This window comes from Neoarius graeffei, chromosome 8 (assembly GCF_027579695.1).
Source record: "Neoarius graeffei isolate fNeoGra1 chromosome 8, fNeoGra1.pri, whole genome shotgun sequence".
NCBI lineage: Eukaryota > Metazoa > Chordata > Actinopteri > Siluriformes > Ariidae > Neoarius > Neoarius graeffei.
In genome coordinates, this window is record NC_083576.1 from 17,247,530 (window position 1) to 17,319,618 (window position 72,089).

Sequence of the window (72,089 nt, forward strand, 5' to 3'; positions counted from 1 at the left end):
ATCACAGGGCTGACACATAGACACAGACAACCATTCACACTCACATTCACACCTACGGTCAATTTAGAGCCACCAGTTAACCTAACCTGCATGTCTTTGGACTGTGGGGGAAACCGGAGCACCCGGAGGAAACCCATGCGGACACGGGGAGAACATGCAAACTCCGCACAGAAAGGCCCTCGCCGGCCGGGGGCTCGAACCCAGGACCTTCTTGCTGTGAGGCGACAGCGCTAACCACTACACCACCGTGCCGCCCCTCAATATATATATACACTGTATATATAATCACGAAAGAGATACAGATGGTTGGTGGCATTGCCTTACACCCCCAGTGTACAGAATACTGCACTGTTATGTTAAAAATCTAACAATTTTCCACATAACACATAACATACTCTTGTAATATTAGGTATTAAAGACATATTCATCACTGAACTTAAAGCCGCATGGTGGTGTAGTGGTTAGCACCAGCAAGAAGGTCCTGGGTTTGAGCCCAGCGGCTGATGGGGTCCTTGAAAGTGTGGAGTTTGCATGTTCTCCCCGTGTCTGCATGGGTTTCCTCTGGGTGCTCTGGTTTCCCTCACAGTCCAAAGACATGCGGTTAGGTTAACATGAGGCAGCCATGGCCTGAAGGTTGGACTGAAGTGCCCTTGAGCAAGGCACCTACACCTACTCCAACTGCTCCCCAGGTGCTGTAGCATAGCTGCCCACTGCTCTGGATCTGTATGTGTGCTCATTGCTCACTTGTGTGTGCATGTGTGTTTTCACTGCTTCAGATGGGTTAAGTCTGCTTGAGTGTACATGTGATAAATAAAGGCGGCTTCTTCTTTTTCTTGAAATGTGTTCCTACATTAGCTAGCTTCCAGTTACAGCCTCATATCACGTATGCAGATCTTAATCTTCAAGGGATGAAATACAACAAAACGATGAATACAACTTTTTAAAATTAATCGATCGGCAACAACGCCATTTTTTTTGCCATTTAATATTATTTTCCATTAAATAATTCAGTAAACATCAATGGTTCCATGACAACTTCTAAGGTAGACAATACTATGACCTGAAATATGAATCTAACTTCTACACAACTGAAGAGAAAATTGAGGCATCAGTAAAATGGTGGATAACAAGGTGGTTTTACCTTGTAAGTGTAACATCATTCCTTATCTTCTTAGCATGAAGAAGCAATGATTGATTAGCAAGTAAAAGTCAGTGGTATGGGTTGGATTATATGATGACATGTTATAGTAAGGAAATAGAAAGGAAACAGTTCAACCATAAACTCATAAGATTTGCTTTAAGTTAAGTTAGCACAAAAAATGGGTGTCTCATTTATTGAATTTTGCAAAGTGAGTTGTACTCGGAGGCATGCCGCGGTGGGCTCCGAGCACAAACAAGCATGGACATGACATTACCCCCCAAAAATGGGTGTCTCCTTTATTGATTTTTGCATAGGCTCTATTTTAAACTGTCAGCATACCACATGGAGATTCGAGAAGAAACTGGTTGCAGTGTTAAATACCATGTAATCTTATCCTCTTTGAAAACATGATACTGTATTAAGGCAAAAACTGTTATTGTGCTCCACAAAAGAGACAGAAGACTGTGGGAAATGAACAGGCGAAACAGCTCAGCAGACTGATCCAACTCTAACCAGAGGCAACAAGCCAAGGGCGGTGATTAAATCTTCAATCCAATGACTTCAAATGTTTTATGTAACAGTAGTAATTGTTTCATTGCTTCTTTTTTTTTAATTCTCTTCAATCCATCTCAAGTGGATTTACACTGCACAGGCTGTAGAGACAATGCAGACAATGAAAGACATGATACTGATGTATTGTTTTCTCACCTACAGCCAGAGGTACGAGCAAGTAATACAGGGACCAGCAAGTGCTCTGCATTTTCAGATTCACCGGGGAAAAAAAAAATCAAATGGATTTGGAAAGGTGAAGAAGGTACATATATATCTTTCTGTAGTTTAATGGATTTACCCCATGCTCATGGAGAGAGAGAGAGAGAGAGAGAGAGAGAGAGAGAGATTCAAGACGATATCCTTGCTTCTTTTAATTATCTATTTTTCCACTGAAAAAATGATCATCGTAATATGCTTTCTATGGAATCATTTTTCCACTTTTAAATATTAGGCACATTTATCTCACAATTTTTGCCACTATTTACCACCAAAATGTGAGTAAATATTGCACAATTGTGAATTTTTAACACATGATTACCAAATAAGAAGCAGCAGTTCTAATAATTGTGAAATTGCAACTCACAATAGTTAAGGTCGTGGGATATTAACTCTCAATTGTGAGATAAACGTTATATCATTGTAAACACGTTCTGTCATTTATCCAACTATAGCAAGACAAGACATAATACAGAAAATGTTTTGTTAACTTTTACAGATAAACAATTATGGAGATTAATTTAATTAAATCTATTACTTCAAGAGATAACCATGGACTGTTTGGACCGGACAGCCATGTTAATCAATTATATAATGGACAAGGCAAGGTCTATAAGCCATAACACAATTGTTCACACTTGTAAAACATCAAATAGTTTAACAGTTGCACATTCATAAAAATTCACACAAAGAAACAGGCAATATATAACACAGTATGAATGGTTAATAATAATTAGAGAAGAAGCAGGTTTAGGACGAATCAACATCACTTCTAAATACAATATCTGGTCACATTTTACTCCAATTTTATATATATATATATATATATATATATATATATATATATATATATATATATATAGGGTGCGATTTGTCAAAAAAACACAAGGGGGGGGGATGTTTTTTTTTTTTTAAATCATGAAAGGTCACAAAATTAAGGTAACAATAGGCTAACAGCTCAATAACATCCGATGATATCAAATGAATAACACTAAATGAAAACGAACACTAAACCAGAGATAGTACAGTAAATTCATCTTCCTATCTCTCTGACTAAATACACGAACACTAACACAACAAAGTTTGCATTACTTGTCGCGTTGCTGTGATGTTTCTCTCCCTCCGGATTAAATGGACAGTGACTCGAAAATCACTAAAATACATGAATACTAAATGAACAGTTTGCTCTGATGGCGCAGTTCACATTGTGCGCAGCTTTCCGATTTAAACTGTTTTTTTCTCATCCTTATACTTCCTGTTTCATGGACTGTAACGGATTTGCTTATTTAGTAATTTTAATACAGAATTTACTTTGAAATTATAATCAGACACTCCAACGCCCCCCCCCAAAAAAAAAATCGTCCGTGAAAAAGGCGGCATCCGCCAAAAGGCGCGCTGTTTGCATCCCTGCAGATACATTGATACATTGTAGATCATAACAATATCTTTGCGTCCTATGAGAACGCAAAGATATTGTTATGATCTACAATGTATCTATTTGCTGGGGACGTTCATGAACATCAAAGCTACCACTTCGGGTCATTTTGAAAGTGAGTGCAATGTAGACCATAGAAAACTGTGTCACAACATGCCTGTCATGTCAACTTTTTTTTTGGTTTGTTTGTTTTATTGACGGGGTTGTCCCCGAGGATTTTTTTTCAGCAGAGATAAAAACCAGAGGGGGGGATGATCCCCCCCATCCCCCCCCAGCAAATCGCACCCAGTATATATATATATATATATATATATATATATATATATATATATATATATATACACACACACACACACACACACACACACACACACACACAGTTGTGGTCAGAAGTTTACATAGTGACATGAATGTCATCTTGGATATGAATGTCATGGCAATATTGGGCTTTCAGTGATTTCTCTGAACTGTTCGTTTTCTGTGGTGAAATGATTGTACAACATATTTCTTTAATATAAAAAAAAACATGAATTTAGTGCAGAAGTTTTCATTTATTTTGGGTTTTTCTGAAATCAACACAGGGTCAAAATTACACACACATGGTAAAAAATTTACATACGCTCACTTAGATTATTAATTCAGTGGTGCTGAGACTTCCAAAATGTCTCTTATCTTGCCAAGGCCAAGGTCTCTTGTTAGTGATCATGATTGACTACAGCTGGTAGCTTCTATATGCCTTCATAAGGGTTTGTTTACAGTACTCAATGGATTGGCAAATGCACAGTAAAATGAGACACATGTCCAAGGAGCTCAGTGAAGATCTGAGAAAGAGGATCGCAGATATACAAAACTCCGGAATGTCTCTTGGAGCCAAACAACTGCAGATCCCAAGATCAGTTAAAACAATTGTATGTATGTTACTGGGAGGTGTAGTCACTTTGCCAAGCCACTTTGCTTCAAGAAAACCCACACCCTCAGCTGAAAGGAAATTGATTCGGATGGTCAGGAACAACCTAGGAACCACGGGCGATTGCTCTAAGACAACGAGGGAGGCTCAGCCTCCTCTAAAAATGACGAACATCATGTAGGATGAATTGCGCTAGGCTTATGTTATAGCCGACCTTATAACATTGCTATTTCAGATCCAGAATCATAGAAATATATGCTCAACCCAACTACAGTGCGAAATCATTCCATTATAACTTTCCCCAGTTCGCCTAATGTGTGTGTGAGTTTTTCCCCCTCGTGACAGCGCGATGCAGCCCAGCCTCAGTGGACTTCAATGGCATTTGGGAGCTATGCGCTTTTCAATCTCAAAATGCAAGACGGTTATTGGACAAATACTGCGAAAATGCCCGCCCCACGGACTCCCAGCCTCAGTGGACTTCAATGGCATTTGGGAGCTATGCACTTGTCAATCTCAAAATGCAAGACGGTTATTGGACAAATACTGCGAAAATGCCCACCCCACGGACTCCCAGCCTCAGTGGACTTCAATGGCATTTGGGAGCTATGCGCTTGTCAATCTCAAAATGCAAGACGGTTATTGGACAAATACTGTGAAAATGCCCGCCCACAGACTCCCAGCCTCACAGTGGGAGGGACATGGCAGTTTCCGCAAGGAGACTGGTGATTGGTGAAAGCGGCCGGATATTTTATTTGATTGACAGCTCGTTTCAACTATAGACAGGCAGCAGTGAATTTCAGTTCAGTCCCATGCGGATTCACAAGTGGCGTGGTGTATTGTAAGAGATCAGCTTACATTTCGATTTCATTCATTATATACGGTTTCTACCAGCTTTTTTAGTTTGTATATATTTTCATTGTAAATAAAGTGTAAATATAGTGTTGTCAAGTTTGCTATCTTAGTTCCAGAAATGTCGTTTATTTCAGTGACTGAACTTGAACTTGAGGGGGCTAGTCAGCTAGCAAGAAAGCTGTGCAAGGATGCCAAGCATTGCTGATTTAATTTTGGCGAAGCCATTTGTCAGTCTTCCTTTCGAGGAAAAAATTAAAATTAAAGAGCAGGGTAGACCAATGCCTCAAATTGACTTGGTGAAAAAGGTAGGGAATAATACTCGTTCCTTTCAGCTCTCCTGGTACGAGAAAGTGAATTGGCTAACAGCAAGTGACCCACATCAACAACAGTAAATAGGCTACTTTAGTAATATGTCATGGATGGACCAAAAATATAGAATCTATTTAAAATGTTTATGCTGAGCATATTATATTGGAATATATATTTTTCTGGATATGAATTAAACACAGATACAATTTGGAAAACATTTTTAAACAAAAACACAGCCGAGAACATTTCACACTACAAACCTGGATTAAAAGTGAAGGGTTATCAAAATTGTCAATAAAACATTTCTCAGTCAAAATAAGTAAAATATAGGGAAAGTGTCATTGAATGAAATGTGTGGCACCCAGCTCTATGTTTGGTTCCCCAAGGTCAGTGCTTGTGCCTATTCCAGAACACTCTGCTGTTACTGCTGAGGTTCCTGACAAAGAGCTGCTTTCAATAATGATCAATTTTTAAACAACATGCCACAATTTTAAAATATAAAATGTTAAAATATACCCCCCCCAACACCACCATCATGTATATTGGACAGTAGGCTAATGGGCCAAAAGAACCTGTTATTTCACAGTTTGTGACCCTGCCAACAATCAGCCAGATCAGAGGCAAGAGTATGGGCAAAATTGATGTGTTTTTTTCTTTTTTCTTTTAAAATCTGGAAATATCGTAACCGACCAGCCTCCCCTGTTTGAAAGACTACCAGCCGCCACTGCTAGGAACCACCATGGCACAGCGCTGCCATGAACTGGAAGCTGATGGATTACTGTCTACAGTTCAGTGAGTTTTATCTCACCATGGACTAAGAGGCTGCTATCCAAGAAATAACCCCCTGCTCTAAAATTGACACCTTCAAGCTTAACTAAAGTTTGCAACTGATGACATGGTCAAAGAAAAAGCCTTCTGGAGGATAGCTGTATGGTCAGATGAGACAAAGCTTGAGTCGTTTGGCTACAATGGCCACCATGTACAGAGGGACGCTGTACCAGCTGGTGGTGGTGGTAGGATCATCATGCTCTGGGGCTGTTTTGCTGCCAGTGGAACTGGTTCATTGCACAAAGTGGATGGAATAATGAAGAAGGAGGACTACCTCAGAATTCTTCAGCATAACCTCAAACAACTGGAAACTTGAACATGATTGGGAGTCACAACAGGACAAAGAACCCAAACATGCATCACAGCTGGCTGTGGAGGATAAAGCAGGCTAACATTCAGCTTAAAACAAGTCCTGGCTTCAACCCTATTGAAAATATATGGACTGTGCTTATAAGTCAAATTCATGCCAAGAGAAAAAAAATAATAATTGAACTCTACCAATTCTACCAAGAAGAGTCGTGAAATATCCAACCAGAATTCTGCCAGAAGCTTGTTCATGGTAAACAAAAAAATGTTTGGTCAAGGTGAATCTTGCAAAGAGATATTTTACCCAAATATTAGGTGTGCTGCTTGTAAATTTTGACCCTGTATGTATACTTTTGACCATCATTGATTTCAGAAAACCCAAAGAAAATTGTGCACTGAATTCTATTTTTTAAAAAAGCTGTATGCTATACAATCATTCTGCCACAGAAAAAGAACTTTTAAGAGAAATCGCTGAAAGACCAAATATTGCCATAACGTTCACATCCAAGATGGCATTCATGTCACGTGTGTGTATATATATATATATATATATATATATATATATATATATATATATATATATATATATATATACAGTGGTGCTTGAAAGTTTGTGAACCCTTTAGAATTTTCTATATTTCTGCATAAATATGACCTAAAACATGATCAGATTTTCACACAAGTCGTAAAAGTAGATAAAGAGAACCCAGTTAAACAAATGAGACAAAAATATTATACTTGGTCATTTATTTATTGAGGAAAATTATCCAATATTACATATCTGTGAGTGGCAAAAGTATGTGAACCTCTAGGATTAGCAGTTAATTTGAAGGTGAAATTAGAGTCAGGTGTTTTCAATCAATGGGATGACAAATCAGGTGTGAGTGGGCATCCTGTTTTAATTAAAGAACAGGGATCTATCAAAGTCTGATCTTCACAACACATGTTTGTGGAAGTATATCATGGCATGAACAAAGGAGATTTCTGAGGACCTCAGAAAAAGCGTTGTTGATGCTCATCAGGTTGGAAAAGGTTACAAAACCATCTCTAAAGAGTTTGGACTTCACCAATCCACAGTCAGACAGATTGTGTACAAATGGAGGAGATTCAAGACCATTGTTACCCTCCCCAGGAGTGGGCAACCAACAAAGATCACTCCAAGAGCAAGGCGTGTAATAGTCGGCGAGGTCACAAAGGACCCCAGGGTAACTTCTAAGCAACTGAAGGCCTCTCTCACATTGGCTAATGTTAATATTCGTGAGTCCACCATCAGGAGAACACTGAACAACAATGGTGTGCATGGCAGGGTTGCAAGGAGAAAGCCACTGCTCTCCAAAAAGAACATTGCTGCTCATCTGCAGTTTGCTAAAGATCACGTGGACAAGCCAGAAGGCTATTGGAAAAATTTTGTGGATGGATGAGAACAAAATATAACTTTTTGGTTTAAATGAGAAGCGTTATGTTTGGAGAAAGGAAAACACTGCATTCCAGCATAAGAACCTTATCCCATCTGTGAAACATGGTGGTGGTAGTATCATAGTTTGGGCCTGTTTTGCTGCATCTGGGCCAGGACGGCTTGCCATCATTGATGGAACAATGAATTCTGAATTATACCAGCGAATTCTAAAGGAAAATGTCAGGACATCTGTCCATGAACTGAATCTCAAGAGAAGGTGGGTCATGCAGCAAGACAACGACCCTAAGCACACAAGTCGTTCTACCAAAGAATGGTTAAAGAAGAATAAAGTTAATGTTTTGGAATGGCCAAGTCAAAGTCCTGACCTTAATCCAATGGAAATGTTGTGGAAGGACCTGAAGCGAGCAGTTCATGTGAGGAAACCCACCAACATCCCAGAGTTGAAGCTGTTCTGTACGGAGGAACGGGCTAAAATTCCTCCAAGCCGGTGTGCAGGACTGATCAACAGTTACTGCAAATGTTTAGTTGCAGTTATTGCTGCACAAGGGGGTCACACCAGATACTGAAAGCAAAGGTTCACATACTTTTGCCACTCACAGATATGTAATATTGGATCATTTTCCTCAATAAATAAATGACCAAGTATAATATTTTTGTCTCATTTGTTTAACTGGGTTCTCTTTATCTACTTTTAGGACTTGTGTGAAAATCTGATAATGTTTTAGGTCATATTTATGCAGAAATATAGAAAATTCTAAAGGGTTCACAAACTTTCAAGCACCACTGTATATATATATATATATATATATATATATATATATATATATATATATATATGGGGCGGCACGGTGGTGTATTGGTTAGTGCTGTCGCCTCACAGCAAGAAGGTCCGGGTTCGAGCCCCGTGGCCGGCGAGGGCCTTTCTGTGTGGAGTTTGCATGTTCTCCCCGTGTCCGCGTGGGTTTCCTCTGGGTGCTCCGGTTTCCCCCACAGTCCAAAGACATGCAGGTTAGGTTAACTGGTGACTCTAAATTGACCGTAGGTGTGAATGGTTGTCTGTGTCTATGTGTCAGCCCTGTGATGACCTGACGACTTGTCCAGGGTGTACCCCGCCTTTCGCCCATAGTCAGCTGGAATAGGCTCCAGCTTGCCTGTGACCCTGTAGAACAGGATAAAGCGGCTAGAGATAATGAGATGAGATGATATATATATATATATATATATATATATATATAGAGAGAGAGAGAGAGAGGGATTGGCCTAAATTCCCATGAATCTGAATTTACCAAATATGTTTTTTTTAAATAATAATTTACTTAAAAAAAAAGTCAGAAAGAAGGCCCTTGTCTACTTCAGATCAGCACAACCATTCCACGTTGACCAACCAATGCATATGTGTTTGGTATCCCCAGGAATACATAATGCAAAAGTTTTATTCTATGAATTAAGTGATTGGGTACATGAGATGTCCTCAAAAGTCTCATCTGATGCTGAGGATATCCCTTTTTTCCCCCTACAACATAATATACAATTTATTGAAACACACTGGTAAAAGCCAGACATTATCAGGGACACTGCTTTTTCAGTATAACACCCATTTCACATGTAATATACTCAAAGATTCAGTCATTTATTTCATTCTTTGTATTGGAGAGTCAACATCCCTGGCATTTTGGTAATCCAGAAACATTCCAAGAACCCTCAACAGTGCCATTAATCTCAATGTCATAGACTCAATCGGTAATCATTTAAATTGCTTCTTGCACCTAGAGTCATGTCTTTTGACTCCTCTACACCAAACAATTGCAATATTATGCCACATTCAATATTTCCTTCAATGTTGTCTGAAGCACATCTATTATAGATCATCGTATGCCCCAGGAAATCAGACATCACACAGAGAATAGAAAGAAAGATCCCTTGGAATTGCAATGGAGTCTTGTCATTGAGATATTCTTTTACAGAACCAAACAGATCAGGCTAAAAGCAAGCCATATTTTCTTACATATACATCTGACCATATTTCAATAAATTTGTTGTGCAAATTTGAATGCAAAGGTTGAGGTCTAATTTAGTCTGATTAATCATCCATCCATTATCTGTAACCGCTTATCCTGTGCAGGGTCACGGGCAAGCTGGAGCCTATCCCAGCTGACTATGGCCAAGAGGCAGGGTACACCCTGGACAAGTTGCCAGATCATTGCAGGGCTGATGCATCAAAACAAACAACCATTCACACACTCACATTGGCGTCACCAACTAGCCTAACCTGCATGTCTTTGGACTGTGGAGGAAACCGGAGCACCTGGAGGAAACTCAATCAGACATGGGGAGAACATGCAAACTCCACACAGAAAGGCCCCCATCGGCCACTGGGCTCGAACCCAGAACCTTCTTGCTGTGAGGTGACAGTGCTAACCACTACGTCACTGTGCCGCCTTTGATTAATTATCATAACATAAAAGGTACAACCCAACCAATAACTCAAAAATATTGGAATTGGAATGAATAAAAAGTATCCTGCCATTCAATCATGTGGCAGAAGTGCAATGCATAAAATCGTTCAGATACAAGTCAAAGGCTTCTGTTAATGCTCATATCGAACATAAAAATGGGGGAAATTCGCAATCTCAGTAATTTTTACTGAAGTTGCATGGTGATTGGTGCCAGATGGGCTGGTTTGAGTATTTCCAGGGTTACTGATCTCCTGGGATTTATAATTGTGTCATGTTTATAAAATGGAATGGTGCAGAAAACAAAACAAAAATAGTAAGTAGCAGTTTACAACCGCTCTTTACAAATATGATGAGTAGAAAAGCATCTCACAATACACCATAGCATCCACAACACCTTGAGGTGGATATAACAGAAGATAACAGCAGAAGACCACATCATATTCCACTCCTGTCAGCCAAGAACAAACTCCACCATTGCCTGATCCCAAGTCCAGAACGTGAAAGGAGGAGGGCCCTCCTGTGTGTAGCAGGCTTGTAGTACTCAAGTCCAGGACTCGGACTCGAGTCTGACTCGTGATTTGATTTGACTTGAGCACTGATGACTCAGACTTGGATTCGGTCTCGTGAATTAACTGCATCTGGACTCATAAATTGGAGATGAGATTTTTTTCTTTATGTCTTGTAACATGCCATAATAATTTGGCATAAGATATTTATTTATACATTAATTTTTATACTAATTTTGTGGAAGAGAATGCACATTCACCTGTTCATATGTCATGTTCAGGAACAAACTAATGTTAATGGCGCTAAAATGCCTGGAGAGAATGCCCCTAGGATTGTCTGCTTTGCTTCTACAAACTTTTCATGCAGTGGGAAAAAATGCACTGCTATGTGCTCCATAAGTAGAAGAACTATCGAGGACGACGGGGACAACCTCGAACTTCAATTGTCATTTGGCAAGACTCCACCCAGAGAAGGAAGTGACATGCTATGTTCATTGCTCTGTTGATAGCGGGGCTTGCTTGCTGAATGATGAACTAGCTAGTGTTAACCCTCTCTCGTGTTATTTGCCCTGTTGATAGTGGGGCTTACTGGCAATGACCAAGCTTTTTATCTGTAACCTATTAACTAAAATGTGGTAGTCGAACAGTAATGTTAGTCCAACACAGTAGCAGAGACGATTTCGCAGCAACAGCCACCGCCAAATGGTGTGGTTGGAGTCTTGTTCTTGAACTCGACTTGGATCAATAGTGGACTCGACTCAAAATTTTCTTTAATGACTTTGACTTGACTCAGACTTTAACACTGGGCACTCGAGACTGGACTCAGACTCAAGGTTTAGTTACTCGACTACAACACTGGTGTGCCAGGCTAGCAACCCTACCATGCAATAAAGCAACAACTAACAAACAAACAAAATGCTCCAGTAACGAAAAAAAAGGAACAAATGTCAATGATTTGGAAGGAGATGATAATGATGATGATTCTCAAGCCTGACAATGATGAGCAATTCGATAAGTCCAGAAGATTCATTTGTGTCTCCAAAAAGAACTCTCAGAAGCACCATAGATAAGGAGATAAAGGATAAGACATGGAGAGAATTGACAAGGATGGCACAAGACCAGGATGGAATCTGAATGGTTCCATTTTGTAGACTCCATTTTGTTGGCATCCCCGTGATGAAAAGGCGTAACTAACAGCCAAAAACAAGAATCTGAGGCTACAGTGGGCAAAGATTCCTAGCAGGTGTACAGGTGTTCCTATTAAAGTGTCCAGTAAGTGTATATTTGCAATACTACTAGATGAAAGGCCTCACCAGTAGAATGCTGCACTAGTGATTGAGATACAAACAGCCCACTGTAGACTCCCTATTGATGGTTTACAAAAGTATACAAAAGTATAGAAAAGGAAGTTTCATTCTCGTTCCTTTCATGCTTGTGCCATTATCCAAAATCATGTTCAGTGCACTACAAAAGAAAAGTGGCTCTGCTTTCCCAGCAACATCAAGATCTTCAGAGGTGTTAGTCAGATAGTTTGAAGTGCATATGGCACTACTCATATGCAAAGATCTTTCTGATTTGTTGCTTTTACACCAATTCTACAACACTGGCCAAAGTAAATAATTGCATCTGCCATGTTGGGCAAGACTAAGAAAAGAAAAATGGCAGTTGCTAAGTAACAGTTTTACCATACAGATGGTGGATGGGTTTGTGTGTGTGTGTGTGTGTGTGTGTGTGTGTGTGTGTGTGTGTGTGTCAGACTCCAGATGAAAAGACCAGGGGATCATTCATGTATAGAGAGGATTATTATAGTGACAGAAGATCACGTGACTTTTGGCATTCCCCCCCCCCGACCAAAACTACACATCCTGGCAGCATGTACTGCAGTGTAGCAATACATGTCATACATGCCATGGAGTCAATTCCTGTATCTGCATCAAAGCTGTGTGTCCCATTATTGAGAATGCTTCAATATGAACACTCTATTCTTGAGCAATATCTGTCATTTATGTTGTAGTAGGGCCTGGAGTGTGTGTACGTATATGGCAAGCAAAATGGGAAATGATGCACAACTAGATTCTCAGTATTTAACGATTACAGTTCCGACACTGCTGACACACACACACACCTACATGTTGGTTGTCTAAAAGCAACTATTATATTTTGATTTATGTGCAATATAATTTAATATGTAATGAATGAAATGCAAGTATACATATGACCATAAACATACAAGAACTTTATTTATAGCTTACAGACAAAGAGGTTAATCTGCAACACTATACACTAAATATGGAGTCACCAATTAATTGTCATCTCAATATTATCCGAGTTGAAATTATACTTCATGTATTTGGACACTTGTTTTTATTCATATATTTCCATTTTATTTATCCACTTCATGTTTAAATACATAATCTATTTTGATGTGAATAAATATGAACAAAAATATTTCAAAGTTTATCTATCTATAATACTGTGCAAAGTCTTAGGCACATAGAAAGAAATGCTGTCAACCAAAAATAGCTTAAAAAATAATGAAATGAAATGTTTCAACATTAAAAAAAATACTATAAACAGCAGTAAGCCATAATAAATGAAACAAAGTCAATATTTGGTGTGAGACGACCCTTTGCTTTAAAATAAAAATTGTTGTCTCAGGTACAATTAGTGCAGTTTTATAAGGAAATGAGCTGGAGGTTTTATAGTTCTTCTGAACACTTTGACTGTCACACTTGCTTCTTAATTTTGCAACAAAACCCAGTAGCCTTCATTATGTTTTCTGTTTTCATCTGAAAAGTTGTCTCTTATATAATATGCTACTCAGATACAAACTTTTTTTTTTATTTAACATTTAATTTTCTGCTGGAAAACAAACATTTGGAACTCTAAAATGTTTTTGTACTGACTCGATAATGTAGAAGTCATAAAATAGAAATCTACAATAAAGTTTGTATGAAGAAAAAAATAATAGGGTGCGTAAGACTTTTGCACAGTACTGTATAATGTTTAAGGGTTCCATAAATCAACTTTATTAATTATTTTAAACACTTCCATCAAAAAAAAAAAAAACCTCGTCTGGCAGCACATATTTTATACCTATATGTTGATAATACTCATATTTCTCAATCATCAGCTGTCAGGTTATAGTCCTATGAAAATCCATGACATTGAGTTTGACATTTCAAAGTCATTCAAGGTCAAAAGTTATGGTGGCAACTGAAAGCCCATATGGGACTTCTTATATGTTGATAATGGTAAACATCTAGCTATCATGAACCATTTTAAAGTTATAGCCCTTTGAAAATCCATGACCTTGAGTTTGACCTTTCAGGGTCACTCAAGGTCAAAGGTAATGGTGCTAAATGAAAGCCCATATGGCACTTCCTATAAGTTGATAATGGTAAATATCTGTCTACTCTCAACCGTTTTCAAGTTACAGCCCTCTGACAATCTATGACCTTGAGTTTGACCTTTCAGGGTCACTCAAGGTCAAAGATCATGGTACCAAATGGAAGGCCATATGGGAGTTCCTATATGTTCATAATAGTAAACATATATCATGGCAGTTCGTAGGGGAGGAGCACAGAAAGACGGCAGGCCAGAATTAAGTTCCACAAAAACTCTTTTATTTCGGACTTTTCAGACTCAGAATAACTCTCCAGCTATGCACGCGCACACACACACCAGTCGTCTGGTTGGGGAGAGAGCTTCCTTCTTCTGCTCTCTCTCTCCTTATATAGGGCGCGGTCACTGGGGAAGACACACAAACAGATTAACCAACATCAGGTGCAGTGATTCTGCCACTTACCTTCCCTGACTCCGCCCTCCAGTCACAGACTGACGCTTGACCACGCCCCCGCTGCCACATATATCTATTGGCAACCGTTTTTGAGTTAGAAAATGTTATTTTGACTGAAAGGTTGACCTTTCTGGTGACCTTGACCTGATTACCCCAAAAATTTAATGAGGTAATCTGCAGACCATTACCCACCTACTCTGAAAATTTGAAGTCAATCAGTGCAACTGTCTAGACACTAGATTGTTAACAGACAGACACACAAACAAACAGACAAACTAAAAAACCACACTGATTACAATACCTCACCCCGCTTACTCCATCATGTGCAAGGTAAAAAAAGAGTCATTGCGACAACCTGTCACAATTAGCTCAATAACATGCAACTGGAACCTTCATTGGACCAAAACTATTTGTCCCTGGACAGATGCATCACACATGTGTTTATTACACACCCTAATACTAATGATGAAGAAAGCAAGAGAGAAGCCAGCAGTCACTTGGAAAAAGTTGCAGGATGACCCAAAAGCAACAGTAACAGCAGTTACTCCGAGAACAATAAGCAATAAACTACACCTCAATCATCTCTATTCCTACACATCATGCAAAAGCCCTCTGGTAATGTGGAAAGCTGTCGCATTGCAGGGAACTTGCGCATGAAAGAGACCAGACTACACCACCCTGGGATTTTCACCAAGAGAAATATTTACCTGAACCCAATGTCAATAGCCCAAAAGACATTCAGGTTCTTTATATTAAAAAAAACAGGAGACATGGTTTCATCCATTAATAATATTTTATTGGCAATAACAAAGATATACACAAAAAAGAAAGAATAAAATCTCAGAAACATCTAAATCTAAAAGGGACAGAGTAGAAACCTAAGCTGAGGCTTACCTATGGAGAGGCAGTTAATTAAGAGCATGAAGCTATCCAAAAAGACAGAAAGTCACCTCAAATCACACATTCAAACACAGCAGTGTCGGGTCAACCTCACTGATGTCTAAATGCAGATGGCAGATGGGAGAATACCACCACCAGAAGAAATCAGCCTGCCAGCTGTAATAATTAATAAAAATGATCAATAAAAATAATTACAAGCACATGAAAATTGTGGAAAAATAAATAAAATAAACAAATCAATTAAAAAAATTGCTCTAGACCAGGGGTCACCAAACTTTTTTCTCTGGGGGCCACATTGTCGTTCCTGACTGTGATGGGGGCCGGGGTCAGGTCAGCTATATCACATAGAATTGTATGACCCAGACAAATATGACCACCAGCAGGCCTCATTGTGTAGTAGAGATTACTAGCCTGGCACGGCCATCCCCACTACTATATCCATACTACTATATCAACACTTGATTCCTGGCACATATTTGTTTATCTTTACTAGTGGTTTGCAAAAGTAGTAATCAAGTCTTCACACTTTGTTTTAATTTGAAATACCACTGATATTCCATTTATTTATTTTCTAATAAAAATAATATCAAAGCTGTCAAGGTAAGAAACATCTGCCTATTTGAGGTGATTGACACTGGCAAAGGTGAGTGGAAAATTATAAATTGTAGGTAGGCCTGTTGATATTATTAATAATATAAATAATAATTGTATGCAGCACTTAATAAAGGTCAAATAAATAGGCCTATAAAATAAATACATTTTAAAAAACAGTGAAATTATAATAATATGAGCAATAGATCAATAGATCACAGCAGTTGTGCTGTGTCCTGCACGTCATTGCTCTCATCCATGGCCAAAGCAAAAAACTCGAATTCTGACGCTTTCTCATTCAGCTGGTCATACACGTTGTCCCCCAAATCTTCGGTTCGCCTGGTCATAGTAGGTGCGGAGAGACTCACCGCACTGAGCGCATCCTTCTTGTCGGGACATGCCTCCTCGGCCACAGCAAGCATGTATACTTTAACAAAGTCCCCATCAGTAAACGGCTTTCCATGGGTAGCTAGTAGGTGAGCTACCTTATAGCTAGCTCAGACAGCAGCCTGGTTGATCTGGGTTTGGTGAAGGAATACATTCTGCTGTGCAGCCAGTCCGCATTTCATCCTCCGAATCCTGTCTTCTCTTGTTTGCCCTCGCAAACTAGCATACTCTTTGTGGCGGGTTTCATAGTGACGACGCAGATTATATTCTTTGAAAACCGGCACACTTTCTTTACATACAAGATAAACTGCACGGTCCTTACACTGAACGAAAAAATAATCGGTGGTCCACTGTTCTTTAAAAACTCTGCACTCTCTGTCAGCTTTTCGCTTACCGCTAGCCATTTTGCTGTCCTGAACACTGACAGTTCTCTGCGCATGCGCTGCCTGTCACTGCTTGATCGCGAGCATATGATGAAAATTCGGAAAATATGAATAGTTCATTTTATAACTAAATATCAATTTTAATTGATAAAATCAACAAAATACAAGATGCAGACATGTTATTATTTGCCAAAAAGCAATTTAAAAAAATAGGCCATGACCACTTTTGGGGATTGCCTCATAGGGCCGGTTCAAGTGATGGGGGGCAGAGGGGCTGGGGGGCCGGTCAAAGGGGGGTGGCGGGCCGGATCTGGCCCGCGGGCCGTAGTTTGGTGACCCCTGCTGTAGACCAAATGCTGAACCAATCACACAGGGTATCAGTAGTGATAGAAAAAAAGGCCTCTAATATAAAGACTAACACAAAAGATACAACAGCTGAAAGCACTGGTTATCAACAGCTGAAAAAAATAAATAAAAACAAAAGGGGAAACAAATGGAGAAATGACAAAAGCTGCAGAATAGAACCTGTGTCAACTAAACCCCTCTCACCATACTGTATGCATTCAGATACACACAACCAAAGTAAAGAACAACAAATTATGCAAGTGTTGTCTGCTAACCAGCAGAAGTTATAATAATTAACTAACACAGGGGGTAGTAATTATGAACCAGAAAAACAGGCTGAGACAAAAGCAAAGAAAAGTGAAGCCAGATCTAAAGTGAAGCAGCTTTAAGCAAAACAGCTATGGGTAAAAAAAACAAAAAAACAAAACACATTCTTGCAGCGTGAGCCAGAGTAGTGCAAGTAATTCCCCAGTCAAGCTGCTAAACACCAACCCAGGCCTCCAATCCCTGTGATGCACAATAAAAACATCAAGTTAAAATTAAGGACAGTAAGAAAAATTAACTACACTCAAACCATAATTGGCTACATACTGATCATTAGTATTGTAGTCAAGACCACCTGAACTGAGACCAAGTCATGACCAAGACCAGAGTGTATTGAGACCGAGACAAGACTACGACTTTGAAGAAACAAGAATGTAGAATAAAAATGAATATTTTACCTCTGATCAATTCTGAATTCTCCATAAGAGACTAGAAAAGCTTGTTTTTGGCTGAGTTAGTCAAGTCAAGACCAAGATCAAAGCAAGGTGAGACCAAAGCAAGACCAGGACTAGACCAGTGGGTGTGAATAGTAATGGAAATTTTGAATTAGCAACAAATCTCATTATTAGTTGCATTTGAAGAAGGAAGTTTTACATCCAATCACAGTCATGATGTTAACAAATAAATCAGACAATGTTTAGGCAATTTGGTGATATCTCCACAGCTGTGGTCTTAACCAGACATGAAATAAAATCCAGAGCCCTCTATGCCCAAGACTGAGACAAGAATGAGTAAAAATGCAGTCAATTCCAAGATGAGATCGAGACCTTCAAAAAGTGGTCTTGAAACCGGTCTCGAGACCAAGACCAGTCTCAAGTACTGCAATGCTACCAATTAGGTGGCGTCCATCATCACAGAGAAAGGAAGAATTTATGGTGCTTATCTTACTTCTACCAAAATTACCTGAAACAAAATACCCATATAAACATACAACATGGTAAAATTACATCAGAAGGAAAGAGATACATTTATCGACAGTGATCTGTGATATGGCAGCATCCAAAGGAGAATTCACCATGGGACAGTCTACAGAGCAAGAAGTAGCTAATAAAATAAAAACAATGTAAACTAAACATCTGTTCACTACAGCCATCATGATAGGATTACACCACAAAGAAATGGGTACACATACCAAAAGCAGTCAAAAAAGCCGTGTAGCCTCAAAGGGAAATGACCTATCAGGAGAGGACCTGCAAAAACATAAGCAGCTAATATAACCAACAGTGTAAAGAAATTAACAAGACTGTCAATGATGGCATAGCTCACTCTGGCGCCGTCTAGTCCAGAAGGAACGATCTAAAGTGGGCCATCTTGCGCAATAAATGTTGCAAGCTATATATAGAAGCTATAGGAATACCGACCTATTTGCCAGAAAGAATCCAAAATAGCAAGGAATTGACCCAGAAGAAGTGATTTTTGTTGAACTGCTCATTAAGGCTTAATTAGTCCATGACTTCATTAATAATTGTAATTTAGCAAATCTGGGTAGAAGTAATATGCACTCTAGTTACCCCTACCTTCATGCCAGAAATAATCAAAATCAGTGAAGAACTGAGGGAGAAGAAGTGAATTGTGTGGAAACTGCTCGTTAAGGCTTCATTACTCCATATCTTCATTATTAATTGCAATGATGCAAATTTGGGTAGAAGCTACCGTATATGCACCCCAGGCAGACCTACCTTCCTGCCAAAAAAAGAATAAAAATCAGTGAAGAATTGAGAAAGAAGAAGTGATTTTCATGAAATGTGGATGACTCTTGATAGACAACAGATGACTGACAACACATGATGGGCATAAGCTCATCGCCTGTCGGCCAGATAAGCTAACAAGGAAGCTGCAAAACATGAGAAAACTCTCATACTCTTGACATGGTGGATGTCAGGTAAACTGGAAACAGAGCATGCACTTGGAGTCAGGCGTAAACTCAACCAATGCCATCTGCCTTCATATAGAGTGCCACTTATGCTGATTGGCTATGTAAGTGATTACAAAAAAAACAAAACAACAAAGAAATAAAATCAGCAGTGCCACACACTTCTGAGTAGACCAATCAGGAATACAACACATATCCCTTCTTCAACAATCAAAAATGCACAGAAGCATATGTCGATAAGCATTTTTAGATAATTCAGAATTCCTTAGGAACAGTAAAATCATTCAGCTCATCATGTTTAGAAAAAGATGGCTGGTGTGTATGAGCCCAAGAATGCCATACCCACAGTGAAGTACAGAGATAGGAGCATGATGATATGGGGCTGTTTCTCTGCAAAAGCTACTGGGGCATTACAAGTGATTGAAGGAAACATGAATGGGGCAATGTAATGGAACATACACCACAGCTCTCGGTACACATAACTTGCAGCATGATGGTGCACACTTCTGCATTGATCACTGTTTGTTTACGGTGCTTTTGTTTTGGTTTCTGTCTTGGGTTCTCCCTCATTTTGTCATTGGTTGTCTTGCCTCATTATCTTGTGTCATCATCATCTGCACCTGTTTTCTGTTTTCCCTTGATTTTTTCTGTCTATTTAAACCCTTGTGTTTCATTTGTTCATTGCAAATTATTATATTCTGTGTCCAGTACCAATTGTTACCGAGCCCCCCCCCACACCCACCCACCCACCCACACACACACACACACCTTTGTAGATCGCCCAACCTTTCAGAGTTTATGATCACATTTCTGCCTGCCAGTTTGGATCTGATAGCAAGTCTCTTAACAAGCACTCTTTACCTGCACTTGCATCCTGCCTACCTTCCTATACATGAGAGAATACTTTGCCTTATAACATGGATGCACCAGGGAAATGGGAGGAACTCAACATCAGGATCACCATGCCTGGCTCCATATGGTTCCTCCATAACAGGTTGTTGATTCCCTTGGATCCCTATGTTACTGTAGACTGGTTCCTTCTCCACTGCCTGTTATTTTATTAGAGCCTGGTGGAGCCCAAGCCCACAGAGAGCATCTGGGTAGGCTGCATGGTGAACCAGCTCACTGGGCCAGCACACCAGTGGGTTGAGTATTTGTAATTTAGTCATTATGAGTAAGTTAAATACAACCAAAGGTTTGAGCAAACAGTAATGCCCTTCCTCAAACTGGGTTGCCTTGTAGAATATTGTCAGGTTGCTTGGTAACCTGTAGATCAAATATCCATGCAGGGAAAAGAATGTTACATGTTTTTGTTCCTGTGAGCCTTTGCTCTTTCAGTTCTTGACCCCAGCATGAGATAGTCTAGGATCCGTGACAAAAGCTGAGTACCAGTAACAAAAAGAATTGTGGTGGGGGGTTGTCCAGACAAGCAGGGGTGCTTCTAGAAATTTTGGGCCCTCTGAAAGAATATAATATTGCACCCCCCCCAAAAAAAAAAAAAAAAAACCTTAGTTTATCCAGAGGAAGTGTTATTCATGTAATTTTCTAACAAAACCACACATGAATTCAAAAGTCTGAGTTTGTCAAACACCAGTAATGACCCACTGGATCTGAACATCCATCCATCCATTATCTGTAGCCACTTATCCTGTACAGCGTCGCAGGCAAGCTGAAGCCTATCCCAGCTGACTATGGGCAATTAGAGCGGGGTACACCCTGGACAAGTCGCCAGGTCATTGCAGGGCTGGCACATAGAGACAAACAACCATTCACACTCACACCCACGGTCAATTTAGAGCCTCCAATTAGCCTAACCTGCATGTCTTTGGACTGTGGGGGAAAGTGGAGCACACCCACACAGACACAGGGTGTCTGAACATGCAAACTCCACACAGAAAGGCCCTTGTTTGCTGCTGGGCTCGAACCTAGGACCTTCTTGCAACAGTGCTAACCACTACACCAACATGCCGCCCTGGATCTGAACACCTTGACTGAATTGATCACAGAAGACACAGACCTTGTTCATACCCTGATATTACTTTTCACCACTAGGTGTCAGGATTTAATTAGCGACCTACCCAGGCCATAGCTAGTAGATAAGCATAAACTTAGTGTAGGCTGGCCTTGTTGTCACAAACAAACTTCCAAATTCACCCTTATGTCTCTTTCATGTACTAACTCATTATATGCAGTTAAATTTCTAGGTTGATGAAGAACTATTTAACTGATAGGAGAAGATTACATGGTGCACTGCAAGAACTCCACTGAGGTTTTTTTTGTTTGTTTTTTGCCTGTGCCAATTTAATAGAAAACACAGTAAATACAGTCATCAGTAATCCAGAGAAAAACTCAACATTCGTCAATTTATTAAATAAAGACTTGAACAATAACAAGAAATAAAAATGTAAACAATGGCAAAACATCTAAACATACAAAGAGGTAAAATGTTTTTGTTTACACTTTCTATCCCTCCTGGGGCATAAGCTGACAACAAGGGATCTCCAGGCATCTCAGTCTTGGGCTATCCACTACAGTTGGCTCTAGGTGTATCCCATTCTTTTGGTGTCAGCTTCAAGGTCACAGCACCACATGTTTCTGGGCTATCCTCTGTTCCTCTTGCCTTGGGGATTCCAGGTGAGTGCTTGTTTGGTGATGTTGGAGGCTGGCTTGCAGTGTGTATGGCTGATCCACCTCCAGTGCATTCTCAGGATCTCCTCTTCTGCAGAAAGCTGCTTGGTTCTCTGCCAGAGGTCCTGGTTGTTCATGGTGTTTGGCCAATGGATCCGGAGGATCCTTCGCAAGCTGGTGTTGATAAAAGTCTGCACTTTTTTCACTGTTGCCACAGTTGTCCTCCAGGTTTCTGCTCCATATACCGGTAGAAGAACTGACTTGACGTTGGAGTTGAACAGCCTGATCTTCATTTCCAGAGTCAGTTCCTTTGAGTTCCAAATGTTCTTCAACTGAAGGAATACTGCTTTTGCTTTGCCTATTTGTGCCTTCACATCGGCATCGGCATCGGTTCCACTCAGCTTGTCGACAGCACTGCTTCCACCTCTTCCAACACCTCTCCTTCCATCTAAAGAGGTCAGATAGCAGAGAATAAATCCCTCAACTTCAAATATTTAGTATCTCAATGTTCAACAGCCCCAAATGAGCTAGATAACTACATACACTTTTAAAGTGACTTATGGTCTTTGTTGTGCATAATTCAGCATATGTCAGATAATCATACTAACACAGTGTGTTGTGAGAACTATATGTATGTATTAGCTATACAAACATTTGGATGGAATGAGCTGCATGCTTGGTTAGTAACATTAGTTGATCATAAAGGGAAACAAATATCTTAAAAAGGTGATCTTAAATGTACAGTAGCAATAGCATTATTCCCTTTACATCTTAAGTCAAGCTATCTAACAAGCTTTTTAGCCAGTTTTTGTCCATTTCATATGACATTTTATGATTGTTATATCTACATGAACGTTATCAGCTAAAATTGTACTCACTTACTATAGCTAGCTGCTCACATGGTTAATACAACATAAATGCTAAAAATCGGTCTGCATAAGCCTTAACCCCAAAGCCGTTTATTCACAAATTGCTCTGTAAATACAGTACATCAGCAAAATACTGCTCACCTCTTTCTGTTTCAACTGGGAGGTGGGTTGAGGGAGGATTTCCTAAGCCTAAGGCTGCATCTGTGCATGTTGAGGGCAGACCTCATTAGTGAATAAGCTAGTTATGAGCATGCATCTTAACCGAGCTGGTGCACTAGCTGTATAGTGGACCTACAAACTCATTGAGCTCTTTGCAGATGAAAATTATATTCATTACTTCTTTTCATGGGTGGCACGGTTGTGTGGTAGTGGTGTAGTGGTTAGCACTGTTGCCTCACAGCAAGAAGATTCTGGGTTCAAGCCCAGTGGCCAAAGGGGGCCTTCCTGTGTGGAGTTTGCATGTTCTCCCTGTGTCTGTGTGGATTTCCACTGGGTGCTCTGGTTTCCCCCACAGTCCAAAGGCATGCAGGTTAGACTAATTGGCTACTCTAAATTCCCCATAGGTGTGAATGGTTGTTTTCCAAGCCCAGAAATGGGAGGGTTGTGGCAGGAAAGGCATCCGGCATAAAACTATATTCCAGTTAATATGACATGTGGATCAATAGGGCCCACATGGACCCCGACCTGGCAACAGTGCTGGACAAGGAAGAAGAAGACAGTAAATAGCCCAAATGAATAACTGTCTTAATCTATTTTTATATCAAAAAACGTTCATCTAAGTAAGGATAAATGACAGTCCATCAGTACTTTAAGACCTAAAGTGTCTTTTAATTAATTAAAAAATATTTTCATTAATTAAAAAATAAACCATTGAATTAGAAGACATGTCTAAACCTTTGACTGGTACTGTATGTTGATCTTACACAAACTGTATGGAAAGCAAGGTTCAGTAAGACATGATTTGCCAAGATTGCTGTGGAAGTGATGAGTGGTGAGCACCAATTCTTCATGCCCAACAGCAGTGCCTGACCCTGCTCATGCTCTTGTGGGTAAATGGGGCTCATTATAAAAACAAAGGAAGGACTAAATCTAAAATGTGATGTTCAAAAAGCACATATGGGGGTTATGGTCAGGTGTCCACAAACATTTGTCCCTTTACACCAGACCTGGGCATTTTATGGCCCGCGGGCCGCATCCGGCCCTTTGGTTCATTCTGACCGGCCCGCGTAAGGTTAATTAGAAATTACAAAATAAACGTATTTTCTAATTTTACCCCATGCATGAACTGAATGCGCATTGCTTTTATTTTGAAGTTGTGTTCAACAAAAACGCAATGCACGCGACATGAACATGACATGAAATCCCACGAAACCTAATCCCGCGATAACTACTTCCGTAATTTGTCCAGACCAACCACAAACTTGTACGTCATCCTTCAAACGGTCCAGCCAATCACATAGTGTGACGTCACCAGCAGGCGCCAGAGCCCGAGCCGATCTGTAGATCTGATTCCTACACCGAATCGACTGATGATCATCTGTCAGCTGTGCTTCGCATCTCCACCTCAGACATTCAACCAGACTTTGATGCACTCGTTAAAGACCAACAGAGACTAGATTTCTCTCATTGAACAAATAAAAAACTGAAAAACACCAAATGAGGTGATTAGACTACAAATGTGGGCATCATTATTATAATATGATGTATCTTGCTTGATATTTGGAGTAGAAAGACAATATTGTGATGTCTTTATTGTATTTTGGGGTGAATGTGACTGAAAAAAATGGTACAAACGTTCACATTTTGTTAACCATTGTTTTGGGAAATTTGATTGAATAAATTAAAATTTTTGTAAGGCAACCTCGTTTTTTCCATACTCTTACCAGTCTTAGCAGCTTGTAAAAACAATGTTATTTACTGCTTTATATAAAGAAATACAATTAATATTATGCAGAATTTAGTTCAGCCTTTTGGTCTGGCCCTCCACAAAATTTTCTGTTTCTCATGTGGCCCCATGGAAAAAATAATTGCCCACCCCTGCTTTACATACTCAATCAGAAGGGTAATTTTGCACAAGGCCATCTATCTACAGCAGAAAAAAATAAAATAACAAAACGCATCTGGAAAAATCCCAAGGGTGTCTGGAGCCAGATTTGTGACGTCACCTGCGGAAGCGCCAGCAGGCTGTGAGAGCTTGCACGGTTTCAGTGCACAGCCTGTGTAGACCAAGTTTAGCAGCTAGCAATTTTGCATTGAAATATGGAATTGTCACCTGAGCACAATGTGGGAAACGATGAGTACTAATCCCATCAAGATTGGTGTTGCTACACCCTCCTATGATACATCTGTTAACCATTTTAATAATTATGTGATAACGTTGAAGAAACTTGCAGAAAACCACCAGGTCGTTTTCTCATAAACAAACTAGCACTGACATAGGATTCAGATGGAGGTGTCCCGCACGTGACGTCATGGAAATCAATGTTTCCCGGGAAATCCAAATGCCAAGTTTTTTCAGAGGTGGACCAATTTGCCTCAAATGGCTTGATTTCAACTGAATTTTTTCTGGGATTGCGCAAGGTGAAAAAATTGCACAAAATGCAAAATGTGACAGATATTTAACCAAAGTTTAATATAAAATAGGAGAATTACATTGATCTTGCTCCTGAATTTACCCGTGATATGCACTTTAATACAAGGAAAGGTTCAAAATTAGACGATTTGAAAGACCAAGACCTTTTCCAGCAAATTAGTACAGCCTGTAAATTAATGTAAATCATATCAAACCCACAACTGATGCTTCAAAATAGCCACACGATATCAAGAGCTAATGAATATGACCTATAGTGAAAAATCTTTTTTTTTTTAAATATTGGCTGAGAAAAGAAATATTACATATGAATGCCAATTCACAGTGGAAGTGAATGTTGTATTAAGTGTATGTTGTTAAAAAAGCAATGTGTCTATTAAAAGTAAATTATTATTATAAATTCATTTTATATACACGATACAAATATATACATTTTTCATTTTTAAATTAAGTGGATGAGATCAGACCATGTTACTGTTGCGCTGGCACTAATTGCATGCTCTGAAAGTTTCCCATCTCCTGTGGCATACTTCTGTTAATGTTGTTTACAGGCTAAATAATATGTACAGCATATAGTGAGTTCGCATCTTGTGCCCGACAGATACCTTGAACTTTTTGCCCTTGTAAAGGTAAGCCGAAACTTAATAAAATTAAACATTTCTGCTTAAAATGACTCTCTCTTCTCGAGATAGTAAATCGAGTAGAATTAATCTGTATTCACATCTTTCAGAGATGCTGAGTGTGTTGGTGTGCCTGAACTCTGAGAGTGCAAAACAGATGTGCCATATTAGTGCAGGAAAGGGAGCCAGGTCATAACTGAGTTGGCCATAAATATTTATATCTCATTGGCCTTGTATTTGACTAATGAGGTGCTACATGACAAGTAGAAGAGCAATTACAGAACAATCCATGTGAGAAAAGGACCATAAATATCCAGTATCGTGGGGTCTTGTCATATAGGCACTTTTGATTTTAAGCATGGCTTTATCCTGTTGTCAACACGAGTGGTAATCGAGATACCAGTATTATTTTATGTCCAATTCCCAAAAATATCAGGATGCTGTGGAAAATGGAAATAAAAACAGTATGCAATGATATGCAAATCCTTTTCAACTTTGATTCAATTGAATACAATACAAAGAAAAATATATTTATTGTTCAAACTGAGAAGCTTTATAGTTTTTTTTTTTTTTGCAAATAAACACTGATTCTGAATGTAATACCTGCAACATGTGCCAAAAAACATTGGGACAGGGTCATGCTGAGCACTGTTACATCACCTTTTCTTTTTACAACACTCAGTAAGCATTTGGGAACTGAGGAAACTAATTGTTGAAGTTTTGACTGTGAATGTCTTTCCTGTTCTTGTTTGAGATATGACTTAAGTTGTTCTATTTTTATAGGATTACATAATGATAAAAGTTGAGCTGGATTACAGCAGAAACCACACCTGTAACTTTAGTCATAATGCTCTTTTCACCATACTGAAAATATAACACTTCCATTTTAACCAGCAACTTTCCATCCCATGGAGAATCACTGATTCTGGAATTGAGATTGCACAGCACAGAAACTCATGCCTGTCTACGGACTCATTATTATAGCTCAGTGACTGGCTTTCCTTGGATAGAGGTTGCACTATCTACAGCAGTGTCTTGGAGATTTGCCTGCCTCAGTGAAGTCAAAAAAATGACTCTGAATCAGCCTCTGTGAGCTGGCGCTGGATATTGACGTGCAATCCATGGCATGGAAGACGGTTTTTCACACACTGTTGGTCACATCATAATAACAGGATGGTGAATGATTTGAAATACTTTTAAAATGTAGGTGTTATTGTTGATATTAGCAATGTTGCAAAGCACTAGGGTGTTGCAAGAAAGAAAAAAAAAAAAGTAAACCAAAAGGTCGATCTGCATGTTGATGAAACTGCCGATGGAAATTACTGCAGCAGCCAGTATGTCACTTCACACTTTGTATTTACATGTGCCAAGATGTCATAATAGTTTTATGGAAATAAAGTCATGATACAAAAATTATAAAATAATAATCTCATGGCGTCTCTGGCAGGGCTAAACCAAAATATTTTGGAAAGTGTTTGGGTCAGTTTCTTCTACTATTCAATTTGAAAGAGTCAAAAATCTAGTTTGAGGAAAATGTGTTTATGAAAGAAAACATTTCAATATATTTTAGTAGAATTAAAAAAGTTAACAAATACTGAAATGAAAACAGGAATCTTATCAGAGCATGATACAATATATGAAAATGCACAGCAAAACTTGCTAAAATGAAAACAAGTAAATGACACCAGAACAAAAATTATAGATAGATACATAGATAGATAGATAGATAGATAGATAGATAGATAGATAGATAGATAGATAGATAGATAGATAATTTGAGATGTAAATATCTCAGAAACCACATAGTCTAGGCAAATGAAACTGAACAGGCTTAATGTTGAACAATGTAAGATTTATTCCTCAAAATTTGAATGAGAAATTCAAAGGTATGTGGATTCCATGAACGATTTCACAAATTTTCAATATTCAAGCTGCCTGAGACACAGACACACAGCTAGCCTTCCTCTCTGAACTTTTTGTGTCGTGTCCAAATCTGCATTGCAGTTGGTACATTTTCAGCGAACTCTTTTAAATGCATGTTGCACAGTCTTGTTCGACTGTGTTCGAGCGTACTCTAACACACAAAACGCCTTTTCTTTTCCAGCGAATGGCATTTCTATACCTAAAAAGATAAAACAAAAAAAACATTACACATAAAATTTTGACCTGTTTCCAGACATGCTGTAAAAAATTGAGGTCACGTGAATGAGAATTGGCAAAGTTATTAGATTGTGAAATAATATCAAATTTTTGAAACACCCTGTGCATATACAGTATATGTGTGTCATTTTTCATATGAGCTACATCCAGGACATGGAGATCCAAAACCGTGACATAAATAGAGGAAATTACACGGTTGCATGAAGATATGAAGTTTATCTTTGAGTGGTGAATATATTCACCAGTGAGTGACATGAACAAGTGATATATTTTTCAACAGAAGATAAACTTCAGATCTTTGCAGCACTCATGAGGAAATCGATGAATTGTTTTGATAAATTTGGGTACTTTTTGTTTGTGAATGTGTCAATATAATAAATAGAAAATCACACATTGGCTTGATGATATGAAGTTTATCTTCTCCTGTTGAAAATATTTCCAGTCATTAAAGGATATGGGACATGGATTTTTTTCTGGGCATAATTATGTATAAAGGACATAAGAAATGCCATATAAATCACTGCAGGGCGTCAAAAATGTGAAAATCATCACATTATTCAAGTTTTTTTTATACATCAGCATAAAACAAGGATTCGTTAATGAGCTAGGTGGTCACGTGACCCGTGACGTAACAAAAACTTTCCAAGGAGCCAGTGCTTGGGAATCCAATGTAAACAGGTTACCGAAATGGACACCATCGACAGTGATATTCACGATGTTTCACAGAGATGTGAAGTTAGACCCTATCAATTCGAACCGATAGCTGGAAATTCACATGAACATGGATCTTGTCTTTACTATGACATGTCAGATGATTCTGAGAGTGAGAGTTCATTCAGTCCCCATGAAACTGAAAGCGGTCGGCTCGATAACACTTCCTGGTAAGTTAAAAACAATTCTGCTCAAAGGCTAATGATCTGTTGAAAGAAGTATTATTTTTGTATCATACATTGAAAGTTCATCATAGATCTAGCTAAAGTCCGTTGCAAGCTAGTTTTTTTTTTTGCTGATATTTTTCGAGATTGATTGAGATACAATGCTTCCAGAGTCCGAGATGAAAACATTCAAAATGGCGAAACGAGTCAGAATTATGATAATCAATAATTGATACACCCAAAATTATAATACTAATCCTTACCTCGGCTTTCAGTCGCTTAGTGAATGCACCTCGTGGTAGCCGTAGCACTTCAGGTTTCACTCCGCCGTCTTGTTCCTGAATTGGGACGTTGGGAACGGCTCCATCTTTAAGTAGCCTCTTAAATTTGGCTTGGCAATTAATATCGCTCAGTACCTGAGTATTAATGTTGAAAGAATCCTCAGTGAAATGGTCCGAACACAGTTTGTGGGAAACAGTAGGTGCAAAGTTTTTTCAACAGGTGTTCTGTAAAGTTATCCTACCTCTTGGATTTGTCCTACCAAGCCTACTGCGCATGCGCGAAGCCTACTGCGCATTAGTGATGGGAATTTCGGCTCTTTTTCGGGAGCTGGCTCTTTTGGCTCTTCTTACTATAAGGAGCTGGCTCTTTCGGCTCCCAAACGGCTCCTGAGATTTTATTTTTGATTTAATTGCTGCAATTAACTAGTTAATTAATTACATTATTATTTATATTTTGGGCGGCACGGTGGTGTAGTGGTTAGCGCTGTCGCCTCACAGCAAGAAGGTCCAGGTTCAAGCCCTGTGGCCGGCGAGGGCCTTTCTGTGCGGAGTTTGCATGTTCTCCCCGTGTCCGCATGGGTTTCCTCCGGGTGCTCCGGTTTCCCCCACAGTCCAAAGACATGCAGGTTAGGTTAACTGGTGACTCTAAATTGACCGTAGGTGTGAATGTGAGTGTGAATGGTTGTCTGTGTCTATGTGTCAGCCCTGTGATGACCTGGCGACTTGTCCAGGGTGTACCCCGCCTTTCGCCCGTAGTCAGCTGGGATAGGCTCCAGCTTGCCTGCGACCCTGTAGAACAGGATAAAGCGGCTAGAGATGATGAGATGAGATTTATATTTTATCAATCGGATGTTTTCCATTTTATTTTTTTTTAGTTTTTGTAGCCATTGTAAAGCTTTGTAAAGTATAGCAGTGTAACAATGTTCTAGCTATAGAAATAAAACTTACCAATTAATTAATTATTTTCTCACAAACATAATGCAAAACTGTGTTATATTACCAATATAAAATACACAGAAGACATCAACTGTTTATCCTTTATGGCTTTATTTCACACTCGACCTTGAACAAAATGCCACAAAATAAATTATGAAGTATAAATCAGGCCTCAGAAACTATGAAGCAAAGTTGGAAATTATTTTAACAAACACAGAACAATGTGCAACAAAATATTTTATTAAATAAAATATTAAAATATTAGACTCCTCTCCCCTGCGCTCCACAGCTTTAAGCATTACACCAATTTTCCTATTTTCGCAGCTGTGAATGACATCAACCCCCCCAACCAAAAAAGTAGGCGTACACCATGCTACTTTTTTTCCTTTGAACGGTAATAGACAACACAAAGACGCAATCGGACAGCAACTTTTTTTGTGAAAGTCTCTCTCTCTGAGGCACCTAAGGACAAAAAACTAATTCGGCTCCCCAACTCGGCTCCCACCGAAGAGCCGGCTCCCGTCGTTCACTTCAAAGAGCCGGCTCTTTGAACCGGATTGTTCGCGACCGACACATCACTACTGCGCATGCACAGGTGAGCCCACACTTTCCTCAGCTTCGGGTCCTTGGGGAATGCAAAAAAACTTACTCCAGGGCATTTCCCATTGGAATTATTGCAACCATAAGCAGCACAATACACCATGATGTTCAATGTACGTTAAAGACTATAAAAACATTTTTCTTGTCATCCACTTCTCCATTCATCTACCCACTTGTGCTGTGCCCGAAAGTTTTTGTGACGTATGATCACGTGACAGCGGCTCTTCCGGTTGTAGAAAATGCATATCGGAAGTCGAGCAGAAATGCCATATAATCATCACGAATATAACGATTTTGCTGAATTTAATAGATGATTTTGTATTTGTTGATGCAATTAATTCATATTTTTAATGGAAAGAAACTGATATAGCGTGCATTTATGTTTCATGTCCCATATCCTTTAAGAAGAAGAAGAAACCTTTATTTGTCACATGCACACCTCAAGCACAGTGAAATTCATCCTCTGCATTTAACCCATCTGAAGCAGGGTCATCTCACATCAAATATCGACTTTTTAAGCCATTTATTATGGTTTACTGCTTTTATAATATTTTTTTTTAATGTTGAAGCATTTCATTTCATTATTTTTAAGCCATTTTTGGTTCGACAGCATTTCTTTCCATGTGCCTAACACTTTTGCACAATACTGTGTGTGTGTGTGTGTGTGTGTGTGTGTGTGTGTATAACATTACAGAAAGTCTTTTGAGTGTAACTGTGCAATTATTAATAGGTTTCTTAGGTAACAGCAAACATAAAAGAGCTTGCCTGGCTAGACATAAATCAGACACAGAGATGTTGGCGTTTCCGCATTGGTGTTCAAGTGCTGTCAGAAGAGTTGAATCTTCTGGCATTTGTTGAAGGTTGTAGGAGAATATGCAAAGCAAACGCAGCTTGGCAGTTCAATCCACCCTCACCATCCTGGAACAAGAAGTGAAAAAAGCCAATTTTTTTTTCATGTTTAGTTTCACCAGCTGCCCTTTTCACATGTGCCCTCCAAAACAGCCATTGTGCTAGAATGTTTATAAAATGCTAGACAATTATACACAAAACAACAACATTTGGGTTGCCAAATTTTGCATGTATAGAAAGTATGAGTTGATATTAGAGGTCACGTGACTCTTGATTTTACTAGTATTTGACTAGTCATCTTTTCCAAAGTTAAATAAATTCAGGACATCATTATATTTCAGCTATTTGTATTATTTATTACACAACAGTTAGTTTCCCTCCTCTAATTTGTTTGGTTGAGCAGTGTTTCAAGAGTGCTGATACTTCACTTCATGGCACTGGGATGTTTCAATATATCACTCCGCTCATCTGTGTACTGAATGTGAACTTCCACTTCCTAGTTTGAAACAAAAGAAAAGTTCTGTAGTGTTCACCACATCATCAGACACGGCAAATGATACTTTTCAGGGATATGAAAGGTCATCAGATGAAGATGAAAAAGAAGAAAAGACTCCGATTTTTCCAGATGCACCTTTAACAGGAATGTACAAATCAATGTGAGTTCGCTAGCCAGCTAGCCGATGTGCTATAAAGTGAGCGTGGCTTCTTTGGGATCTATTTCTGCTCGCAGAGCAAAAATAAACAGAATATTTGGCCATATTACATCCAAAATGTCACTGACTTGATATTCATGTTTTGTTTATGGAACTGCTGTATAAAAGCACTTGAGGTTGTGCTGAATAATAACATAGCTGTGATTAGCAATGGCACTCAGGCTACAGCCTCGTGTCTCCGACCGAATCACAGCAATGTTGATATTCAGTAAAACAGCACTCGCTCTCATGTGTTATTGCTTAATTATCAGAATGCATAAATAAATAAATTCAGTTAACAGCCATACAAAAGCTACAAATTACATTTTATGCGACAGTGTTAACAACTAAAATAAATAAATCCGTAAATAAACCTGTGCATAATATTTTGTTGAAGAAATTTACCAAATCTTGAAATGCACCCTTTTGGACTTCCTGTTAGCTCAGCTGAGATGACCAAGGATAAACTGCTATAATACACATACAAATACAAATTAACACCGAGAGTAGAGAAAGTTAATCTACACTCATTGGTATCTTACTTTACAGTATCTTTACTTTTACATACAGTGGTGCTTGAAAGTTTGTGAACCCTTTAGAATGTTCTATATTTCTGCATAAGTATGACCAAAAACATCATTAGATTTTCACATAAGTCCTAAAAGTAGATAAAAAGAACCCAGTTAAACAAATGAGACAAAAATATTATACTTGGTCGTTTATTTATTGAGGAAAATGATCCAATATTACATATCTGTGAGTGGCAAAAGTATGCGAACCTTGCTTTCAGTATCTGGTGTGACCCCCTTGTGGAGCAATAACTGCAACTAAACATTTCCAGGAACTGTTGATCAGTCCTGCACACCGGCTTGGAGGAATTTTAGCCCATTCCTCTGTACAGAACAGCTTCAACTCTGGGATGTTGGTGGGTTATCTCACATGAACTGCTCGCTTCAGGTCCTTCCACAACATTTCCATTGGATTAAGGTCAGGACTTTGACTTGGCCATTCCAAAACATTAACTTTATTCTTCTTTAACCATTATTTGGTAGAACAACTTGTGTGCTTAGGGTTGTTGTCTTGCTGCATGACCCACCTTCTCTTGAGATTCAGTTCATGGACAGATGTCCTGACATTTTCCTTTAGAATTCACTGGTATAATTCAGAATTCATTGTTCCATCAATGATGGCAAGCCATCCTGGCCCAGATGCAGCAAAACAGGCCCAAACCATGATACTACCACCACCATGTTTCACAGAAGCAATGCTGGAATGCAGTGTTTTCCTTTCTCCAAACATAACGCTTCTCATTTAAACCAAACAGTTCTATTTTGGTCTCATCCATCCACAAAACATTTTTCCAATAGCCTTCTGGCTTGTCCACATGATCTTTAGCAAACTGCAGATGAGCAGCAATGTTCTTTTTGGAGATCAGTGGCTTTCTCCTTGCAACCCTGCCATGCACACCATTGTTGTTCAGTGTTCTTCTGATGGTGGACTCATGAAGATTAACATTAGCCAATGTGAGAGAGGCCTTCAATTGCTTAGAAGTTACCCTGGGGTCCTTTGTGACCTTGCCGACCAGGCACGTGCACACACAGGGCTTTAGGGGTGCTTGAGCCCCTGCCCTTTTTGCCTCGAATTAAATGCTGCCCTTTTAAAATAATAATAATAATAATAATAATACAGTCCTGTTAGAAGTTTAAAACAACGTCGGTACAAAAACTCCACGGCAATCTACCAGTGTTTTTGTAATCCGGGGTGGCTGTGTGCGCTGAGCTGCCGCTTCTCTGTCCATTGCTGCTCCGCTCGAGCGGGGCCAGAGAGAGGGGGCGCGCGGACTGAGAGAGGGGCCACGCGGTCAGAGAGAGGGGGCACGCGGACTGAGAGAGGGGGCGTGCGGCCAGAGAGAGGGGGCGCGCGGACTGAGAGAGGGGGCGCGCGGACTGAGAGAGAGGGAAGAAGCCGCTGCGCGCGCTGCCACAATGATAACAGAGGAGATGTGACAGTAAGGCAGCTTGAACATGTGAGTTATGGTCTAACAGTTAGCCTTTTCAAACTGGATGGACATGACATTTGGGCGTTTGTAGGGCTACTGACATTTGTGCGAGTAATTTAAGTCTCTGTAGTTTAATAATCTGCTTGTTAACTGACGTGACCTGACCTGCTACTGTTCACAATCGATTGCCTCGACCGTGCCTCGGTGTACATGCAAGTATCATATATCGTCGGGAAGCTTACATTCTCCTCTTGTATAACTAGTCGTCGACCTCTTCCACATGCTCAAATCAAATGTGGGTTATGTTTCAGAAAAAACAAAAACAAAAGCTTGTGAAAAATGTACCCAGAAGCCTATGCAAAGAAGAGAGGCTCTCTGATCTCCTTCTCCTCTCGATTGAAAAAGACATTCACATAAATCACAATGAGGTCATTAATATCTAAAGGAACATGGCCCCCAGAAGGTTACTGCTTTAAGGCCACTGGAATGTTAGGCTTCTACCTTATGAGAGGAAGGACTGATTTTTATCATTTTGTCCATTAGGCCAGGGGTTTTCAAAGTGTGGGAGAGTCAGCCCCCCCTCAAATAAACAACAGCGCCCCCCTTACAATTTTTGTTGTTGCTATACTTAATGTTCCATTCGTATTTAAAAAAAAGGTTGTTGTACACATTTTTTTCTTTTACACATTTAAAACATCTGTGCTTTTTTAAAACATCTTGTTTTACACATTTTAAACATCTGTGCTTTTTGAAAACATCTTTTTTTACACATTTAAAACATATGAGCTTTTTTAAAACCTCTTTTTTACACATTTTAAACATCTGTGCTTTTAAAAAAAAAAACATCTTGTTTTACACATTTTAAACATCTCATAGCATTGTTAGCTAGCACCTCTTGGCAGACAACACACTGTGGCAGTGGAGCATCTTCAGATCCAGTCCATGAAAATCCAAACTTTAAATAATCATCGTCATACTTCCTTCTTTTTTTGCTTGGCCCAGACTCTGTCTCCTCACTCACTGTAACTTTAGGTACTAAGAATCGATCCATTTTGTCTCTGGCAAAGGCTAGCTGAAGTTCGCTAAATGTCCGCAATAGTAACTTATTCTGGTTTATTTTTCCTCACGTTGTGCCCCCCCTGAAGAACTCTGGCGCCCCCTAGGGGAGGCACGCCCCACACTTTGAAAAGCCCTGCATTAGGCTATTTACTTATTTGTTCAAAGTTCAGGTTTCACTGTTCAATGTTAAATCTTTAACAATAAAAAAGCCTAATAATGCACCAGTGTTTTATTGCTTTGCATGTCTTCCAAGCCTATGATAATGTGAGTGACAATTTTGCTGACACAAAAGAAATGGCAATTGCATATCACTTTCACCAACACAGGACACATAGCTAAGTACTTACCTTCCTATTAGTATGTTAATTTTAATTCTACATTTCCATATTTTGGAAAGGACCGGGAAAAAAAAAGCATACACTTGCTGCCCTTTTTCTGACTTTGAGCCCCTGCCCCTCTATAATCCTGTGCACGTCCCTGTTGCCGACTATTACTCGCTTTGCTCTTGGAGTGATCTTTGTTAGTCGGCCACTCCTGGGGAGGGTAACAATGGTCTTGAATTTCCTCCATTTGTACACAATCTGTCTGACTGTGGATTGGTGGAGTCCAAACTCTTTAGAGATGGTTTTGTAACCTTTTCCAGCCTGATGAACATCAACAACGCTTTCTCTGAGGGCCTCAGAAATCTTCTTTGTTCATGCCCTGATACACTTCCACAAGCATGTGTTGTGAAGATCAGCCTTTGATAGATCCCTGTTCTTTAAATAAAACAGGGTGCCCACTCACACCTGATTGTCATCCCATTGATTGAAAACATCTGACTCTAATTTCACCTTCAAATCAACTGCTAATCCTAGAGGTTCACATACTTTTGCCACTCACAGATATGTAATATTGGATCATTTTCCTCAATAAATAAATGACCAAGTATAATATTTTTGTCTCATTTGTTTAACTTGGTTCTCTTTATCTACTTTTAGGACTTGTGTGAAAATCTCATGATGTTTTAGGTCATATTTATGCAGAAATATAGAACATTCTTAGGGGTTCACAAACTTTCAAGCACCGCTGTACATATATGGTCCCAAGCAGTATATAAAGGGTACAAATAAGTACCTTATGGCCCTTTTCCACTACCCTTTTTCAGCTCACTTCAGCTCGCTTCAGCTCACTTCAGCCCGACACGGCTCGCGTTTCGACTATCTAAGAACAGCACGACTCAGCTCGCTTCAGCCCTGCTTAGCACCCAAAACTCGCACGGTTTTGGAGTAGGGCTGAAGCGAGCCAAACCTAGCCGAGTGGGGCTAGGGGCGTGAGGAGACACTCCCCTGTGCACTGATTGGTGAGGAGGAGTGTCCTCACATGCCCACACACGCCCCGCGAGCATGCTGGGATCTGTAAACACCGTAAACCCGGAAGAAGGAGAATTACGAATTACGAGAATTTCTGAAGCCTTATGCACCTCGCCTCATCTATACGCTCTTGCCAGTATCTGTTGGCGTTGTTGGTGACAACAAGCCACAGCACCAAGACCAGCAACACTAACGACTCCATGTCCTCCATGTTTATTGTTTACTCTCCGGGTTGTGAGACTACCGCTTAAAAGATCACTGTTTGCGCCGCATAACGACATCACCTGACGTCCACCCACTTTCGCTAACTCCACCCAATGTGTCCACCCACTTCCAGCCAGCACGGTTCAGCGCGGTTGTAGTCGAAATGCAACTCCGACAGCCCCGCTCAGCTCGACTCAGCACAGCACGGCTCAGCCCAACTCAGCCGCATTGGCAGTGGAAAAGCGGCATTAGAGGGTCCTTCCCAGTGACAAGCCATTCTACCCCAAAAGGTACAAAGTGCACTTGATTTTCTGAGTGTCCAGCAGTATCTGAGAGTTTTGTTTGCCTCAGTAAAGTATGAAAATGACTCTGGATCAGCTTCTGTCAGCCAGAACTGGATATTGATGTGCAACCCATGGCAGAGAAGGTACTCATTTAGACAGTGTTGGTAACATCAGAATTCACTGCGGCACAGTTCAAGAATTTTTATTTCAATTTCTTTTCACCTTAAAGGACAAAATGTACTCTGGCTGGGATCTATTCAGGGCCCTGTACTACGAAGCGGGTTTTCTGGCTTACCAGGGTAACTTCGAGAGTAACTTGATCACGTGCAGCGTAACTTCCCGATTAACCCATACTACGAAAGTTGGCTATGTTCAAACCGAGGTATGCTGCCATGGCAACTTATGCTGCATCTCAAACCTGCTCGTCTCAGGTTATGTTCTTGGTTAACCCGAGGTTTCCGATTAACCACACCCTTTTTAAACACCACCTCTCCACCGACATTTCCTCTAGAGACAATGCCAGCGTACCTGGATGACCCGTGCGATATCGAGGCGCAGATTAGAGATGGGATTTATGGCTCTTTGATCGCATCTTTGTGATCCATTCTTTGAAAAGAGCCGTTCGAAAGACTGGCTCATTTGGCTCTTTTTAAATATTTATTCAGTTTTAAGAAGACAGCGTCTAAAGCCAGATCCCTCGGCTTAGACAGTGACATCAATATTTCTGGACATACCTTTTATATAAAGCAACCTAGACTTACATTATTGTAACCCCTAAACGCTCATAAATAACCATTAAAAAACAATGAGGGCTTCAATGAATGTCCATGCAGAACGGCTTTTCTGTAAAAAAAAAAAAAGAACCCACTCAAGAACATAGTTATCAAGAACGCAAGAATATTTTATAGAAAAACACTTGTTTTACAAAAATATTTAAGTCTGAGATATAAAATAGATACAACTACAATAAATATAACAAGAACATTTTAATAGAAAAAAACTTATATTAAAAATATTGAAATTGTAACAAAAATAGATACAACTAAACAGTCAGATAAATAAATAAAGCTATAACAAGAACACACGATTATTTTAATAGGAAAAAACAATTAATGCAAAAAATATATTAGAAAAATAGATACAACTAGACAAACAGATAAATAAATAAAATACACAAAAATAGAACAAACAAAATGATGATAGAATAAGTTAAATGAACGTCCGTGCAAAGTAGTTTTTCCACAACATTATCATTAATATCACACAACTACATTATAAACTATATACAAAACAATTTGAACTATTAGGCAAACAGATAAAACTTGAATAAATAAAAGGCAAATGCTGTTTAGCCTACTTCTTGTCCTTGGGCAAAAGCTTTTTCATCTGAAACATAGTATAGAAAAAGAACGACACACACACACACACACACACACACACACCATTATGAATGATGTTTTTATATTTCATTTTCACCTGTTGCCAGGTGCGTTTGGCACTGCTGTTGCCTCTGAAATGTTCACAGGACATACACCAACTTAGTCAAAGGGACTGAACAGTCAGTCATCCTAATTCATGTGACTCTGTGCACATATCAGTTTAAGTAGGCTACTCCATGAATTTACCATACCAAATTTTATTCAGGATTTTTCGGACATTAAACAAGCTATATATGACTGGGGCCACGTCGAAGGACCATTTTCTGTGACTTGTGATTGATCATGAAGCTTTCTCTCATCCTATACTTCTGTTCTGGAACATGTAGAAGGGAGAATGTACTTGCGCATTTACCCGATCGGCAATTCGTTGCCAACATGCTTGCCGCTCCTTATTGGCAGCCGCTGTGTTAGATTTTGCTCTTAATGTTGTTTTGAACTCCTCGTAGCTTTGCATTATGACAGCGCATTCTTCCTCCGTAAAGTGCGGCGGCCGTGCCATTGTGAACAGTGGGGATTTGCGCTGATAACCTCCCCTTTAACGTGAACGCGCATTAACCCTGATTAGGTTAAACCAGGTTCAACAAATCAACTTCATAACTGGCGTCGTAGTACCGTTTAACCCCAAACAAGATAACCAGGTTTTGTCAACCCCGGTTTAGCGGGGGAACCCTGGGTTACTTCTGGGTAGGTTAACCTCCGTTCGTAGTACAGGGCCCAGGAGTGTCTGGGACTTGACAACAACAAAAAAACAATACATAAATAAATAAATCCCCAGTTTAGTCTGACACAGCATAAGGTTTACTGTGGAATTTGTTTGGTCTCTCTTTTTTTTTCCGACTTCCATGATGAGTTGACATCTCCACAAAGTTGATGACAACATATATTATGAGTAGATACAGGTCCCCTCATGCAAAGCACGCTGAGTAGAACCCCATATTTAAGAGAATGCATCAGTCTCATTTTTGATGGCTTGACTGTTCGACCTCTGTATGTGTATCACCACAGAGACCCTGATCATACCGTAAGTGCAAGTCAACATATCTCAAACACTTGACTACTAGATAATGAAATTTGTATCTTGATTTACATACGGGGGCGGCACGGTGGTGTAGTGGTTAGCGCTGTCGCCTCACAGCAAAAAGGTCCTGGGTTCGAGCCCCGGGGCCGGCGAGGGCCTTTCTGTGTGGAGTTTGCATGTTCTCCCCATGTCCGCGTGGGTTTCCTCCGGGTGCTCTGGTTTCCCCCACAGTCCAAAGACATGCAGGTTAGGTTAACTGGTGACTCTAAATTGACTGTAGGTGTGAATGTGAGTGTGAATGGTTGTCTGTGTCTATGTGTCAGCCCTGTGATGACCTGGCGACTTGTCCAGGGTGTACCCCGCCTTTCACCCGTAGTCAGCTGGGATAGGTTCCAGCTTGCCTGCGACCCTGTAGAAGGATAAAGCGGCTAGAGATAATGAGATGAGATTTATATACGATCGATGGGTTTTTATCCAGTGCTTATTTTTTATTTGCTTAAAAAAAATATCATGGGATTATTTACTAACACAAGTTAAAACAATTTTATTAGTCCACTAGCTTGTTGGGCAACTGACAGTTTCTGTCATGTCAGGGTGGTAGATGGATGCAAGTGCAGGAAGAGTTTTACTGAAAGTACAATAGCAAAAAGATACAAAATGGAGACAAAGACAGAGTCAAATAACAGGCAGTGGTCAAGCAAGGCACAGACAGGATATCAGAGGTAATACAATACTCAAAGTCCAAAGTCAGTCAGTTGAATTTGTGATATGATCAGAAGTGACTGAAGTTATCATTGAAAGTGCCCACAATTCAAGGTTTGTTATGGCTTAACTACAAATATCCAAAGACACCAAAGAATCGGATTTTCAGTTCACATTTCAGGGATCGACAACTGATCCTTAACATATGCAGCGGCTTCCAGTCCCTAAGCAATCATAATAAACCCCTTCCTATATCAAGATGAGTCTTTTTTTCGATTATTGTGACCATAATCCAGAGTTGTGCTAAAGAACATAGAGTTGTGAGAAGACACTTTAGAACTTGTGCTAAAAGACTTTTGTGCTAAATAACCAGATACGAGGCCTTAATATCATCCAAACAGAAATATCTTTCTTCATTAAATGTTGACAGCGGTAATAACTCACGAATGCTTGTCTCAGCAGTTACAATACACTTATTGTCATCTGTTTGGTTGTATTTCTCCAGCTTGATATGATGTAGGTTATTAAGTTCTGCTTTATTTCATCCTACTTGGTGGCAGTTAAGTGGCCCACTGTGCTTCTAAAATTAGATGTAATAATAAGTGGTCTAATTTCAGTGTTATGCAGAAGAGTTGCTTTTGTTGCAAACTGCAGTTAAAATGATTTTTATATATTAGACTGCCATTCCTTTCGAGTCGGGTCCTCCTTTCGTCACCTATTTGCAAAATGGTCAATATTACATTCTGAAGCGTATTGGGTAATATTAAATCACATAATAATTCTTTACATTTGATTTGTCAGTGTACAGTGTGACTAATCCCCTTTATTGTCGCAGTACAGTAGGCAAGGGATGACTTGCTAATAGCTGAACAGTTGGGGGTTAAGGGCCTTTCTCAGCACGGCAAAGGAAACAGTGCTGGGATTTGAACTCACACTCTTTCAGTCATTAACAGAAGCTGAACTGCTGAGCTATAGTCGCTTCACTAAACTTATTAAAAAATCTGAAGAGTGAGTAAACATCTGTCATGTCATGTCATGTGCAAATCAGCAGGAGGAAAATATTACCTCAAAAAATAATGCTTGTAATACATAATGCAAGAATACATTACTAATTCAAGAATCGTTCTTATCGTTTTGAAATACCTGGACACACTTTCAAGAAACTTGAATGAAATAGTCTTTATTTTGTCTTTAAATAGCAGAGACAAGGCTATGCAAATGGAATGCTTGCCCATCAGAATTAGCATTTTTATTTGCAAATTTAGATAATATTTGCCTATGCAGAACTACAATTAGTAGACAGATTGTGTATATTCTTACCCTAATGTACCTTAATGCCTCATGGGTTTTCAAACAGCATCAAGCTTAGTGAAGCACAGATAAGGCAGAATGTGCACAGATCATTTCTTATAGCCTCACTATTCTCACAGTACAGTCATCACAACACATGAGGGACACAATGCTAATAGCTAGCATTTGGGGATTAAGAGTTTTCCTCAGTACAGTAAAATGCTTTTGTGTTGTAATGCTTTTGCAAGTTCTAATTGTTCTCAATAAACATGATGGTCAGGGTAGGGTGTGGGTAATAAAACCTTTCATAAACTCCCATTAAATGCTCTTGGAATCAGTTGTGCAAATGTGAGCATCTAATTAGAAAGCCCAAACATATTAAGGTATTTTAAGGGGCGGCACGGTGGTGTAGTGGTTAGTGCTGTCGCCTCACAGCAAGAAGGTCCTGGGTTCAAGCCCCGGGGCCGGCGAGGGCCTTTCTGTGTGGAGTTTGCATGTTCTCCCCGTGTCCGCGTGGGTTTCCTCCGGGTGCTCCGGTTTCCCCCACAGTCCAAAGACATGCAGGTTAGGTTAACTGGTGACTCTAAATTGACCGTAGGTGTGAATGTGAGTGTGAATGGTTGTCTGTGTCTATGTGTCAGCCCTGTGATGACCTGGCGACTTGTCCAGGGTGTACCCCGCCTTTCGCCCGTAGTCAGCTGGGATAGGCTCCAGCTTGCCTGCGACCCTGTAGAAGGATAAAGCGGCTAGAGATAATGAGATGAGATGAGATTATTTTGAGATTGGACATCGTTGAAGGAAATGTTGATTTGTGTACCATGAAACAGGGTTATGAAAATTGTCTTCCTGCCCTTCATGTCTATTCATTTAAATACACTACTGACATGACCATAATGGCTTTCAGGTGCCAAATTAATTGATTTGCATAAAGACTGCTCTGTGTTTTGTTCAGACTTTGTCAAAACATGCTATTTTTGGTCATTTTTTTGGTCACATGAGCCTTTCTCTGGTCAAACTTTGGACACTTTATTACGTGCTGATCAGGAAGGAAGTGGTGTATCTGGCAGAATCCATACATCCATTATCTGTAGCCGCTTATCCTGTTCTACAGGGTCACAGGCAAGCTGGAGCCTATCCCAGCTAACTATGGGTGAAGGGTGGGGTACACCCTGGACAAGTTGCCAGGTCATCACAAGACTGACACATAGACACAAACAACCATTCACACTAACATTCACACCTATGGGTAATTTAGAGCCACCAATTAGCCTAACCTGCATGTCTTTGGACTGTGTGAACCAAAACACCTGGAGGACGCCATGTTCTCCCCTGCAGACATGGGGAGAACATGCAAACTCCACACAGAAAGGCCCTCGCCTGTTGCTGGGCTCGAACCCAGGACCTTCTTGCTGTGAGACAACAGTGCTAACCACTACACCACTGTGCCACCTCTGGCAGAATCATAAGAATAAAAACAAGAAGACAGAGTCATCTATGTCCCCCACCCTATATACCAACTACTGTGTATACCAAGGTTCAAGATATAATTTGTCACATTTTTCAAGTTCTGCTGCAGGAAACCAACCCTACCTTTTTACACTGACCTCAGCAGCCCATGGCATAAGCCCACTGGACCTTTGGTCCAAGTGAGTTAAAAATTAAAATTTCTCACATTTATTAGTATCAAAAGGCAAATTTACATTACTTAATCAACAAATACACCAACTTTCAAGACCATACCACTCATAGCTTTCAAGTTCTGCTCTGGAAACAAATCTACCCTGAAGACTAACCTGAGAGACTAAGTCTGAAATTGTTTCCATGGAAACATGAAAAATTACAATTTCTCAAACTTCTTAGTACGAAAAGGCACATCTACATCACCTTGCTAAAATGTACACCAAGTTTCAAATCCGTATCATGAATAATTTTGGATATATGCTCCGGAAACGAACATTACTCTTAGAAACTAAGTCAAAATCTATTTTTTATAAAAATATTTGAAAAATACTTTTAATCAAAAATCCAAACTAGCAAAAGGAACCAGTTCACATGTTGCTTGATATATATACAAAGTTTCATGAAGATATCTTAAGTACTTTTAAAGATATGGCCCAGAAACAAAAACATGACCGGACGGATGGACAGCCGGATGGACGGACGGAACCCGTTTCTATATCCCCGGGTATAAAAATCAGGCCAGTTCATATCATGAAAGTGCAGGTAGAAACATATTTATTGTTATAATACAGTATATAAATTAATAGTGAATATATACCAGCTTGCTTAGCTGTGTAATGTAGCTATTAGTGTTGTAGCACTCGAGACCAGTCTTGGTCTCAAGACCGCTTTTTGAAGGTCTCATCTTGGAATTGGCCACAATTTTACTTGGTCTTGTCTCGATCTCAGACATAGATGACTCAGGATTTTATTTCAACACCAGTCAAAACCACAACTGCAGGGATTTCACTAAATTGCCTGTGCACTGTGATTTATTTGTGAACATCATTACTGTAAAAATTTCCTGCTTCAAATGCAACCAATAATGTGACTCATTGCTACAGTGGTGCTTGAAAGTTTGTGAACCCTTTAGAATTTTCTATATTTCTGCATAAATATGACCTAAAACATTATCAGATTTTCACACAAGTCCTAAAAGTAGATAAAGAGAACCCAGTTAAACAAATGAGACAAAAATATTACACTTGGTCATTTATTTATTGAGGAAAATGATCCAATATTACATATCTGTGAGTGGCAAAAGTATGTGAACCTTTGCTTTCAGTATCTGGTGTGACCCCCTTGTGCAGCAATAACTGCAACTAAACATTTGCAGTAACTGTTGATCAGTCCTGCACACCGGCTTGGAGGAATTTTAGCCCGTTCCTCCGTACAGAACAGCTTCAACTCTGGGATGTTGGTGGGTTTCCTCACATGAACTGCTCGCTTCAGGTCCTTCCACAACATTTCCATTGGATTAAGGTCAGGACTTTGACTTGGCCATTCCAAAACATTAACTTTATTCTTCTTTAACCATTCTTTGGTAGAACGACTTGGGTGCTTAGGGTCGTTGTCTTGCTGCATGACCCACCTTCTCTTGAGATTCAGTTCATGGACAGATGTCCTGACATTTTCCTTTAGAATTCGCTGGTATAATTCAGAATTCATTGTTCCATCAATGATGGCAAGCCGTCCTGGCCCAGATGCAGCAAAACAGGCCCAAACTATGATACTACCACCATCATGTTTCACAGATGGGATAAGGTTCTTATGCTGGAATGCAGTGTTTTCCTTTCTCCAAACATAACGCTTCTCATTTAAACCAAAAAGTTCTATTTTGTTCTCATCCATCCACAAAATTTTTCCAATAGCCTTCTGGCTTGTCCACGTGATCTTTAGCAAACTGCAGATGAGCAGCAATGTTCTTTTTGGAGAGCAGTGGCTTTCTCCTTGCAACCCTGCCATGCACACCATTGTTGTTCAGTGTTCTCCTGATGGTGGACTCACAAATATTAACATTAGCCAATGTGAGAGAGGCCTTCAGTTGCTTAGAAGTTACCCTGGGGTCCTTTGTGACCTCGCCGACTATTACACACCTTGCTCTTGGAGTGATCTTTGTTGGTCGCCCACTCCTGAGGAGGGTAACAATGGTCTTGAATCTCCTCCATTTGTACACAATCTGTCTGACTGTGGATTGGTGAAGTCCAAACTCTTTAGAGATGGTTTTGTAACCTTTTCCAACCTGATGAGCATCAACAACGCTTTTTCTGAGGTCCTCAGAAATCTCCTTTGTTCATGCCATGATATACTTCCACAAACATGTGTTGTGAAGATCAGAATCCCTGTTCTTTAATTAAAACAAGATGCCCACTCACACCTGATTTGTCATCCCATTGATTGAAAACACCTGACTCTAATTTCACCTTCAAATTAACTGCTAATCCTAGAGGTTCACATACTTTTGCCACTCACAGATATGTAATATTGGATAATTTTCCTCAATAAATAAATGACCAAGTATAATATTTTTGTCTCATTTGTTTAACTGGGTTCTCTTTATCTACTTTTACGACTTGTGTGAAAATCTGATCATGTTTTAGGTCATATTTATGCAGAAATATAGAAAATTCTAAAGGGTTCACAAACTTTCAAGCACCACTGTAATTTGAAATTTTTCTTCCATCACATCACCCCCCCCTTTACACACACTGGTCTGGTCTTGGTCTTGACTTGGACTTGTCCTGCCTGGGTCTTGGTCTTGATTTGATCTCAACCCCTCAAAGTCTTGATTTTGTCTTGGTCACGACTTGCTCTCGGTTTAGGTGGTCTTATCTACAACACCAGTGGCTATGTGATCTTATTGATCATTTGGGTATAGTATTCACCTTAAGGTTGTATGTTTGTACGTATCAAAGATGTAGCTGTACTGGTGTTTTTTTTTTTAATACTTTGAAATACATTTTTGCTGCACTGTTTGTAATAGTGCATATAAACAGAAGCTATCAGATAAAATATACATTTTTATGTCCAGTACCAGTCAACAGTTTGAATACACCTTCGAATTCAATGATTTTTCTTTATTTTTATAAATTAAAATACACTTAATGTCTTAAAGTAATGATGGATGTCATTTATCTTTACTTAGTTGAGTGGTTCTTGACATAATATGGATTACTATAATTGTGGAATAGGGCTGTTTCCTGTATTTTTATTAAAAATATGTGGTTAAGATAATGCCAATTGAATGCAAAGCATCATCAAGGTAAACACTGGCTACTTTGAAGAATCTAAAGTATAAAACATATTTTGTTTTACACTTTTTTTTGTTTACCACATTATTCCAAATATGTTTCAAATACATATTAGCATAAGAATGTAAACAAACTAGCTCCTGTTTTTTGATCAGAATACTTATTACCTTAGCAGTTTGCATGTACACTATGTATACACAGAGTTTCAGATTTATTGAGTATACCAATCTAACAACTCGGAAACGAAGAAATGAAAGAAACTAGCACCACAGTGTAGTAATCCAGGCAGTACTGTGATGTGACAGTTGCAATGATTGCCTTGTTACAGTAGAGCAGCGTACCATGCTCTTGTGTGCCAACTATAATCACCATCCTGTGACACTAAGGCCATTTATCACACGGTCACAAGCCACTGTCATGTAAGACATGGCAATTCTATGTCGAAAAAAAGTCATGGTGCTTTGAGTCTCTCTCTGTTTTGAATTAGTCGATGTTAGCATGAAGGACAGAACACATTTCCTGTGCTAATTTGGTGTTCACAGTACATGACGGCCTATGAAACATGAAGAAATGATCTGTAGAAATTTCTGAGACATTAAAAAATAAAAACAGGTACCCAATGGGTACATGTGGCTACTGCTTGTAAACAAAATTGTTTTCTGATACAATGTCCAGAAAGTAAATATAGCATATATATGGTGGTGCTTGGAAGTTTGTGAACTGTTCAGAATTTTCTATATGTCTGCATAAATATGACCTAAAACATCATCAGATTTTCACACAAGTCCTAAAAGTAGATAAAGAGAACCCAGTTAAACAAATGAGACAAAAATATTATACTTGGTCATGTATTTATTAAGGAAAATGATCCAATATTACATATCTGTGAGTGGCAAAAGTATGTGAACCTTTTGCTTTCAGTATCTGGTGTGACACCCCCGTGCAGCAATAACTGCAACTAATTTTAGCCCTTTCCCCCGTACAGAACAGCTTCAACTCTGGGATGCTGGAGGGTTTTCTCACATGAACTGCTCGCTTCAGGTCCTTCCACAACATTTCGATTGGATTAAGGTCAGGACTTTGACTTGGGCATTCCAAAACATTAACTTTATTCTTTTTTAACCATTCTTTGGTAGAATGACTTGTGTGCGTAGGGTTGTTGTCTTGCTGCATGATCCACCTTCTCTTGAGATTCAGTTCATGGACAGATGTCCTGACATTTTCTTTAGAATTCGCTGGTATAATTCAGAATTCATTGTTCCATCAATGATGGCAAGCCGTCCTGGCCCAGAGGCAGCAGAACAGGCCCAAATCATGATACTACCACCACCATGTTTCACAGATGGGATAAGGTTCTGATGCTGGAATGCAGTGTTTTCCTTTCTCCAAACAATACACTTCTCATTTAAACCAAAAAGTTCTATTTTGGTCTCATCCGTTCACAAAACATTTTTCCAATAGCTTTCTGGCTTGTCCACATGATCTTTAGCAAACTGCAGATGAGCAGCAATGTTGTTTTTGGAGAGCAGTGGCTTTCTCCTTGCAACCCTGCCATGCACACCATTGTTGTTCAGTGTTCTCCTGATGGTGGACTCATGAACATTAACATTAGCCAATGTGAGAGAGACCTTCAGTTGCTTAGAAGTTACCCTGGGGTCCTTTGTGACCTCGCTGACTATTACACACCTTGCTCTTGGAGTGATCTTTGTTGGTCGACCACTCCTGGGGAGGGTAACAATGGTCTTGAATTTCCTCCATTTGTACACAATCTGTCTGACTGTGGATTGGTGGAGTCCAAACTCTTTAGAGATGGTTTTGTAACCTTTTCCAGCCTGATGAGCATCAACAATGCTTTTTCTGAGGTCCTCAGAAATCTCTTTTGCTCGTGCCATGATACACTTCCACAAACATGTGTTGTGAAGGTCAGACTTTGATAGATCCCTGTTCTTTAAATAAAACAGGGTGCCCACTCACACCTGATTGTCATCCCATTGATTGAAAACACCTGACTCTAATTTCACCTTCAAATTAACTGCTAATCCTAGAGGTTCACATATTTTTGCCACTCTCAGATATGTAATATTGGATTATTTTCCTTAAGAAATAAATGACCAAGTATAATATTTTTGTCTCATTTGTTGAATTGGGTTCTCTTTATCTACTTTTAGGACTTGTGTGAAAATCTGATGATGTTTTAGGTCATATTTATGCAGGAATATAGAAAATTCAAAAGGGTTCACGAACTTTCAAGCACCACTGTAAATATATTTTTAATCACTTGAAATTGGTTTTAGTTTAGCAATATGGATCCCACACACATTAATATGTATGCTACATTATCCTGCATTTAATTTACTATTTGAAGGTCTAGAGCTATTAATGTAGTCCCAAGGTTTGGGTTAATTTGACATGCACAGCTGTAAAGAAGATAAGTCCAGGGTTTAATACATAAGCCAACAAGCACTCATTTTTAATATATAATCTAATCAATATTTTATTCACATGAAATGCACATAAAATAATAATGACAAATATAGTTTTTATAGGGGCGGCACGGTGGTGTAGTGGTTAGCGCTGTCGCCTCACAGCAAGAAGGTCCGGGTTCGAGCCCCATGGCTGCCAAGGGCCTTTCTGTGTGGAGTTTGCATGTTCTCCCCGTGTCCGTGTGGGTTTCCTCTGGGTGCTCCGGTTTCCCCCACAGTCCAAAGACATGCAGGTTAGGTTAACTGGTGACACTAAATTGACTGTAGGTGTGAATGTGAGTGTGAATGGTTGTCTGTGTCTGTGTGTCAGCCCTGTGATGACCTGGCGACTTGTCCAGGGTGTACCCTGCCTTTCACCCGTGGTCAGCTGGGATGGGCTCCAGCTTGCCTGCGGCCCTGTAGAACAGGATAAAGTGGCTACAGATAATGAGATGAGATAGTTTTTATAGGATTGACCTAATTAATGCTTTTAGATTTATTCAGTCACTATTGCTCTTGAACTATTGCACTATTGCTATTGGTTGTCCAGTGCCAAACATATGAATTTCAGGATGTTATATTGTGGTTAAACTGTCAGAGTTGTCCTGGATTTAATCTTCATTCATCAATTCAAGGTCAGAATTGTGCGTGACTGAGAAGATAATTCTATTTTAGACAAACTGTGCCTCATGCCCAACTATCTGAACAGTGCATTACTGTGTAATTAGATCAGATGTCTAAATGTCAATGTGTGCAATTTTGGCATTAACACCTTACTATGTGCACATGACCCAACTCTGAATACAGATCTAAGTGATTAAAAGGCATTTCAAGTGACCGTCCTCTTACATCATATCAGGCTTGACTTCTTGTCTTGGTGTCTTTTCTGTGGAGAATATGCTCTTTGGATAAATATGGTCCTTAGATTAGTAATCTGGTTAGATTTTTAAAGGCACACTGATCAGAAACCAGTGCAGAAAGGTCCTCCAGAGAGCAGGGAGTGAACATGGACTTGTCCCCCTGGTGAAGACCATTGGTTATTCTATGCAGAACAATTCACCATTGGTTTTCTATAAATGGCAGTTTGAAATTCTAATTTTGAAAGTTCAGTTTTGGTTACCGTTTATTTTACAATGGTGTATTATGGCTATTTTAGGTTAAAGACAAATATGGAGCTGAGGAAGGTGGCTATGTATGTTAGAGAAGCAGGTTTCGGACTAAAAGGTCACTGGTTTGATTCCCTGGACCAGCAGGAATGGTTGAAGTGCCCTTGAGCAAGGCACCTAACCCCCGTCTGCTCTGGGTATGTTGTACATTGCTCTGGATAAGAGTGTCTTCTAAATGCCATTAATGTAATATTGCAGGTTAAACAAACAAAAAACCCTCTAAGATCAGAAGTTTATGACAGAAAATCTCAGAAATGATGACATGAAAGTTACAAATTTGTGAGAAATAAAACTTGGGTTATTATTATCCATCCATCCATCCATCCTAACCACTTATCCTGTGCCAGAGCACCCGGAGGAAACCCACACAGACAGGGGGAGAACATGCAAACTCCACACAGAAAGGCCTCCATCAGCCACTGGGCTCGGACCCAGAATCTTCTTGCTGTGAGGCGACAGTGCTAACCACTATGCCACCATGCTGCCCTGCATGAGAAGTTGATTCTCATCAAACTGTGACTTCTAAATCTTGGAATTTCTCACTTTTTAATTTTGGAATTTCTGAGATTTTTGCTCGCAAATTTATGACTTTAATCGTGGACATTCAGATTTATTTTCGTCTCGGAGTATTACATGTGGGCGGCACGGTGGTGTAGTGGTTAGCGCTGTCGCCTCACAGCAAGAAGGTCCTGGGTTCGGGGCCGGCGAGGGCCTTTCTGTGTGGAGTTTGCATGTTCTCCCCGTGTCCGCGTGGGTTTCCTCCGGGTGCTCCGGTTTCCCCCACAGTCCAAAGACATGCAGGTTAGGTTAACTGGTGACTCTAAATTGACCGTAGGTGTGAATGTGAGTGTGAATGGTTGTCTGTGTCTATGTGTCAGCCCTGTGATGACCTGGCGACTTGTCCAGGGTGTACCCCGCCTTTCGCCCGTAGTCAGCTGGGATAGGCTCCAGCTTGCCTGCGACCCTGTAGAAGGATAAAGCGGCTAGAGATAATGAGATGAGTATTACATGTAGGCGGCATGGTGGTGTAGTGGTTAGCGCTGTCGCCTCACAGCAAGAAGGTCCTGGGTTCGAGCTCCGGGGCCGGCGAGGGCCTTTCTGTGTGGAGTTTGCATGTTCTCCCCGTGTCTGCGTGGGTTTCCTCCGGGTGCTCCGGTTTCCCCCACAGTCCAAAGACATGCAGGTTAGGTTAACTGGTGACTCTAAATTGACCGTAGGTGTGAATGTGAGTGTGAATGGTTGTCTGTGTCTATGTGTCAGCCCTGTGATGACCTGGCAACTTGTCCAGGGTGTACCTCGCCTTTCGCCCATAGTCAGCTGGGATAGGCTCCAGCTTGCCTGCGACCCTGTAGAAGGATAAAGCGGCTAGAGATAATGAGATGAGATGAGTATTACACGTAGTGGCTAATACACTGTTGCATCATTTAGATATTCGACAGTCCAAAAAAAAAAAAAAGACAGAAAAACCACCATCATGTCATATGACCACCATGAACTAGCCTATCAATGAACATTTGATAATATCTTGAGAGTTTATGGGTTTGGATGTTTACTAGATAGAGAAGATAGAGTTTTATTTGTTGCACGAGCTACATAAAGTTAAGTCAAGTGGCATTACTGTCATTTCTATCGTATACAGCTGATACACTGCACAATAAAATGAAAATATATTCCTCCAGGAACATGGTGCTACGTACATAAAACAACACTGAAATAAATAAGACAACCATTTTGGAATTATATCCCTTTATAATCCTTCTGTCATTAACTGTTTTTGTACTGATAGTCCTCTAAATGAAGGCACAGAACAGCTGGAGATGTGCTTACATGGGTGGAAACTATACTTTTCAGCATGTTGTGATCAGCAAGCAAATATTTGTCAGTACTCTGCAAGATTTTTTTCTGGTAAATTAGCATCAGATTGCAATCGTGTGCAAGCCGTGTTTGATGGGTTTGTGTGAGATGTCACAAGCAAGACTTCTATGGCTGTTACTTGTGAGGCAGAAGCATCTTCTGCTGTGCGGCTTCAGAAGGAACAGATGACAACATTTTTTGGTTTCCTTTTTCAACAAAGTGTGACTGTTTTTCCTAAGCAGTGAAATAGTCTCTCTCTCTCTCTCTCTCTCTCTCTCTCACACACACACACACACACACACACACTACTTCAGTCATAAATATAGCGGTAGTAAAAAACAGCAAATCCAAAAGGGTTTCAGAGAAACATAATATTTAAAACTTAATTAACTGTCCACGCAACATGATTCTTATTTGTTATGCAACATGAGGATTATGTAAATCTAAATAAAGTATCAGTCAAAAGTTTGAACACACCTACTCATTCGCACGTTTTTCTATATTTTTGCTATTTTCTACATTGTAGAACAATACTGAAGACATCAAAACTATGAAATAACATATGGAACATATTGGGCATTATGTGAAAAACAAAAAATAAATAAATAAACAAAAAATACATTGCATATTTTAGATTCTTCAAAGTAACTTTGATGACGCTTTGCACACTATTGGCATCATCTTCACCAGCTTCATGATGTAGTCACCTGGAATGCATTTTAATTGACGGGTGTGCCTCGTCAAAAGTTAATGAGTGCAATTTCTTGCCTTCTTAATGTGTTTGAGATCAAACAGTAAACAGAGCGGCGGCTACAATTAATTATCGACACCTTAATGATCTTTTGGCCATTGCAAAAGTCGAAAAGAATATCGATATGTAAATTGTGCATGAATAATTACTCAGACTTCCACTGGAAAAAAAAAAGGGTTGATTCCCAATTACTTAGTGTATCAGATCACATGACACTGTTCCACAGTTATCGACATCCAGATGATTATTTCTTAAAAAAAAAAAATCAGTATGTGGGATGAACAAAACATAGTTTTTATTTAAAATTTTGTTTTACATAGACTTATATTTAGTACAAAATATATTTTATATAAATATATTGATATCGGTGCTTATGTAAATGAGGAAGTAATTCGAATGTTTGTCACCAAATGAACTGATAATGTTTAACCTGTCAGAAAATCATTTTGTTCCACTTTCTACCCATTTTCTAAGTATTTTCATAGATCACATGTTATTAATCATTCATTGTTGTTTGTATTAATTTCTAGTTTTGTAGTTTACCAATAAACGTCAACAGGCAATAGACATTGTAAATGCATGAAAATCCAGGTCAAATTTTTTTTAAATTGAGATTTTAAATTGACATCTAAAAATATAAAATGTCTACTGATATTGTAATATGTGGTAGGTATTTACAACAAACTGCAATATATACCATATATATATATATATATATATATATATATTTTTTTTTTTTTTTTTTTTTTTTTTTTCTGAATGGAATAGAAAAATCTGAATATTTCAAGCATGTCATTTTTTATATGCTCGGAATTTAGTTCTGGTCTAATTCTATTTATTGCAATCGGATTCCAAATACTCTATAAACAGTCCATTCTGTTATGAATCGGGGGGAAAATATGATAAATCACAGCACTTTCATTTTTTTTAAAGTACTTCATCTACTTCAACAATGTTACACAAACATCAATCCATAAGAGTTGTAAATGTCCCTTAATTCCACAGGGTGTCGATGATGGTGGACACCGGTGAAAGTGATCACTATTATCGAAACATTACGTGACTTCTCAAATGTGCGTTTAGATACAAAATGGCGAATGTCAAATGAAAGAGTAAGAAACAAAGTAGGTTTCAACAAAGAGATCATGAAATATCGGTGAATTTGATAAGTAAAGACATGTCCATGATCTTTCCAGCATGCTTACCTGCGATGATAACGTCCGGGTTTTCCTCAAATTGCTGATTGTGCACAAACAAATTCCATCTCAGGTAACGAGCTGTCTCATCAGATGACAAGATCAAAAGGTGAGGCGAGTCTTCTGGTTGATTAATTAACCACTGATAACTGTTGTAACTGAAACTCACCTTTGCAAAATTGTTTTTTACTGGTAAATCTGAAAAGGTGTTGATAATTATGGACTGTTGATAATTATAGTTGCCACTCTAGTAAAAAATAAAAATACAGTAAATAGCTTAAACCGATTGAGGAGAATTTGGAGACCGAGCCAACACCTTGAACTCTTTGTCATGTTCCTCAAACCATTCCTGAACAAGTTTTGCTATGTGGCATGGCACATTATCCTGCTGAAAGATGCCACTGGCATTAGGGAATACCTTTGCCATGAACGGGTGTATATGGTCAGCAACAATGGTTGGGTAGGTGATACGTGTCAAATTAACATCCACATGAATGCAAGGACCCAAAGCTTCCCAACAAAACATCACCCAGACCGTCACACTGCCTCCACTGGCTTGCCTTCTTCCCATAGTGCGTCCTGGTGCCATCACTTCCCCACGTAAGTACCTCATTCACCTACATGAGGTAAAATAATTCTTGATTCATCAGACCGAGCCATTTCCTTTCATTGCTCCATGGTCCAGTTCTGATGCTCCGATGCCCATTTTACGTGCTTTCCGCAGTGGTCAGGGGTGAGCATGGGCACCTTGACCGGTCTGTGGATATGAGACAGAGCGAAACTAGGAGAGGTGAGTGGTAAAGAGTTACACCTGTGAGTGTTCTAATGAACCTTCTGTGTTGCACTGAGCTGCAAGAGGGAGTAAAGAGGAGAGAGACGGCAGCTGCAAGATGGAGAGAAAGCCAAATACCAGCATAGAGCTGTGTGTGTATGCGTTGGTGCGTGACTCAGAGTGAGACTGCAAATGATTTAGCACTGAAAAGCACAAGCAAAAAGAATAAATGACCTTTGAGTTGGCTCACCTGCTTCTCGCCTCTTCACTACCAAAACCTACAGCCCACAGTTATGTATGCATGTAATTATTGAATCAGTTTGGTTGTACTTTTCATTATGAGGTTAGTTCTTAGCAACAAGACCTGCTATACTATATTTAGTATTTTTTCACATATTTAATGATTTACTGATATATCCATCTTTGAATGTATGCACCACATACAACCCCAGTTCCAAAAAAAATCTGGGACACTGTGTAAAACAGAAATAAAAACAGAATTTGAAGATTTGCAAAATCATGGAAACCCTACATTTCATTGAAAATAGTACAAAGACAACATATCAAATGTTGAAACTGCGATTTTTTTTTTGGAAAAATATATGCTCACTTTGAATTTGATGTCAGCAACACATTTCAAAAAAAGTTCGGTCAGGGGCAAAAAAAGACCGAAAAAGTTGTGTAATATTTTTTTAAAAAATCTAGAAATTATTTTTAGAAATTATGGCCACCACATCCTCCAGGCTAAAGAAGAGAGGGACCATCCGGCTTGTTATCAGTGCACAGTTCAAAAGCCAGAATCTGTGATGGTTTGAGGGTGCATTAGTGCACATGACATGGGTAGCTTGTACATCTGGGAAGGCATCATTAATACTGAATGACATACGTACACATGTTTCAGAGCAATATGCTGCCATCCAGACAATTTTTTTTTTTTTTTAATGGAGAGCCTTCCTTCTTTCAGCAAGACAATGCCAAACTGCTTTTCATCCATCCATCCATCCATCCATCCATCCATCCATTCATTATCCATAACTGCTTATCCTGTGCAGGGACGCGGGCAAGCTGGAGCTTATCCCAGCTGAATATGGGCGAGAGACGGGGTTCACACTCATGCCTACGGTCAATTTAGAGCCACCAATTAGCCTAACCTGCATGCCTTTGGACTGTGGGGGAAACCGGAGCACCTGGAGGAAACCCATGCAGGCATGGGGAGAACATGCAAACTCCACACAGAAAGGCCCCCATCAGCCACTGGGCTCAAACCCAGGACCTTCTTGCTGTGAGGTGACAGTGCTAACCACTACACGACCATGCAGCCCAAACCGCTTTCTGCACATATCAAAACTGCATGGCTCCACAGTAAGAGAGTCTGGGTGCTAAACTGGCCTGCCTGCAGTCCAGACCTGTCTCCCATTTAAAACATTTGGCACATTATGAAGTGCAAAATATGTCAGAAGAGACCCTGAACTGTTGAGCCACTGAAATTGTATATCAGGTAAGAATCAGACAACATTTCTCTTTCAGAACTACGTATAGTGACTGGTCTCCTCAGTTCCCAAACATTTACAGAGTGTTGTTAAAAGTAGAGGTTATGCAACACAGTGGTAAACATGCCCATGTCCCAACTTTTTTTTTTAAATGTGTTGCTGACATCAAATTCAAAATGAACATTTTTTTTTCAAAAAACAATAAAATTTCTCAGTTTCAGCATTTGATATGTTGTCTTTGTACTATTTTCAATAAAATATAGGCTTTCCATGATTTGCAAATCTTCACATTGTTTTTTTTTTTATTTACAGTTTACACAGCATCCCAACTTTTTTGGAATTGGGGTTGTACTCACGTGTTTACCGGAGTTTTTTTATTTTATTTTATTTTATTTTTTTGTGTTTATTCAGTTTGATGTTTGTTTTTGTTTGAGTGTTTTTGTCTGCCGGTTGTGGTGTAGCTCTGAACCCAGTTTTGGGTGTCGGTTCCCTCCAGGCCTTGGTTTGCCGTGGGTGATGCCTGTGCTCCTCGCTATGGACTGCAGTGAGCTCGTTGCTCATTTTAACATCATGGTTGTCCAGCGCTCTGTGCAGCAGTGCTTTAGTGCTTGGCCTGATGTTCTGAGCGATGCTGCTTGGTGGCATCACGGTGGTTGTGCAGGCGGTTTGGGACATACCAGCGCTCTGCGTGGTGGTGCATCTGTGCTTGCTTTGTGGATCCATGGCATGGTGCTCTGAGTGATGTTGCCCAGCAGCATCGCAGCGGCTGTGCTGGCAGTGTGGGACTTGTTTTCGTGCACCTTTTGGTGGGACTGTGGCTGCTACACCATTGGAATGACATCCTGACCTCTATTTGGTGAACTTTTTTTTTCCCTATAATTGTAACGCGACCTTGGGTTTTGAGAAAGGGGTTATATAAATTGAACTTTATTATTATTATTATTATTTACATACCAGCTACTTAACATAAACCTCCATATTAAATACAAACTCATTACCACCTATTATATCCGAGTAACTTTATTACTTTTTTGTTCTTTAGGTATAATCACCTATTATTATGAGCTACTTCCAACATATTTACTTTAAATACCATTTACTGACTATCCTGTAAAGTGTTGAATGAAGTAATTAACAATATTAATTAATTGATCATGTTTCTGACTGCTGGTTGTTTACTTGACTGCTCAGAATATATTATATTGTATAGTATTTTTCCAGATGAGGCATTCAATTCATATGTGTATTTATTTGTGTAAAAAGTAGGCTATTTATCATAAAAAGACCACTTATACAGTGGGGCAAAAAAGTATTTAGTCAGCCACCAATTGTGCAAGTTCTCCCACTTAAAAAGATGAGAAAGGCCTGTAATTTTCATCATAGGTACAGTTCAACTATGAGAGACAGAATGGGGGGAAAAATCCAGGAAATCACATTGTAGGATTTTTAATGAATTAATTGGTAAATTCCTCGGTAAAATAAGTATTTGGTCACCTACAAACAAGCAAGATTTCTGGCTCTCACAGACCTGTAACTTCTTCTTTAAGAGGCTCCTCTGTCCTCCACTCATTACCTGTATTAATGGCACCTGTTTGAACTTGTTATCAGTATAAAAGACACCTGTCCACAACCTCAAACAGTCACACTCCAAACTCCACTATGGCCAAGACCAAAGAGCTGTCAAAGGACACCAGAAACAAAATTGTAGACCTGCACCAGGCTGGGAAGACTGAATCTGCAATAGGTAAGCAGCTTGGTGTGAAGAAATCAACTGTGGGAGCAATTATTAGAAAATGGAAGACATACAAGACCACTGATAATCTCCCTTGATCTGGGGCTCCATGCAAGATCTCACCCCGTGGGGTCAAAATGATCACAAGAACGGTGAGCAAAAATCCCAGAACCACACGGGGGCACCTAGTGAATGACCTGCAGAGAGCTGGGACCAAAGTAACAAAGGCTACCATCAGTAACACACTACGCTGCCAGGGACTCAAATCCTGCAGTGCCAGACGTGTCCCCCTGCTTAAGCCAGTACATGTCCAGGCCCATATGAAGTTTGCTAGAGAGCATTTGGATGATCCAGAAGAGGATTGGGAGAATGTCATATGGTCAGATGAAACCAAAATAGAACTTTTTGGTAAAAACTCAACTTGTCGTGTTTGGAGGAGAAAGAATGCTGAGTTGCATCCAAAGAACACCATACCTACTGTGAAGCATGGGGGTGGAAACATCATGCTTTGGGGCTGTTTTTCTGCAAAGGGACCAGGACGACTGATCCGTGTAAAGGAAAGAATGAATGGGGCCATGTATCGTGAGATTTTGAGTGAAAACCTCCTTCCATCAGCAAGGGCATTGAAGATGAAACGTGGCTGGGTCTTTCAGCATGACAATGATCCCAAACACACCGCCCGGGCAACGAAGGAGTGGCTTCGTAAGAAGCATTTCAAGGTCCTGGAGTGGCCTAGCCAGTCTCCAGATCTCAACCCCATAGAAAATCTTTGGAGGGAGTTGAAAGTCGGTGTTACCCAGCGACAGCCCCAAAACATCATTGCTCTAGAGGAGATCTGCATGGAGGAATGGGCCAAAATACCAACAACAGTGTGTGAAAAGCTTGTGAAGACTTACAGAAAACGTTTGACCTCTGTCATTGCCAACAAAGGGCATATAACAAAGTATTGAGATGAACTTTTGTTATTGACCAAATACTTATTTTCCACCATAATTTGCAAATAAATTCTTTAAAAATCAGACAATGTGATTTTCTGGATTTTTTTTCTCATTCTGTCTCTCATAGTTGAGGTAGACCTGTGATGAAAATTATAGGCCTCTCTCATCTTTTTAATTGGGAGAACTTGCACAATTGGTGACTGACTAAATACTTTTTTGCCCCACTGTATAATGTGAGGTGTAATAAACAGTGAAAATCAACCCTACACTCCTGCCTCTGAAAACACAGCATCCTCTTTATCATGAAACAGAAGAGGCTGGAGGGTTAATTTAAAGATAGATAGATAGATAGATAGATAGATAGATAGATAGATAGATAGATAGATAGATAGATAGATAGATAGATAGATAGATAGATAGATAGATAGATAGATAGATAGATAGATAGATAGATAGATAGATCTATCTATCTATCTATCTATCTATCTATCTATCTATCTATCTATCTATCTATCTATCTATCTATCTATCTATCTATCTATCTAACAAACAACAGCAGCAGCAGGACCTGGAAAATTCCACAAAATAGTTAAGGTCTAGCATATGGGAACATTTCAGGTTCTCTGTACTTTATGATGCTGGTGGCCAAATGTTGCAGTGCACTGAATCGATCAAATAAGAGTACCATACACTGGCACTAATGCGGTCATCCATTATATTCAGAACTCGGAAAGTTCAATCCGAACACATTCCAGTGCTTCGGCAAGGAAAAACATGGCTGCCCAGAACAAGATTGTATTTGTATGGCTGGTCTCGGTGTTACACCCGGCCTAGGGGAAACCTGAGTGTAGCATAAAAGTGACTTCCCCTTTCCCCACTCCCAAGGACGACCACTGCCACAGCCAATTGCAGTTCAAAATGCAACTGATTTATTTCAACACAGGTAAAATTGGCATTGGGGTGAGCATGGCCCAGAATAACAAACAAAACTATCTAATTAAATGTCCACGAACTTACCTGGACAAAAAAAAGAAAAAATGGGGATCTTACCTAACTCCCTAACATAAACAGGAGCAAACAGAGTGCAACAAAAAGGGCTTCCCTTATAAAAAAGAAGTTTATTCAAGTGTGCTTCTAGTATACTTCTTTTAATCTAAAAATAAGAGAGTATGTTTTTAGTTTACTTTCTATTTATTTATCTATCAGAGATATAAAGTTATACACAAATATACTTGGCTTATACTGATAAAGTATATAGAAAAGTCTAAGTATATTAAGCTTATACTTAAACTTTTGATCAAGATATACTTAACAAAAGTGTAATAAAGTATTAAAATATTTGTGCCTTATGTTTAAGTGTAGTTGTGCTTATCCTTTTGATCGTAGCCTATAAAATACTTCTTTTATTGCCATGCTTTTATACTTTGGCATTTAATACAATGTTGCTTTAAATTTTGGTTTTTAAAGAAAATGAATATGTTCTTAATCCTGAGCATCTGTTGTTATTTTGTGAATGCTTACCTTTATAACATCATTGTACCTTCAGGTACAAAACACTTAAGTTGTCTACTGGTAGTGTGCATGAGGTAAGGGTTATAGGGCTAGAAAACTAATTACCTAGAAGGGTAATTGCAGTATACATCAAAACTAAAAAGTGGACTGGATGTATATAACCAGTAACTAATAGGATATTTCCAATATGCTATAAAGTATACTTTTATAAACTACAAAGTGGACTAGAAGTGTGTAACGAGTAAACCAATATTATATTTCCAGTATACTACAAAGTATACTTTAGTAAACTAAAAAGTGGACTAGAAGTCTAAAACAAGTAAACAGTATACTATGACGTATGCTTTTGTAAACTAAAGAGTGGACTACAAGTATAGAACTAGTAAATGATTAGTATATACATTTACTTGTGGTATAATTGCAGTACAAAATTTAAAAAAAAAATACTCATTGTATACTCAAAGTTTACTTCTCTTAGACTTTCAGTATACTTTTTATAAACTAAAAGTGGGCCAATTTAGTCCCAAGAAGTATTAGATTAGTTTACTTACGAGTATACTGTAAGTACATTGTTATCAGTATACCTGGTACACAAAAGTATAATAAAATAAACTTGAAGTATACTTCTTTTTGATAAGGGTTCTGACCCCTACAGTTACCTGGAATGCTTTTAGTGAATTATTTACACTGTTTACAACTCAAACACTTTAATCAGTCGACAACACAGCAAGGCATGGTCCAGTTGGGAGTCAAGAAAAAGTGAAGTGCATCCATCTTCTCCAGAAAGCATTTTAAAGAAGGTGCCATCAATCATGGTACAGTCAGCTGCCCTCACCGACAACTGAACATCCTTAAAGAAAAATCACAGGAACAGATGAACACACCTCTCAGGCACGGATGGAGAACAGCAAAGATAGAAAGAAATCAATTACAATACAAATTATGACCCAGAGTCATAACACTTGGAATATGATAAATGTATCAAGAATGTATCGTATCTCTTTCAATTACGTTCATTATGTCTTATATTAAATATAGTTAGTTTTAACATCCGGTGACACTCTGAGGAAGACGACAGTCGTACGTCGAAACATGTCAGGTAAACAAACCTAAAAACTAGATGTCTGATAAAAAAAGAAAAAAAAAACTATATGTATCGTATCTGTGCACTTAGTAATAAGCAGACTATCATGTTCATGTTTACTCATCAAAATTATCAGTCACATTAGTCTTATCATTTTAGTAAATTTGGGCTGAAATCAACAGAAACATCTCATCTCATTATCTCTAGCCGCTTTATCCTGTTCTACAGGGTCACAGGCAAGCTGGAGCCTATCCCAGCTGACTACGGGCGAAAGGCGGGGTACACCCTGGACAAGTCGCCAGGTCATCACAGGGCTGACACATAGACACAGACAACCATTCACACTCTCATTCACACCTACGGTCAATTTAGAGTCACCAGTTAACCTAACCTGCATGTCTTTGGACTGTGGGGGAAACCGGAGCACCCGGAGGAAACCCACGCGGACACGGGGAGAACATGCAAACTCTGCACAGAAAGGCCCTCGCCGGACACGGGGCTTGAACCCGGACCTTCTTGCTGTGAGGCGACAGCACTAACCACTACACCACCGTGCCGCCCCAACAGAAACGTATCACAATTTAAACTTCCAAACATCTTTTCACAAGACAAAACCTGCATATGAAGTAAAATTATAGAATGATGTAAAGTGAAAAATACATACCCAAATCAGAAAAAGTTGGGGCAGTATGTTGAAATTGATATTAGAACTTAAAACAAAACTGAAAATGATTTTTGTTTCAACATTCGCCACACTTTCTCTATTGGGACAGAGGGGAAAGGCACCCTCTTCTTCCACAGTGATGCCTTTGTAATCTGTGCAGAATGTGGTTTTGATTTGCCTTATTGAAATGACCCTGGAAAAGAGATCATCTTGAAGAGAGCATATGTTGCTCCAAAAGCTCAATTTACTTGTCTGCATTCATACTACCATGACAGAAGTGTAAGTTACCTTTGCCAAGGGCACTGACATAACCCCATACCATGACAGACCCTGGCTTTTGGACTTTTTGCTGGTAATGGTCTGGATGGTTCTTTCATCCATTTCTTACAAAAAAAAAAAAAAAGACCTGGAATACTGATTCATCTGACCACAATATACATTTCCACTGTGTGATGGTCCATCCCAGATGCATCTGAGCCCAGAGAAGTCAGTAGTGCTTCTAGATAGACTTAACAAAAGGCTTCCTTTTTGCACAGTAAAATTTTAACTGGCATTTGTGGATGTAACTCCATATTGTAGTGCTTGACAAAGGTTTGTCAAAGTAATTCTGAGCCCATGTAGTTATATCAGCTATGGATGAATGACGTTTCTTGATGCAGTGCCGTCTGAGGGATCAGAGCTCATGGGTATTCAGCTTAGGCTTGCGCCCTTGCCCTTTATGGACCGAAATTCCTTGAATTGGTTAATGAGATTATGCACAATAGAGGGTGAAATATCCAAATCTCTTCATAGCTTTCTTTCTAGAACATTGTTTTTAAACAATTCAATAGTTCCCTCAAGTATTTGCTGACTAACTGGAGATCCTTGGCCAATCTTTGCTCTTCAAAAGACTAGGGCTTTCCTGGACACTGATTTTGTACCAAATAATGATTACAATCACCTGCTGACATCATTATTTAATTGTTTTACCTCTTGACTAACCCTAACCTGTCCAATCCCAACTTTTTTTGGAAAGTGTTCTTGGCCTGAAACACAGGAATGGATGTATATAAACAAATGAAATTAAGTTGACCAGATAAAACATGAAATATATTGGGTTCATACTGTCTACAATGAAATAAAAGTCAAAGTAAACTTAGAAATCACTGCCTTTTCTTTAATTTGCATTTTCCATCCTATCACAACTTTTTCTGATTTGGGGTTGTGTACACACAGTATACCCATATTGTGTGTATTTTTGTCAGAGAACTTGAGCAAGATGGGTGTGATCTGAGTTCCTGACTGAAAATTACAGATTGAATGACTGTTCTATTGCACTTTTCCATGTCAGTGATAAGGTTTTTCCAAGTTTCCCAATTGCAGCGGATTGCAGCAAACTATCATGAACATGTCCGTGCATTTATGCTGATGTCACCTTTTGTATCGCTCAGTGGAATTAAAAATAAATAAATAAAAAAAATTAAAATTAAAAAATAAAGCAGAATGTCCTATTCGAATGATCCAGGCAGAGTTACACTAACCGAAAAAGGCTCCTATTCAGCTAATTTTACTGTACTCCATCCATTTTTATAACCACTTATCCTGTGCAGGTTCATGGGCAAGATGGAGCCTATGGGTGAGAGTCAGGGTACACTCTGAACAAGTTTCCAAATCATCACAGGGCTGACACATAGAGACAAACAACAATTCACACTCACATTCACACCGATGGTCAATTTAGAGCCACCAATTAGCCTAACCTGCATGTCTCTGGACTGTGGGGGAAACCGGGGCACCCGGAGGAAACCCACACAGACACGGGGAGAACATGCAAACTCGACACAGAAAGGCCTCCATTGACCACTGTGCTCGAACCCAGAACCTTCTTGCTGTGAGGCGATAGTGAGAACCACTACACCACCTTGCCACCCAATTTTGCTGTCCTGTAAAAGAAAAGAAAATGTATGATGTAGAAATTCCATGCTATTCATGTCAAATCAACTACAGAAGAACCCAGGTATACAGTGGTGTTTAAAAGTTTGTGAATCCTTTAGAATTTTCTATATTTCTGCATAGCTATGACCTAAAAAATCAAATAAAGAGAACCCAGTTAAACAAATGAGACAAAAATATTATACTTGGTCATTTATTTATTGAGGAAAATGATCCAATATTACATATCTGTGAGTGGCAAAAGTATGTGAACCTCTAAGATTAGCAGTTAATTTGAAGGTGAAATTAGAGTCAAGTGTTTTCAAGCAATGGGATGACAATCAGGTGTGAGTGGGCACCCTCATCTCATCTCATCTCATCTCATTATCTCTAACCACTTTATCCTGTTCTACAGTGTCGCAGGCAAGCTGGAGCCTATTCCAGCTGACTACGGGCGAAAGGCGGGGTACACCCTGGACAAGTTGCCAGGTCATCACAGGGCTGACACAGACACACACAACCATTCACACTCACATTTCACACCTACGGTCAATTTAGAGTCACCAGTTAACCTAACCTGCATGTCTTTGGACTTGAGTGGGCACCCTGTTTTATTTAAAGAATAGGGATCTATCAAAGTCTGATCTTCATAACATGTTTGTGGAAGTGTATCATGGCACGAGCAAAGGAGATTTCTGAGGACCTCAGAAAAAGCGTTGTTGATGCTCATCAGGCTGGAAAAGGTTACAAAACCATCTCTAAAGAGTTTGGACTCCACCAATCCAGAGTCAGACAGATTGTGTACAAATGGAGGAAATTCAAGACCATTCTTACCATCCCCAGGAGTGGTCGACCAACAAAGATCACTCCAAGAGCAAGGTGTGTAATAGTCAGCGAGGTCACAAAGGACCCCAGGGTAACTTCTAAGCAACTGAAGGCCTCTCTCACATTGGCTAATGTTAATGTTCATGAGTCCACCATCAGGAGAACACTGAACAACGGTGGTGTGCATGGCAGGGTTGCAAGGAGAAAGGCACTGATCGCCAAAAAGAACATTGCTGCTCGTTTGGAGTTTGCTAAAGCTCACATGGACAAGCCAGAAGGCTATTGGAAAAATGTTTTGTGGACGGATGAGACCAAAGTAGAACTTTTTGGTTTAAATGAGAAGCATTATGTTTGGAGAAAGGAAAATACTGCATTCCAGCATAAGAACCTTATCCCATCTGTGAAACATGGTAGTGGTAGTATCATGGTTTGGGCCTGTTTTGCTGTATCTGGGCCAGCACGGCTTGCCATCATTGATGGAACAATGAATTCTAAATTATACCAGCGAATTCTAAAGGAAACTGTCAGGACATCTGTCCATGAACTGAATCTCAAGAGAAGGTGGGTCATGCAGCAAGACAACGACCCTAAGCACACAAGTTGTTCTACCAAAGAATGGTTAAAAAAGAATAAAGTTAACGTTTTGGAATGGCCACGTCAAAGTCCTGACCTTAATCCAATCAAAATGTTGTGGAAGGATCTGAAGCGAGCAGTTCATGTGAGAAAACCCACCAACATCCCAGAGTTGAAGCTGTTCTGTACGTAGGAATGGGCTAAAATTCCTCCAAGCTGGTGTGCAGGACTGATCAACAGTTAGCGGAAACGTTTAGTTGCAGTTATTGCTGCACAAGGGGGTCACACCAGATACTGAAAGCAAAGGTTCACATACTTTTGCCACTCACATATATGTAATATTGGATCATTTTCCTCAACAAATAAATGACCAAGTATAATATTTTTGTGTCATTTGTTTAACTGGGTTCTCTTTATCTACCTTTACGACTTGTGTGAAAATCTGATGATGTTTTAGGTCATATTTAGGCAGAAATATAAAAAAATTCTAAAGGGTTCACAAACTTTCAAGAACCACTGTAGATTTCATTGAAACTAATCAAAGTTGACAAACCAGTCAGGAGCAGGCAGTAATTGTAGCGCATTAACAGATAAAAGGTCAGATAAACAAAATGCCAAAATGGGTGACAGTAAAAAAAGACTCAGTCTGACAATGTTTCAGAAAATAATCTGGAATGGGACTTTGCAATGACTGAGTGGGAGAGAAGGTCAAGATCAAGACTTTTTTTATTGTTATTTCCTGGGTCTGAGTTATTTCAAAGAGATATCCAGGACTCGATATCTGTAGACTGAGAATGGGGGAAAAGGATTTTGAGTATTGTCTGTACGATAATGAACGGCACAGGACAAACCATCCAGCAAATTACGAGAACAGCTGAAAAGATCACGAGGGTCGCTCTATCCACCTCAGACATTTTGTACAGTAACTGCTGTAGCTGCAAAACCACCAGCATTGCAGATGACCCCTCCTACACCTTGCATGAATTTTTCACCCTCATTGCTATCTGGCAGAAGGTGCAGGGGCGTTCATGCCACACCACCAGACTCTGTAACAGTTTCTTCCCTGAGGCAGTCTGATTATTCACCACCTCGCTGCCTCCCAATGCTCAACTGGGCTAATCAAATACCTAACCCAGTATGACTCAATGCCACTGCACATAGCACTTAATTCCAAAGTATAACAGCTATTATACTTATAAGTATTATATTATACTTATAATATTCCTTATAATATAATATAGAGGAATGATAATTAAAAATAAATAAATAAATAAATAAATAAATAAATAAATAAATAAAAACAACAACACCTGACTAGTATCATCATGATCAGGAGCATATACTGATGTGTCAGTGAAAAAATGTATCATATACAAAGTACATTTAATTATTTCTGAAAAAAAACTATTTATTTATTTTACTTGCAGCGAATGTGGTTCTGCCATCAGACTGTCATTTCATCTTGTCCTACATCTAAATGCATATTGCCTAAAAAAAAAGCTTCAAAGTCAAATAGAATATCAATCTCTAACACTGCACACATTTTGATGGATATCTTTTCTAATACTTTACCAAGGAAGGATGAAAAAGAAATTTGCCTTTGCAATGATTTCAAGCAAATAAATTATGTCTGACTTTGAGCTGATAATTTGGAAATGAACCTGCAAATGATTAGCAACAAGGACAATGTATATTGTAAGTGGCCTGTTTCTAAAATGGTCAAGTTCACATTTTTAAAGTAGATGTTACATTCTTGAAATAGTGTTCAGTGGGACAGAAAATAATTTCTGTTTCTCACCATGGTTTGTCTTTGAAAGAACCTGAAATGCCAATTCATCTAAAATGAATGAATGAACGAACAAGTGTTGCCAGGCAAAACAAACCTCACCCGGCAGCACTTATTTTATACCTACAGTGGGGCAAAAAAGTATTTAGTCAGTCACCAATTGTGCAAGTTCTCCCACTTAAAAAGATGAGAGAGCCCTGTAATTTTCATCATAGGTATACCTCAACTATGAGAGACAAAATGAGAAAAAAAAAATCCAGAAAATCACATTGTCTGATTTTTAAAGAATTTATTTGCAAATTATGGTGGAAAATAAGTATTTGGTTAATAACAAAAGTTCATCTCAATACTCTGTTATATACCCTTTGTTGGCAATGACAGAGGTCAAACATTTTCTGTAAGTCTTCACAAGGTTTTCATACACTGTTGCTGGTATTTTGGCCCATTCCTCCATGCAGATCTCCTCTAGAGCAGTGATGTTTTGGGGCTGTCACTGGGCAACACGGACTTTCAACTCCCTCCAAAGATTTTCTGTGGGGTTGAGATCTGGAGACTGGCTAGGCCACTCCAGGGCCTTGAAATGCTTCTTACGAAGCCACTTCTTCATTGCCCAGGCGGGGTGTGTTTGGGATCATTGTCATGCTGAAAGACCCAGCCACGTTTCATCTTCAATGCCCTTGCTGATGGAAGGAGGTTTTCACTCAAAATCTCATGATACATGGCCCCATTCATTCTTTCCTTTACATGGATCAGTTGTCCTGGTCCCTTTGCAGAAAAACAGCCCCAAAGCATGATGTTTCCACTCCCATGCTTCACAGTAGGTATGGTGTTCATTGGATGCAACTCAGCATTCTTTCTCCTCCAAACACGACAAGTTGAGTTTTTACCAAAAAGTTCTATTTTGGTTTCATCTGACCATATGACATTCTCCCAATCCTCTTCTGGATCATCCAAATGCTCTCTAGCAAACTTCAGACGGGCCTGGACATGTACTGGCTTAAGCAGGGGGACACGTCTGGCACTGCAGGATTTGAGTCCCTGGCGGTGTAGTGTGTTACTGATGGTAGCCTTTGTTACTTTGGTCCCAGCTCTCTGGAGATCATTCACTAGGTCCCCCTATGTGGTTCTGGGATTTTTGCTCACCATTCTTGTGATCATTTTGACCCCACGGGGTGAGATCTTGCGTGGAGCTCCAGATCGAGGGAGATTATCTGTGGTCTTGTATGTCTTCCATTTTCTAATAATTGCTCCCACAGTTGATTTCTTCACACCAAGCTGCTTACCTATTGCAGATTCAGTCTTTCCAGCCTGGTGCAGGTCTACAATTTTGTTTCTGGTGTCCTTTCACAGCTCTTTGGTCTTGGCAATAGTGGAGTTTGGAGTGTGACTGTGAGGTTGTGGACAGGTGTCTTTTATACTGATAACGAGTTCAAACAGGTGTCATTAATACAGGTAATGAGTGGAGGACAGAGGGGCCTCTTAAAGAAGAAGTTACAGGTCTGTGAGAGTCAGAAATCTTGCTTGTTTGTAGGTGACCAAATACTTATTTTACTGAGCCAATTAATTCATTAAAAATCCTACAATGTGATTTCCTGGATTCTTTCCCCCCATTCTGTCTCTCATAGTTGAAGTGTGCCTATGATGAAAATTACAGGCCTCTCTCATCTTTTTAAGTGGGAGAACTTGCACAATTGGTGGCTGACTAAATACTTTTTTGCCCCACTGTATATGTTGATAATGGTAATATTTCTTGATCATCAGCTGTCAGGTTATAGTCCTATGAAAATCCATGACCTTGAGTTTGACATTTCAAGACTACTCAAGGTCAAAGATCATGGTGCCAAATGAAAGCCCATATGGAACTTCCTATAAGTTGATAATGGTAAATATCTGTCTACCAGCAACTGTTTTTGAGTTAGAATGGGAAATGTTATTTTGACACAATGACCTTGACCCCCTGATATTTAACTCCCAACTGCAATGGAGACTGTCCAAGCTACCCATCATGTGGCATCTGGATGGAAGCAGAATTGAAAGATGCACATTTTAGTTTTGGTTTGAAGTCAAAATGATGAATTTGAAGAAAGTAAAAAAAAAACAAAAAACACCTTTCTGGTGACCTTGAGCTTGACCCGATCACCCCCAGAATTTAATCAGGTAATCTATGGACCGTTGTCCATCTACCCTGAAAATTTGAAGTCAATCGGTGTAAAGTTATAGCCCTTTGAAAATCCATGACCTTCAGTTTGATCTTTCAACATCATTCAAGGTCAGATATCAAGGTGCCAATTGAAAGGCCATATAGGAGTTCCTGTATGCTCATAATGGCAAACATCTGTCTATCGGCAACCATTTTTGAGCTATAATGGAACGTTATTTTGACTGAAAGGTTGACCTTTCTTCCTTCACCTTGACCCGATGATCCCCGATTACATTCCTGAAGGCATATGAAAGCCTTTTATCCCTGCAGTGACATTATCTTATTCTGTGTTTCATCCCTGCAAATAAAAGAGGCCTACTTGCCTCATTTTCCCAATCACTAATAAGATACTTCCACTGGTAGGCACTGATAAAAAGCTACAACACCTGTACAAGATGTTCATTTTGATTTGTTCCACACTTGAGAGTGAGTTAAAAATGGGATAAGGTTTAAATTTATTTGGGTCGAATAAATCCATGGAGAAGAAGAAGCCTTTATTTGTTACATGCACACTCAAGCACAATGAAATTCATTCTCTGCATTAAACCCATTTGAAGCAGTGAACACACACACATGCGCGCACACACACACACACACACACACACACACACACACACACACACACACACAAGTGAGCAACGAGCACACACACATACCCAGAGCAATGGGCAGCTATGCTACAGCACCCAGGGAGCAGTTGGAGGTTAGGGGCCTTGCTCAAGGCCACTACAGCCAAAGACTGTCCCATGTTAACCTAACCACATATCTTTGAACTGTGGGGGAAACCGGAGCACCCGGAGGAAACCAAAACAGACATGCAAACTCCACACAGAAAGGCCCCCGTCGGCCACTGGGCTCAAACCCAGAACCTTCTTGGTGTGAGGCGACAGTGCTAACCACTACACCACTGTACCACCTCAGAAAGAAATAATGTACTTCTTGAATATTTCTATGGCAAAACAGGTCAATGTACAGAAATTAAATGAATATATAAACATTTCATTTTATTTTCTGGACTCTGAAGGTCCAGAGTCCTCCAGAACCATTTATGAAAATTTGTAATGATAAAAAAGAATGGTTCTGATTTTTTTTTTCCAGTGCCAATGACTTCAATACCATTTTTACCTCTGTCAACTTTGTTGGAGGAGGCTATGTTTTCGCCTTCATGCGTTTGCTTGTTCAGAACGTAACTCTAAAAGTAGTGATAAGATTTTGATGAAATTTGGAGGAAAGGTGGGCCATGGGCTATGGCACAATTGCTTAGATGCAAATCTGCATATTTATGGAGATCCAGGATCCAGATATGTACTGTATCACAGATCCAGGATTCATTTATTTTTTTTGTCTGTTCCCGATGTAACTCAAAAAGTAGCAAACAGACTGTGATGAAATTTTGAAGAATGGTTGGCCATGGGCCAAGGAACAATTGGTTGGATTTTGATGCAAATCTGAATGTGTGGTTTGGTGGAGGTATGTGCTCTACCGAGTGCCCTTCTATTTTATCTTGTTTCGAGCCTCAAAATTCCAGTAAATATCGAAAATAATGATGGGATGGTACCAAATGAAATGAGGTGGTACAATATGCCTGTTAATTTTGATTCTCACACTAGGACTATTTTATAATGCCTTAATTCACAACCAACCAACTAAACAAATGCATCCTTAAAGGTAGACTGCCTTTCATATTTTTCAAGTGTAGGTCATAAAAAGAATTTTCCCTGACACCCAATTATTTTTGTTTAGTGGACGGAAAGCTACTGAAGTAGAATCACAGACTTCCAATTTTATTATTCTTATTTTTTTAAATAGAACAATTAATGAATTTAGGGCCACATGGCCCTAAATTCTCCACTATTTTTTCCTGCTTCACCATGAACCAATTCAAGATCCTACATCATGCATCACATGGTGGGCTTTCCCCATTCATGCAAGGCATTGTGGGATACAAATTTGAAACAGGAGAGAAAAATGGAGGACGTGGGCATGCGAATGAAATGTGAAAGACCGACTATGGTAACGGAAAGCAAGATGAAAAGACATTATGTTGCAAAAGAAAGGAAACGCAGGGCCAAACTAATAAATATCGGAGGTCAGCGAAGACCTCGGTGTGATCAGCTGTTCGTTGAGTGACAAAATGATGTAACGGTCAGTAATGCAACACTGGATGCCAGCTGCCGTAAAACCCAAAAGAAGAAGATAAACCTGCACATGTGCACATGGATTTCCTCCGTCTGCTTGACCGCATAAAGTGAGCAATTTATTGCACGTTATTTACTCGGGAATCCACTCAAATTAAATACACGGAGTGCAGAATTATTAGGCAAGTTGTATTTTTGAGGATTAGTTTTATTATTGAACAACAACTATGTTCTCAATCAAACAAAAAGACTCATAAATATCAAAGCTGAATATGTATGGAAGTTAGAGTGGGGTGTTTTTAGTTTTGGC